The sequence below is a fragment of the Sapajus apella genome, unplaced genomic scaffold (genome assembly GCF_009761245.1).
Source record: "Sapajus apella isolate SASKATOON/1434 unplaced genomic scaffold, GSC_monkey_1.0 scaffold154, whole genome shotgun sequence".
Classification (NCBI taxonomy): domain Eukaryota; kingdom Metazoa; phylum Chordata; class Mammalia; order Primates; family Cebidae; genus Sapajus; species Sapajus apella.
The window spans coordinates 166,739-238,827 of NW_022437094.1; the positions used below are offsets into that span (position 1 = coordinate 166,739).

General features: G+C 39.5%; 1 protein-coding gene across 5 annotated transcripts; it reads left to right on the forward strand.

Moving 5' to 3' along the window:
• Window positions 1-7,853: 7,853 nt before the first annotated feature.
• RRAGB (Ras related GTP binding B) lies at window positions 7,854-57,357 on the forward strand. 5 transcript variants are annotated; one of them, XM_032266104.1, is made up of 11 exons: window positions 7,854-7,904; window positions 9,537-9,570; window positions 12,391-12,490; window positions 17,566-17,649; window positions 19,549-19,615; window positions 21,630-21,852; window positions 49,197-49,292; window positions 51,484-51,606; window positions 53,633-53,724; window positions 54,992-55,107; window positions 56,019-57,357. In XM_032266104.1, exons 2-11 carry the CDS (start codon window positions 9,559-9,561, stop codon window positions 56,114-56,116), a joined length of 1,011 nt encoding a protein of 336 aa, XP_032121995.1. In that variant the 5' UTR covers window positions 7,854-7,904; window positions 9,537-9,558; the 3' UTR covers window positions 56,117-57,357. The 5 variants fall into 5 exon arrangements, with proteins under 5 accessions (XP_032121995.1, XP_032121992.1, XP_032121993.1 ...); XM_032266101.1 differs by lacking the exon at window positions 7,854-7,904 and adding an exon at window positions 7,947-8,638; XM_032266103.1 differs by lacking the exon at window positions 7,854-7,904 and adding an exon at window positions 7,970-8,010.
• Window positions 57,358-72,089: the final 14,732 nt, after the last annotated feature.

Below are 72,089 nucleotides of genomic sequence, written 5' to 3' on the forward strand. Positions count from 1 at the left end.
TCTCAGCAAACTGACACAGGAACAGAAAACCAAACACCACATGTTCTCACTCATAAGTGGCTGTTGAACAATGAGAACACATGGACACAGGGAGGGGAACATCACACACCGGGGCCTGTTGGGATGTGGGAGGGCTAGGGGAGGGATAGCAGCGGGTAGGGGGATTGGGGTGGAATAACATGAGGAGAAATACCTAAGGTAGATGTAGGGGGATGGATGCAGCAAACCGCCATGGCATGTGTATACCTATGTAAAAAACCTGCACGATCTGCACATGTAGCCCATAACTTAAAGTATAAATTTTTAAAAATCTAACCTAATTTAGACCAAATGCTTACATTTTGAAGATATTTTTATTTTACTGATAATCTTTAAAACTGTTTATTTCCCAAAGATTACTTAAGTCACATGAACTAAATAAAAGGCATTATACTTTTTACTTTTCTGACAAAATATTTAAGCTCTCATTATTAAACCAATTAATTAAAGCTCTTTTATATTACACACATATAACACATATAACTACACAGACAGAAGATAAAGGACTCATTCCGCAAGCTGGGAATTAAGTGCTGAACCTAGGATACATTGTAAAAGGAGAAAGCATGGCCACATCGTTACAATGTCAAGCTTCCAAGAACATACAAGGCAGGAGGGAAACCTCATCCAGTTTTTTTCAGGGAACTTCAGTAAAGTTTGTAACTGATCAGTTTTCTGGGCTATCTTGAACAGTTGGTTCTGGGGTCCTAGGCCCATGTTCTATCCTGAGGTAGCATTATTTTATTACAGAACAATATAGAAAGACACACGAAGCACACCAGATTTGCTGCAGCTTAAGACTAGCCTCACAAATCCTCATAAATTAGTTTTATCCATTAATTAAACATTACAAAGGAGATAAACAGTGATTTTTACCATTCATTCAACTGGTTTGCAGAGAGGGGGTGGGGGGGAGAGAGAGAGACAGAGAGAGAGAGAGAGACCCCAGAAGTCTAGCTCATAAGAAATTCTTGCCCTATTGCCAGCATGCCAGGCTTCTGGGTTTCCTTTCCCTGAGTCAACCTAGTGACCCAGGTCGCTGCACCATAGCCCTGGGGCCCAAGCCACAACACAAAGGAAAATTATCTTTTTCTGTTCTGGCTGAGCAAAATACATATGACAAAATATAGACATTAGCCACTCTGCTTAGCACTCAATATCAAACTGGCAAGGCCCAAGCTTGCCCCCAGTTGGGCCCCATCATCATTAATCCAACCTCCTCTCAGGAGTAAAAAGCTCAGGAAGGTAAAAAGAAAGACCCACCTATTGCAGCTACACTGAATCAAATGTTCAGATGACTGCTTTTTGGTCATGAAGGGATATTTTCCAGCAGTCCCATCAGCTCTCAACTTTCCCCTTTTTGGGGAGAAAAAAAAGCTTCCCATATCCCACTGTCCTGTACATACCTAATCCTGTCACCCACAGCAAAGAGTGCAAGGCAGATTATTACAAAGAGAATAGCAGTTAACATCCTGTAGTGCCAAACCCGTTCTTAGCGAAAAGCAACTTTACTGAGCGGAGCCTATAATCCACTAAATCTTAGAAGGGACTCTACCCCTCCTAAATTGGGCCTCTAATCCAAGGTCAATCAAGCCTCCTTGCCTTTTATTAAGCAGGGCCTCTAACCCACTCTGTCTTAGGAGAGACTCTAACTCCCCTAAGTTGGGCCTCTAACCCAATCTCATTCTTTACCTGGGTACCCTACCACTTACCCAAAGTCGTCCAATCAGTGCTGCAGTTTATTTCCTTTGGAACAGAGTGTTTCTTCAGTATTGTCTCTTCGAGGTTTACCAAAATGATGTTACTGGAGCACACCACTTACCCAAAGTTAGCCCTTAGATTACCCTATAGTCCCTTTGGTGGTTGCCAGAAAGATGTTACCAGAAAGGGGTCCCAATCCAGATGCCAAGAGAGGGTTCTTGGATCTCCCACAAGAAAGAATTCAGGGTGAGTCCTTAAAGTGAAAACAAAAATTAGGGAAGTAAAGTAATAAAAGAATGGTTACTCCATAGACAGAGCAGCCCCGAGGAACACTGGTTGCCCATTATATGGTTATATCTTGATGATATGCTAAAAATGTGTGAATTATTCATGTATCCCCTGTTTAGACCAAATAGGGTAGCTTCCTGATGTTGCCAGGTCATTCGTAAACTGTCATGGTGCTGGTGGGAGTGTAGCAGAGGTCACTCTTAGTCATCTTGGTTTTCGGGAGTTTCAGCCAGGCTCTTGACTGCAACCTGTTTTATCAGCAAGGTCTTTATGACCTGTATCTTGTGCCAACCTCCTATCTCATCCTGTGACTTAGAATGCTTTAATTGTCTGGGAATGCAGACCAGTAGGTGTCAACCTTACTTTACCTAGCCTCTACTAAAGATGGAATTGCTCTGGTTCAAACACCTCTGACAGTTCAGGTTTTACTACCTAGATCATGGTTCCCAGGGAGGCTTCTGCTCATGGAATTTTGCTACAGAAACTTGCCATTTTCTGTATTTGATGGTCTCCCCAATTCTGGCAGCTGTTTGACCATGGGCTGTTTGTCCTATGGCCTCACTTCTCTGAAGGATTTAAGAATAATTGTTGATGTTTCAGTTTGTTCAGTTTTTTACTTATTGTTAAAATGGAGTGGTGACTTCTAAGCTCTTTATATGCAGGACTGGAAACTGAAAGTCCCCACATTAAGTTTTCGTCAATCAAAACCTTAAATCTTTTTAAATAGAACACTTTGTGATATTTGAAGCCATGATGTGGGAACGGGGAGAAAAGAGCTGCTAGCAGTATGTGGGAATAAACTCAAGGGGATCTGGGAAGTAGCAGTGAGCTATAGAAAAAGAGGAAGAGGGGAAGGGTGGAATAGGAGAAGGGCAGGCAACTTATGAGTGACAGTTTGAGTATTGGAGACCCAGGAGTATGTTTGCAGATATAGGTTAACTAGATTTAGTTTAGGGCATAAAAGGAAACTTATTAAAGAATTTGTTGGAGGCCTGTATTACTTTTTCTTGCTGAGATGGATGGTTAAAAAAATATATGTATTGGGATCTAGACAAAGGGAATGATGACGTTTGTGTGCATACAGTGGAGCTGAAGTCTTAAGACAAAAGCATCTGATGGGCAGTGGAACCTGAAATAGAGTGATGTTTGTATCCCTGTTGTCCAATACAGTTCCTGGTACTGAACGGCTGCTCAATAAACATTTGTTGAATGAATGTGTGAGTAGTAGAGCTTGGTTAACACTTTCTGAAAGGAACCTAATTTTGTCAAATTAAAGTTTAAAAATTAAAATGACAAAAATAAAAAGTGACTTCCATTTCCTATGTAGTTAAGGTTTTCAAAAAGATAAAAATTTGAAAAATAAGCAGCAAAAGGTACCTGGGTAGAATCTTTACTGCTAGACTATATAGTGTCAACAAAAAGAGTCAAACTCTGTAAAATATTTGACAAGATTTATTCTGAGCCAAACAGGAGTGACCATGGCCTGTGACACAGCCCTCAGGAGATCCTGAGAACAAGTGCCCAATGTGGTTGGGGGTGCAGATTGGTTTTCTACATTTTAGGGGGACAGGAGACTTTGGTCAAATACCTTTAAGAAATACATGGGTTTGGCCTAGAAAGGTAGGACAACTGGAAGCAGGGGGGTGTGGGTGGGGAAGCTTCCATCTTATAGGTAGATTAAAAAAAATTTCTGGTTGACAATTGTTTGAGTTTATCTAAAGACCTGGAATCAATAGAAAGGAACGTCTGGCCTAAGACAAGAGGTTGTGGAGACCAAATTTTAATCATGCAGATGAAGCCTCCAGGTTCAGAGAGAATAGATTATAAATGCTTCTCATCAGATTTAAAGGTTTTTGTTGATGTTCAAGCTGGAGAGGTATGTTGAGGCACGTTCAACCCCTACTTCCTGTCATGGCCAGAAACAGTCTCTCAGGATAAATTTTTAAAAAGCGCTCTAGCAGAGGAGAAAGTACATTCAAATGGTTCAGGAACCTTGGTATTTTATTTTTGATTTAAAATAGGAATACATTGCACATTGGCCCTCTTCATCATTCTTTGGAGTCAATACTTCATTTGATTTAGTTCCTCAATCCTTTTCCACTACCCTTCTTCCATTCCCCTCCTCTTACCCTATTCTTCCTTTTTCCTCTTCTCCTTACCCCTCTCTTCCTTCCCTCTTCCCATATCCCTACTTCTCCCCATTTCCTCTTCATCCCTCCCTTCCCCTTTTTATCTGTTCCTTCCTCTTCTTACTTCTTGCCTCTTAGTACTTTGAGGTGACTACCAGCAGTTCCTTATGAAGTTTGTGATGTAGTGAGTGTGGGTAGAGAAATATAGCTTGTGAGTTGCTATAGGCCAGATCTTGAAGGTCCTTGTGTTGACACACTTTTTCCTTAAGTTACGGGAAGATTTTAAAGTAGAGAAGTAGTCTCGTCTGATTTGTGCTTTAAAAGATCACTTCAGTTGAGGCTGTAGTGAGCCGTGATTGTGCCACTGTACTCCTGCTTGGATCATAGAGCAAGACCCTGTCTAAAACAAACAAACAAAAACACGACAAAAAGAAATTTGATCGCACCTGTAATCCCAGCACCTTGGGAGGTGAAGACAGGTGAATCATTTGATGCCAGGAGTTTGAACCTGGCAACAAAGCAAGACCACAGTCTCTACAAGAACTAATTAATTAATTAAAATAAAGGATCACTGGAGAAACTTTTTTTTTTGAACTTATAAACTTTTTATTCGCCAGCTTTCTGATTTTTTTTAACCATTTATTTATTTTATTGCATTTTAGGTTTTGGGGTACACATGAAGAACATGCAAGACTGTTGCATAGGTACACACGTGGCAGTGTGATTTGCTGCCTTCCTCCCCATCACCTACATCTGGCATCTCTCCCCTTGCTATCTCGCCCCAACTCCCCACCCCCCACCGTCCCTCCCCTATTTCCCCCCAACTGACCTCAGTGTGTAGTGCTTCACTGGAGCAACTTTTAGGGAGGATGGATGGTTTGAAGGATACCAGCAGCAACAGGGAGACAGTAATATATATATATATTTGACTCACTCTGTCGCCCAGGTTGGAGTGCAATGGTGTGATCTTGTCTTACTGCAACCTCTGCCTCCTGAGTTCAAGTGATTCTCCTGCCTCAGCCTCCCGAGTAGCTGGGGTTACAGGCACGTGCCACCACACCTGGCTAATTTTTGTATTTTTAGTTCAGACGGGGTTTTACTATGTTGGCCAGGCTGATTGAACTCCTGACCTCAGGTGATCCACTCACCTTGGCTTCCCAAAGTGCTGGGATTACAGTCGTGAGCCACTGTGTCCTGCTTAGACAGTAAATTTTTATGAAAGAGTGGTTTAGGGGGCCAATTTGGCTGGTGCATTTGAAAGCTGCCTTTAGAAAGCAAGCACATATTAATGACATCAAATGTTTTAGGGGATTAAATGCCTGATGAACATCAACTCACTCACTCCCCTCCCAACCCCTTTTGAACTGCCACTGTGGGAAAATCACTTAAGAGGCTATTGTGGATATCCAGGCCAGAGATTATGATAGCAGGAACAAAAAGAGCAGCAGTAAGAATAAGAACAGGAAGATAGTAGAAAATAGACTAATCATAACCCTGTCTCATTGACACATACGGAGGGCAGTGAATCTAAAGTGGATTCCTGGTTTGGGACTCAGGAAGTTTTCATCAGACAAGGAAAGCCAGAATGGAGGAGGTTGTTTGGGGTAGTTGGTTGGAAGGAGACAAAAGATTAGCTAGTGATAGGGCAAAGGATCACTAATCAGAGTAGAATAATATTTTCTTGAGGCAAGGCAGTTGTGGAGAGAAGGAATCATACAGGACGTCAAGTGGGATGTGTGGGAGCAGGCAGTGTAACTACCCAATGGGTTCACCTTGCCTGCTGCCTAGACAGAGCTGATTTATCAAGACAAGGAAATTGCAATGGAGAAAGAGTAATTCACGCAGAGCCAGCTGTGCTTGAGACTGGAGTTTTATTACTCATATCAGTCTCCCTGAGCACTGGATGACTGAAATTTCTAGGAATAATTTGGTGGGTAGGGGCTCAGGAAGTGGGGAGTGTTGATTGGTTGAGTTGGATAAGGAATCATAGGGGGTTCTAAGTGAGTTTTTCTTGCTATCTTCTGTTCCTGGGTGGGATCGCAGAACTGGTTGGGGAAGATTACTGGTCTGAGTGGTGTAAGTGAAACTGAGAAAGTTCCCCTATCCCCCTCGCAGGGCATACCACAGGGGGAATGGTTCCTTTCTTCAGTGCCCCATGCTTAAACCTCTAGGGGGAGCATGCATACGGGCAGGCTGTGGGGCTGCGACCCCTTGGCAACGTCTAGAAGTAACTGTAACATTTGGCAGGAGTGCCTCCCCTCACCTAGGTCCCTGAGCACAGACCCAAAAGGTAGAGCCCTAGCCAGAGACCTGCCTTTCTCTACCCAGCACTTCGCTGCCCACCCCCTCCTATATCATAAGCTGGTGCATCTGAATGCAGGGTCTGCAAAATACATGAAGCACTGATCTTAGGTTTTACAACCATGATGTTATTCCTGGGAGCAATTTGGAGAGGTTCAGACTCTTGCAGCTGGAGGCTGCATGGCCCCTAAGCTGTAATTTCTAATCTTGTAGCTAATTTGTTAGTCCTGCAAAGGCCGACTGGTTCCCAGGTAAAACGGTTTTTTTTGGGGGTGGGGGAGGTGGAGGGAAAGGGCTATTATCAATTTTGTATCAGAGTTAAACTATAAACTAAATTCCTTCCCAAGGTTAGTTCGGCCTACACCCAGGAATGAACAAGGACAGCTTAAAGGTAAGAAGAAAGATGGAGTCAGTTAAGTCTGATCTCTTTCACTGTCATAATTTCCTCACTTACAATTTTTGCAAAGGCAGTTTCCATAGTACCCTGTTTCCTGCAGTCTGCCTTCCTTCCTTCCCTTTTTTTCTTATCTAAGTTATGTATGTACACAGTTATGTATAAATAAGACATGTAGTATATCATATATAATGTATTACTTATAAATAATATATTTAACAATTACACACGCATTAAAAATAACATAACTAATATACCATTTATATTAACATATTACTTGATTATATTAAATATAACTAAATGTTATATTAATAGCTTGTTATTATATATCATTTATACATTATAGAAATATATATAGCACAGAAGGGCTTAAGATAAATAATAGTCCCCTGATGTATCATGTCCTACCCCTACCCCCGTCTCTAGAAGCAACATCTTTGAACCCTATGGGGAATTTTTCTGGTGTGCATATCCCTACCAGTAGACTTTATTTATTTATTTATTTACAGATGGGGCCTTGCTATGTTGTCTAGGTTGGTCTTGAACTCCTGGCCATCCTCCTTCCTCGGCCTCCCAAAGTGCTGTGGTTATAGGCATGACCCACCACTTCCAGCCCTAGACATCCTGTTTTAAACAAGTGGGAAGATGAATGTGTGTGTTAAAATTCTCGATGAATCCCTGGTTTCAGCAGTAAATAATTTCTAGAGCATTTGCTATGTGGAAGACACAGTTCTAAGCGTTTTGGATGTATTAGATATTTAATTACAAACTGGATTGCAAGGATTAACAATAAAAAGCAGGAAGGCAAAGACAATGCTCGACCTTCCCGGTCAAAAACCATTACTGGTAACCAGCAGTAAAAACGGGGAGCTCAGAGGCACTGAAATTGCCACCGGCTCCTTTAATTCTCCATAGCGGATGGGTGGGGCCAGGTCCACCCACATTAAAGAGGCTGAGTGCTCCCATCGCCCCGCCCGCGGCGCGGAGCCAGAGCCGAGGTCATGTGACGATGAAACAGACGGCACTCTGGCTTTCCCGGAGCAGTCTCTATGGTATTCTTCCCAGCCCGCCCGTCCCTTTGGTAGCGACAGTCACGTGACAGACTCCGGGTTTACGGCAGGTGCCCACGTGATCCTGGCCTGCAGTCGGGTGGCTGCGGTGAGGTACCTGGGTTCCTGAAGGGCGGGCGGTTAGGTTTTAACCACCGTCGCCGCCGGCGGACTCTCCTGAGTTGCCGGGCAAGGAAACAACGGCTCAGCTGAGGCGTTCACCGCTTAGTGCCTACGTCAAGGGTCAGCTCTTTCTGCTGCCTCCGCCTTCGCGGTCCCCAATTCTTTGCGGGTGAAGTTACCTTTGGGTTTCGAGACCTTGGGGCCTGAGGCCCAAACTTGGGACGAACCCTTAGCTCACCTCTCTTTTCCTGTCATTCTCTAACTCTTACTTTGTACCACCGAATTACTTGGCCTTTGAGCTAGCCAGCGCGGCCGTGCCTTGAGGCCAGGTTCGGGGCGATAAAGGTAACCGTGGGGAAGGCGGCCCCCCAGTGGACAAAGGCGGAGGCAAGAATAGAGCAGTCCTGAGGGCCGTAGGCGATGAGAATAGGCGGTTGAGGGGTGAACAAGAAAACAACAACCCCCCCCTCCCCCCAAAGAGTACTGAAGATTTAGAAGGGACTGGAAAAGACTTGTTGCGCAATGGAGGACTCTGACTCCGAGAAAAAGATGGAGAAAGAAAATCTGGGGCCGAGAATGGATCCTCCTCTAGGGGAACCGGAAGGATCGCTTGGGTGGGTGAAGGGTATTATGTCAAACCTGGAAGTGGGGGTGTTCCAATTGAGGAGAGTATTGTGAATTAGAAAACTTCTCCCCACCCCACAATGATAAATTACTTCGATATACCAGTAGTGTTGATCGGTGGTATGCTTTTGACAACAGGATAAACTGGAAAGCAAATTGGTGCTAACTGGGCAGAAACAACCCTTGGGAAGGGGCTGATATTCCTGGTGGTGGTGCTGGGGGAGTGGTCTGATTAAAGCAGTCGAGTTGCTTTGAATTATCAGTAAAGGAGATTTCCTGTCACCAGTTTGGGGATAGACTAGGAAGAAGATTTGCATTTCCAGGTCAGAGAGCAGTGGTTTTGAGGGTGCTTTCTGTGCCAGTTTGTACCTGAATTTGAGACTTGTGTTATATGTACCTGTGCCTGTGATGAGTAAAATAGGGGTTGGAAGGACAGCTGAAGGACTAAAAAGATGCTTCTAGATTTTAACAATAGGAGGCTGAATGTTTTTTAGAAATAGAGGATATTCGATATTCAATCCTCAAATAGAGGATATTCAATATACTCTTACTTTTTAGAAATAGAGGATATTGTTTGATTCATTAAAGCAGCTGCGTTGCTTTAAGATGATGAAAAATTGAATCTTGAATTTTAATGTCTCATTTGTATTCCTAAATAAATCTTCCTAGGCCCTATCTCTTGAGCTTCTATTTAGGAGATAGGAAGCATAAACACAGTTTTATAATTTAAGAAAATGGGGCCTCTATTCATCTGAGGTCCTCCACACAACTGTACTCAGCTGTTGTACTGAACATGCTTTTTGTACCTCCACGTTTATTTATATTTCATTAATTTCAATTTCTAAGGGAATTGGATCATGGAAACTGTCTTTTGGTTTATATCTGCAGGTGGGTGCTACCAAATACAGCCATGAAGAAAAAGGTAAGACTGTTAGATACATCAAAACTATGCAGGTAAAGGTAAGAAGTTGATATTCAGGAACTTTGTGATACATAATTATATATATATATATATATATATATATATACACACCTATATATACACACACACCATCTTTTCTGGACTGTTGCAGGAGCCTTCTATGTGATCTCTGTGACTCTCTTCCCCTTTTATGCTATGAAATTTAATTTTTCTAATATGGAAATCTGATTGAGTCATCCACATACTTAAGAACCTTTAGTAACTTCTCTAAGCCAAATGACTTCATGGCCCTTTAAAAATCTATTACTGACCAAACCCTCTGCCACACGTATGCACCCTATCACAGCCATACAGAATTTACTTTTCTCCAGATTTACAAATCAATTTGTACTTTGTGTAAGCCATATACCACACACTGTCCAGGCCTCTGTCTGCACGTTTATTTTTAACCTAACTCAAATGTTACCACTAAAAGGTCTTATGTGAAGTCTTTAGATGGAATTGGACACACCTTCCTTTGTGCTCTCATAGTGTTGTGCCCCACATTGGGGTTTAGGCAGAATTGCTAAGAGTGTAGCTCAAGCTAATTTCTTAACCTTTTGGGGCTTCAGTTTCTTCATTTGTAAAATGGTAGTAATAATATTAACTGTATCATAGGATTGTTGTGACGTTTAAATGAGTAAATGCCTATAGAACACTTTGATCATTATCTAACATGATTAGCCTTGGTAAATCTTTCATAGGGTATTGAAAGAGGTACATTTTATAAATTAAAAACCAAAGGAAATATATTTAGCCTTAGCTTCATCTAATAATTCAGTTCTGTAACTACAGCTTGCTAAGGGAATGTTCTTGGTGAGCCTGTCCGAAGTTGCTTTCATCGAAAATGCCTTAATATACCAGAAATTTCTACATGAATAAGAACAAAAATTAGCTTGATTTAATCATTCTGCATGGTATACATACATCAGAACTCTCATAGTACCCCCCAAATATATACAATTATTGTTTTTCCGTTAAAATTTTAAAGAACACAAGCAAACTTTTTGTGGCAACTTTAGACTGGCTCAGCAGTAACATTTCGTTAGTAAGATAAAGTTACATAAATTGTTAGATTAAATCAAGCTTGAGTATAGTATATTTTCATCAATACTCCTTATATTTGTAATTAGAAATTTTTATGAAATATCTTGGGATTGAAGGTAGAACATAAATTCCCTTCATTTGAAAAGCAAGGTAAGGCTGCGCACTGTGGGTCATGCCTGTAATCCCAGCACTGTGGAAGGCTGAGACTGACAGATTACTTGAGGCCAGGAGTCCAAGATGAGTCTGACCAACATGGCAAAACCCTGTCTTTACTAAATATACAAAAAAAAAATTAGCTAGGCATGGTGGTGCAAGCCTGTAATCCCAGCTACTCAGGTGGGGTGGCTGAGGCATGAGAATCACTTGAACCGGGGAGGCAGAGGTTGCAGTGAGCCAAGATCATGTCTTTGCACTTCAACCTGGATGATAGAGAAAGACTTGGTCTCAAAAAGAAAAAAAAAAAAAAAAGATAACAAAAGCAAGGTAATTAGAACTATATTTCATAAATTCTAGATGAGAAAGGACTCTCCAAAGTCACTTTACTAAATTCCCTTTTAGTATGAAAGTAGAGAGCATCTTTGACAAGGTCTCTCTGTGTGAGATGCCGACATTCATAGGAAGGCTGCTTACCTTCGTGAGGCTACCCTTTCCCTTGGACAATTCTCACTGTCAGTTACTCTTTTGCTTTATATATTTGTTTTGATATCTTGCTTGTTCTTTTGATGTACATGCTTTGAGCATCTGTTATGTTAGGCATTGGAGGTACCAGGGGACTCTGCCCTTCAGGAGCTTACAGTCTTCTGAGAGAGAGACAGACCCCCACAAAATAAGTGATTGCAATGCATCATAGTCTTTGCAAGGAAGTAACAGTGCCATGGCAGGACAGAAGACACTTGAATCAGTCTAAAGCATTAGACTCAGAAAAGCTTCTTGAGAAAATGATTACTGAACCAAGTCTTGAAGGATAACTACAATTTAGCTGAAAGAAGAAAGGAGAATAGACAGCTAACTGTCAGAGAGTACTGCATGAAACAACGGCACAGATGCAGGACCTCCCAGAGGACTGGGAACAGTCAGAGGGACTACCAGCAGTTCAGTTAAGTGTGACTGTAAGCTATAAGTTCCAGGCCAAGAGCGACAGGAGATGAGGGATGAGAAGTAAATAGACTAGATCAAGGAGGGTCTTATATGTAGTCTCCGGACTTCATCCTGCAGGCCATGGGAAGGTTTTGAGAAGAAAAAGGAGGGACAGAGTAATACATGGAACAAGGGCATAGAGGTAAATGGAAGGGATGAAATCAAGGGCAGAGGTGGAAAAGTTGACCTTGAGCAAAAGGAGGAAGAACTTTCAGTTATATTGCAATCCTTTGCTAGGTAATTCCGTTAATAAAACATTGAATTATGAGAGAACAGTGTTTAGTTTCTTCTAATGTGGTATTTCTCTACTCTGTTTCTGAACATATTAACAGCGCGTGTTGGTAGCATAAATTCACTGTAATTCTCTCACCTAAAGGATGTTTGTCCTGTGATAGGTAAGTGCCTGGCTCCTGGAATTCTAAGTATCTCTGCATTCACCATTGGTTGAGAAGAGTTTAGTTCTAAATATCCACACCAGGTTGTTGATACTGTCATTTCAGGAAAATATAAAATCCAGGAGACAAATAAATCCCTTTAGACTTGATTTGCTCTAGATTGTTAACTTGTTTCCTTTCTTTTTCCCTACTTTGTCCTTAGGTGCTGTTGATGGGTAAAAGTGGGTCTGGTAAGACCAGCATGAGGTCTATTATCTTTGCAAATTATATTGCCAGAGACACACGTCGCCTTGGCGCAACAAGTAAGATGTTTTATCTTATTGTAAAGTCAGGTGATCTTAACTATTAATAATCTGCATAACACACTTGGTTGCAGTAGCTTGGGGATGCAGAGGTTGAGGGATTTGTTATGGAGCATATTTACGCTTTTTGCATTCGTTCTCAGAGAGGTGTGGCCTAATTCCAGTTAACTACTGCTTTCTCTCTTGGGGGAGGTTCTTTTCTTTCTAGGTTGTTTATGAAGTAGATTGCCCTTGTCCAACTTTTTGTTTATCCTGCTATTTCTTAAACAAGCATTGTTTGTTCGTCTTGGAGGGGAGAGTATTTTTAACTGTTGTACAAAGGGAAATCCATAGGTATTAACAAGCATAACAGTAAAATATTCTAAGATTTTTTTTAAGCAGTAGTTAACGCCTTGTCGTCGTTAAAAGGTAAATTACAGTGGTGGGAAGGAAAGAGGTTAACCTGGTTGGTACTCTGCTATTTCTTTTCCTGGATACACATAGATGATCTGATTAGAGTTTTGGCTCTGACTTGGGGAATATGTTATTGCCTTTTATAGTTTGAGTGTTAGAATAGACTAATTAGGCTGCCATGGACAGTGAATGTAGGATCCTGGGAGAGCCCTTCTGTCTCTGGGTTGTACTGCCATTTCATTCTGCAGCATCCAAGCATTTCTGGATTCTGCATTAGTCCTTGATTTTTAGGAGCAGGCCACCCATTACTCTATACAGTTTCTGAAGTTTCAAGAACAACAACATTTTAAAAACACATTATGTTTCAGACCCTAGGAAATAAAGGAGAGGAAACCTCATTTCTGTTCTTACGGTGCTTGGAGTGTAAGTGTAGACTTTCATAATTGGGGCAGCTTTGATGACTAGAAAACTGTTTCTTGAATGTATATATATATATATTTTTTTTTACATGGAGTCTTGTGCCCTTTTGTCTGGGCTGGAGTGCAGTGGTGCAGTGCTACCTCCTGGGTTCAGGCGATTCTTATGCCTCAGCCTCACGAGTACCTGGGATCACAGGCACCCACAACCACACCTGGCTAATTTTTGTATTTTACCAGAGACAGGCTTCACCACGTTGGCCAGGCTGGTCTCTAACTCCGGACGTCAAGTGGTCTGCCCACCTTGGCCTCCCAAAGTGCTGGCATTATAGATGTGAGCCATCGTGACTGGCCTATTTCCCGTTTTTTTCTGTTAGCTTATTCTCTTTCTGTTCTCTTAAGCCGCTAAAAATATTTGAGGTTAGTCAGTGTCTCAGTTTGTCCTAGCTATCTCTTGCCTCACAAATCTTTTTTTTTTTTTGAGACTGAGTCTTGCTCTGTCATCCAAGCTGGAGTGCAGTGGTATGATCTCGGCTCACTGCAACCTCCACCTCCCGGTTCAAGGGATTCTCCTGCCTTAGCCTCCCAAGTAGCTGGGACTACAGGTGTGTACCACCACATCCAGCTAATTTTTTTTATTTTTAGTACAGACGGGGTTTCACCATATTGGCCAGGCTTGGTCTCGAAATCCTGACCTGAGATGATCTACCTGCCTCGCCTCGGCCTCCCAAAGTGTTTAGACTATAGGTGTGAGCCAACATCCTTGGCCATCTTGCCTCACAAATCATGTCTTCCTTAAGTCAAGCATGTCCAGCTCTTCCATCTATTTCTCATTTGACATATTTTGAAACATTTTTAAGGATGTGTTCAACTTGTCTACATTTTTCTTAAGATACTGAGACTTGAATGCAGGTGGAGTCTGATCAGGACAGAGTGGGCCTATCACATCTCTTATCCTGGACATTGCATTGCTGTTAGCATGGTCTAACACGTATCTTCCTTTTTTGGAGTAACTTTTATTATGCAGAGTCTTACCAAAAAACCCAATTCCCTTTCATGTATGTTGTTATTAAAACACATACTCTTCTGACTCTTGTGCATTTACTATTTTGAATCAAAGAATACATGCTTATTTCTATTAAATCATTTAGTTTTGTTTGTTTTAGCCCATCATACGTTCCTGTACCCTTTGTTTGTTAACTGTGAAATCCAGAACAAGTCCAATCTCTTTTTTTCCTTTATCCATTAAAAAAGGGATTGGATCTTATTTTCATTTTAGCTACTGATTCTCTTATCTGATATATTAGCTATCTTTCCTAACTCTAATATCTGACATATTAGCTATCTTTACTAACTCCATGCAGTTTGTACCTTTGATGAATATCTCATCTAGTTTTCATCTAAGTTATAGGTCAAAAGTTTTGGTCAGGATAGTGTCCTATGGCCTGTCATGCCTCTACAATTGACATCTGTGACTCTGGCCTCTGGAAAGTCTACCTGTCCAAACTTCTCTCTGTCTTGATTTAATAGATTAAAACTCTGTTTCTTTCAAGTTAAATATCTGGGCCTAATTACCCTGGTGGTTTCAGTAGATTAGAGAAAGCTAACAGTTATGGAACAACTGCTATTTGTCAGACTTTTGTGTACTCTTTTATTTACATTAGTTCTGATGTTAACTTCATTTTATTAGAGAATAAAAAAGGAAGTACAACTTAGAAGTTAATATCACTGCCCTAGGAAGTGTTAGAGCTGGAATGTCAATCTATGCTCTTCCTTTATTCCTTATGCTACATTCTGTCTAGCTTACCTTCTGCTAACAATTCCTGGTAGACTTACTTTTCTTTCTGTTTTAAATCCTGCACACTTTGTTGAAGCACCTTTTTTCTGGTCCAGTTGCTGTTGATGTTCTTATATAGCTGATCGGCAGAGTTGACTAACCCTGAGTCCAGAGAATAGTCTTGCAACCAACATTTCAGAGCTATTCAAACTGCTTAAAATAGTTTTGACATAACCTAGCAGTCTTATTGTGAACAGAACTTTGCAAATTATGTGAACCCTATACATTAAGGCAAACCATTTATTCAGCAAGTATTTTTTGGAACTTTTTGTGTAGCAGGCATAAAGAACATGACAGAGCTCTTGCCCTTAAGAATATCTCAATCAAATGGGACCTTTATTACTAATACTTTGTTGGTAATTATTGTATCTCCCTTACAGGTAGTGAAAGTATACTTTAAAATGTTATGTTGGTCTTAAGGCTTTAGGATATCATCATTAGCTTCTCATTGCTAAAGAAATACCTGTGTTCTATTGCTAAACTTGTCATTTAGTTTGTCATTGCTAAAGAAATACCTGGGTTCTATTACTAAACTTATGGACACGTTCAATATAGTGCATTGCTTTTTACTTGATAGTCCTCTTTATGTAGTTGCTGATTTTCTTTAAAAGTAGTAAGAGTACTTCTAAAATATTACCTTGACTTTAATGTTTTAGTGTTTTTCTAGTTTCTCATTGCTGAAAATAGTCCAGTTTTATTTTGTTAAACTTAGAGCCTACTGTGTTTTGAAATTTGAAGTAAGAATACATGATGGTGATATTATTAATTTATTAGGGGGCTGCTAAATGTATTTGTTGGAATAGTAAACTTGTCAATAAAAATTTTTATGAAGTATTTTAGTCTCAAACACTGTTGACGGCTCCAAGATTTCCTACCTTCTCAAAATTCTCTGTTCCCTTGGCTTTTATTTAATGCTCTATTACCCTGGTTTTCTTCCTTTATCTTTAATCATCCCATCCCTCTTTAAAAAAAATCTTTATCATAGTATTTTCTTCTTTCTGCCCCGTAAGTGTGTGTCATTCCCCAAAGCTCTGTTCTTGGTTCTTTTTGGTTGTTCTTGTGACAGTAGGGTAGGAAGACTAGGAGAACTAGAAGGCCATATGTGAAAGACATGAGACTAAAGAGGGAAGCAGGAAGTGGGAAGTTAGATCATAAAATGTATTGAAAGCCAAGTTAGGTAGTAGGAACTGAGGGTAGAGAGAGTTTTAAACAGAAGATCAATATTTTACAGGTCCCAGGGATTAGGGAAATGTTTGTTTTTTTTGTTTTTTTTTTTTAAAGCAACATGAACAGATTTATATTTTATTATTTTTAATTTTCAGTTTTAATTACAAAAGTAGTACTTGTGAAAAATTCAAACGTTACAGACGCATAAAAAGCTTCTTTTCTCCCTCACTCTCAGGCCCACTTCCTAGGGACAACCACAAATAATAGTTTTGAGGTTATCCTTCCGTCCCTTTCTTTTCTGGATGTATACATTCATGCATATGCAGAGAGACATGGTTTTTTACTGTTTAAAGAAGAATAAAAATCTGCATTTTGGAGAGATCACTCTATCTGTAATATGGAGGATAGATAGGCTGGAGGGAGGCAAAGCTAGAAACAGGTTGATCAGTTTGGAAACTGTTTTAGTAGACCAGATAAGAGATGATGGGGGCTTGATTTGGGCTAGGATGATGATAGTGGATGTGGTGAGAAGCAAATGGATTTGAGATCTTTTAAGAGGCAGAGTCAATGGGACTTTCTGGTAGATTTAGGGAGAATGAGGAGGAAAAAAGTGGACTGAAGGATGAAACTGAGCTTTTGGCTTAGGCAACTGGTTGAATTCACTGAGATAGAGAAGACTGAAAGAGGAATAGATTTTGTAGGAAGAAAGGGGAGTTGATGAGTTATATATACTTGGATACATTGAGTTTGGGATACTTGTGGTTTATTCAAATGGAGATTTGTAATATATGTTAGCAAGGTAGGAGAGAAATCTGTCCTAGAGATACCTATTTCTGAGTCATCAGTGTCCAAATGGTAAATAAAATAATACGAATAGGCTAGCTTGCCTTGGGGAAGGTGGCCAAGGATGGAGTCCTGAAGAATTCCAACATTTAAGGGACAGAAAGAAGAATAGGAGTTGTAAGGGAGGATCTGCCAGAGAAGTTGTAGGTATGATATCAGAGACCAAGAGAAGAGAATTTTTTGAGAAGAAGAGAGTAGTCAACAGTGTCATGCTGCAGAAAGTAAGACAAGGACTAAAAAGTCCACTGGATTTGGTTATGGGGCCATTGGTCACTTGATGAGAATAATTTCTATGATATGGGAGTAGAAACCTGATTTCTATCCCATGTGCCCCATGTCTAAACAATCACTGAATCCTGTCACTTCTTTTGTTATTGTCTTTCCCTTTCTCAGTAGCACTTCTTTCCATTTTTTTTTAGTACTAGACCGTATACATAGTCTTCAAATTAATAGCAGTTTGAGCACCTACTCTCTCGTAGACTCTGTTGGAAATACAAAGACATGTAAGATATGATTCCTTTTCCAAGGAGGGGGAAGTAAAGGGGAGAAGGGAAGTAGTTTGAGCACCTACTACGTGCCAGGCACTTTATGATAACTCATTGAATCCTCATAGTAATCCTGTGAGGTCAATGCTATGCCTTGCCCCCCCTTCTTTTTTAATTGAAGAGGAAACTAATACTCAGAGCTTAAGTGATTTGCCCAAGGTCACACACATAGAGGTAGAGCTGATATTTGAATGAAGATTTGTTTGACTACAAAGCCGACGCTTTTTAAAATAATGCCCTGCTGCTTATGATGTAGTTTATAAGAAGATAAAATTGCACAAAAGTTAGATAGCAGTTAATTTAAGCAACAGCTTTGAGATAGTCATAGGCAAAATATCATTGGTTGATTGATTATCACAAATTGTATAGATGATAATTCCTAGACTTTGATAAATTTTCAGGATAAAATCTTTCATTATTACTCCTTGGGATTTTTAGTGCCTGGCAGAGAGTAGATGCTTAATAAATGTTTGAATGAATTCAGAGGGAGAGATGACGGTAAGTGGGGGTAGCCAGGCAGGGCTTTTAAAGGAGGTGGGATTTAGGCTGGGTCTTAAAAGATGAATATATTTTGAAAGAAAGATGGGGAGGGCTTTCCAGGTAGATGAACAGAGTAGGTGAAGAATACAGGGGAGGGAAGTATAACTCAGAGGTCGCAAACAGGCAGCCTGTATCCTGGATAAGGCCTGTAGATGTGTTTTGTTTGGCCCATGTGATGGTTTCTAAAAATGGGACTTAGTTATCAACATGTAAAAGTTTTCATAAAAATCTGGATTTCCCACTACTGCTGAAAAACCTAAAGATCTGGTAACCCCTCCATTCCTGTATGGCAAATGAACAAGACCTTAGTAATTGCTGCTCACTCTGCTATTGCATTGGGTAGATGTTTACCCTCCATATGCAGACAACTTTGCTCATATACGTTTACTGGCCTGGCCCCTGTTAGCAAGTTTGCGACCCCTGGTGTAAAGTATTTTGGGGGTTGGGGAGGTAGTGGGGTTTGGGAGTACTGTGAATAAACCAAATTGGGCTGGAGTGAAAGGCTTTATTAACATGGATCATTGGGGAATGTATAGGTAGATTGAAAGCCAAATTGTGAAGGACCTTGAATGCCTCCCCATAGGCATGGAGGAGCCATTGAAAGTGTTTTGAATGGGGAGTGACATGTTCAAAGTGGTGTTAAGAAGATGAGCCTGGTAGTAGTAGCCTGTAGGATGAAGTAAAAGTAAGTAAGGCTTTTTGGTGGGGAGGTCAGTTTTGGAGGTATTGTAGTAGTGTAGACATGAGGTGATAAGGGGGCTTCCCTAATGTTTGTGGTGGGTTATAAAATAAGGAATGGAATTGAGAGAAATTACAAAGGACTAGCAATGTATTGAATGTCGATAGAGGAGTCAAAAGTGGGAAAAAAAATTAGGGTCATTAACTGGAAAGGAAATCAATAGCTGGAGTTCGTTTGGTTATGTTTTATGTTTGGTTTTTCTTACTGTTTTTTAAATGTGTGTGTGGCGGGGGAAGTTGGTGGGGGCAGCTGGAACAGGGAAGATCGATTAAATGGTATACATCTATTACATGTTGAAATATTAACATTAGTATTATAATTAGAGATTGTTTCTGCTCTAAGTACTAAACTACTAAAAAATAAAATGACTTACATGAGAGCCAGTTCTGTAGCTCAGGGTAGTTTAGGTGCCCACCTTGCCACTAAACCACGCTACTAAGCTGAAAATCACCTTCTTCTTGTGGCTTTGAGCATTTCACTCCACTTTGGTCCTTCTAAATTTTATGGGTTAGTGCTTTGCTTATTTTGAATTTTACGACACCCGCTATAATTACTAGTTTGTCATATTTGTCTTCCAGTTGATGTAGAACATTCTCATGTTCGATTTCTGGGAAACCTGGTATTGAACCTGTGGGATTGTGGTGGGTAAGTACCATCTGCTTACTTGTTTGTTAAGCCAATGTCAGTAATCATGGCATCTAGTATATCAGCATGGCGAATATACCTAGTAGAGTAACTATCATTTATAATAGATTGGTTAGCAATTACTTCAAAATTGATACTTGAGTCAATAAAGATCTCTGACTTTTATGGAATTGTGAAAATGCCCTCTGTATGTGACATATTTAAATAGCACTAATCCAAGCTTCATCTAGGTATCCATAGTTTGGGATCGATTATCCCCTTTTTTTGTGGAGGAATAAATTAGGTTTCTGTCTCAGGCAGCCCACTGCTGAGTTCTTAGCTGTCACACCATACTTCTTTGTTCTTAGTTACAATACTTCAATAATTTTCTCCAGTCAGTCTCAATACTGTGGATCAGATGCTGAGCACATATTCTGTAGCTAAGTTACCTACTTTTTGGAAGAGTAGGAGTTCTTCCTTTTGTAAGAGAAGTATTCACCACATATTCCATGACAAATGTACACACACTGTGGATGTATGCTCATGGTGCTCCCTACTCTATGGCCATTGCCATTGCATCTTTGTGCTGAAGGAGCCGTGTGCACTGCACAGTGGATAGGAGCATAGGTTTTGGAGTTAGATTGAGGTTTGCACCTAAACTCTGTTAGCTGTGTTATCTTGGGTAGATCATTTAAACTCTCTGAGTCACAGTTTCTTCATCTGTACAGTAGTGAAGGCAATGGTACCAGCTCATAGGGTTGTTTTGATGATTAAGTTAGATGACTTATACAAAATTGCATAGCAGAGTGTCTCACAAAATAAATAGATATTGTTAGCTCAGTGTTTCCCACCTCTTCGCATAGAGCCAGCCATACAGTAGGTACTCAATGAATATTTGTTGAAAGAATAATGCAGTAGCTAAATACCCTATAAGAAAATGACTCCATTCCTGCTAGCAGACAGATCACTTAATACCCTAGCACCTATCTCCATACAAATCCTTCCTCATTATCGTTGGTTCTAATTTTCTAATCCGTGTCAAGAGATTAGTCCCTAGTCCCTTGCTTTTAGGCACTAAGATGTGATGATCTTCATTTTTACAGATAAGGCAGCTGAGGTCCAGGGAGATTATGATTCTACCAAGTTCACACAGCTAATTAATAGCAAGGTGCAAGACTAGAACCTAGGTTCCTGATTTTTTTCTCCTACTACAGGATGCTACTGTTTTCTGCTGGCCAAGTGGTAATTGAGAACTTCCTGGAAAGCAGCACTTCGCCTAAGGAGCAAATAGCAACATTCTGTTAAAAAATTACCATTAGAGTTGTTTTAATGTAGTTTAGAATATTTGACTATTGAGTTATTCATTCAGCAAATTTTCATTGAGTACTTAACAGTTTGTTAGAAGCCGGGAAACTACAAAGAATAGTAACAGACATGGAACTTGCTGTCTAGGGAAATGAATGGTATTAATGAAAAACTCACACAAACAAGTGTAATAACTTGTGGTAAGTGTTAGAAATAAGGGAAATGTATTGGTATAAGAGCCTATGCTGAGAGGATTGACCTATCAGGAGGCCATGGGCAGTTTCTGTGACGAAATATAGATTGAACTGAAATCTAAAGATACAAGCAGGAGTTAGCTAGATGAAGAGGTAGGGGGTAGCATCTGAGACAGTGTGAACAGCATGTGTAAAGGCCACATAGTGGATAAACCATGTGCCACTTGAGGAATTGAGAAAAAGTCAGTGTTAGAACATAAGGAGAGGGGCAGAGAAATGGATCTGGTACAGGAGGATCAAAGGGATCTGGTAAGAAACAGAAAAGGGGCTGCACCAAATGGTTGACGTGTTTTGCAAACTTACTTTGTTGGCTCAAGTTGTGGCTCAGGAGGTTTTAAGGCCAGACTTATTTGTTATGATTTGCCCTTTAAAGCCTTAAGATTATCTTTCACATGGAGCAAGCTAACAAAAATAGGTCATAAGGAGGAGTAATTGAACTTAGGATTTGCTTACTATAGATTTCTTTTTTCTGCCAGGCAAGACACCTTCATGGAAAATTATTTCACTAGCCAACGGGACAACATATTCCGAAATGTGGAGGTTCTGATTTATGTCTTCGATGTGGAAAGCCGCGAACTGGAAAAGGACATGCACTATTACCAGTCATGCCTGGAGGCCATTCTACAGAACTCTCCAGATGCCAAAATATTTTGCTTGGTACACAAAATGGATCTGGTACAGGAGGATCAACGCGACCTGGTAAGAAACAGAAAAAGTGTTGCACCGAATGCTTGACATGCTTTGCAGACTTATTTTGTAGAGATGTAGGTAAATTTGTATCATTTTTTGAGCAATAAAAGGTCAGCAGAAGTTTTCAAAATAAAGTTTTCTTATTTGCGTTAACAAAACACTCTTTTAAACACATTTTCAATGATAAGGGAAATATATTATTTATTAGTATATAGTTTTCAGAATTAAGTAAAGAGTCTGTCCAAGTGATCTCACTAAGCAGCATTTATTTATTTTAAAAATATATTTGCTGCCCCAGTTTTATTGTGCTTCAAAGCAGGGAGCTATTGTCAAGGTTAAGACCCACTAGGAGTGAGATGAAGAGAGGTTGCTGCTTTCATTAGGTTGACTTAGGAAACTGGTATGTACCAGTTCAAGTGCCAACCACAGTGTGTTAGGCACTATGCCAGGTCCCTCATAATTGCACTAATATAGTAGATTTCTCTTTTCTGACATAGGAGTTAGTATACACAAATTTAAACCAGACAAGACACAGTAGGGGGTAATGTCACCAAAATAGTGAAGTAGGAGATACCAGTCTTCATCGCTCTACAAAAAAACAAATATAGATAGCTATCCACATACCAAAAGAGCCCCAAGAAGGCTCAAAGGCCCATTATAGGAAGGCATAGTAGAATGAGTAAACTTTTGCTTAGCTGTGAGACTCCAGGACTGACAAATCATGTAGTCTATCTTCAGTTTGCTCAATATAAAATAAGAGGATTGGATTTTAAGGTCTAAGCTGAAAGAGAAGATCCTCCTCTATTTCTAAGGGTATAACACTAAGGAAAGCAGTTTTAGGACATGCTGGTCATACAGAAGAATACAGTTTCTCTTTGAGTTGCAGTATAAGAATCTAAGGAAATCCTTTAATGAAAGGATTTTTTGGTCATAGCTGCAATAAGGAATACTTTTTTATATGACTGGTTACAGGATTGTCTCCACTGGCTATTCCAGTGTTTTGGTATTCATAGGTTAGCTTATAGGCTTTCAAAAACCATTTGAAGGGTTCCATATTTGACTCAGAAAACTGTTTTTGATTATTTAGTGTCTTTTTAGCTCTTTTTACCTCACCTTCTGTCATTAAGTATTAATTACTATTTAATACCTAATAACTAATACAGTTTTAATTCAGCAGAAAATCATGTATGTAGCTTGGGTCTTGAGTTTGTGAGGGCCTTGTTACTGCCTTTGTTGCTCTTGCTGTTTTACTCTCCTTTTTTTAAAAAAATCACTTTATTTCCTAGCCAAAATTATAGTAGAAAAACTTACGGCATTTCAATAAATGAGCTCCTTTAAATATTTACAAGTATTTTATTCACTTTTAATTTTGTGGTTTTTTTAGTATTTTTATTTTATTATTTCAATAGCTTTATGTGTGGTTTTTGCTTACATGGATGAATTGTGCTGTGGTCAAGTCTGGGCTTTTAGTGTATTCATCACTTGAATAGTGTACGTTATACCCAATAGGTAATTTTTCTTTCCTCATCTCCCTCTCCATTCCTTCCCATTTCTGTGTCTCCAGTGTCCAGTATACCACTCTGTATGCCTTTGTGTACCCATAGCTTAGCTCCCACTTATAAGCAAGAACATGCACTATTTGATTTTCCATTCCTGAGTTATAAACAGAGATAGTTTGATTTCCTTTTTTCAATTTGGATCCCATTTATTTCTTTCTCTTGCCTGATTGCTCTGGCTAGGACTTGTAGGACTATGTTGAATAGAAGTGGTAAAAGTGTGGCTGGGTGCGGTGGCCCACTCCTTTAATCCTAGCACTTTGGGAGGCCCAGGCAGGTGGATCACCTGAGGTCGGGTGCTTGAGACAAGCCTGACCAACGTGGAGAAACCCCGTCTCTACTAATAATACAAAAATTAGCTACTCGAGAGGCTGAGGCATGAGAATTGCTTGAACCTGGGAGGTGGAGGTTGCAGTGAGCTGAGATCACGCCATTGGACTCCAGCCTGGGTGACAGAGCGAAACTCCACCTCAAAAAAGAAAAAAAAAAGTGGTAAAAGTGGGTATAATTGTCTTTTTCCAGTTCTTAGGGGAAATGCTTTAATCTTTTCCCCATTCATTATGATGTTGGCTGTGGATTTCTCAGAAAGGGCTCTTATTATTATTTTTTATTATACTTTAAGTTCTGGGGTACACATGTAGAACGTGCAGGTTTGGTACATAGGTATACACATGCCATGATGATTGGCTGCATCCATCACACCATCATCTACATTAGGTGTTTCTCCTAGTGCTATCCCTCCCCTACTCCCCCATCCCCCAACAGGCCCGGGGGTGTGATGTTCCCCTGCCTGTGTCCATGTGTTCTCATTGTTCAACACCCACTTAATGAGTTAGAACATGCGGTGTTTGCTTTTCTGTTCTTGTGTCAGTTTGCTGAGAATGATGGTTTCCAGCTTTATCCATGTCCCTGGAAAGGACATGAACTCATCCTTTTTTATGGCTGCATAGTATTCCATGATGCATATATGCCACATTTTAATTATCCATCTATCATTGATGGGCATTTGAGTTGGTTCCAAGTCTTTGCTATTGTGAACAGTGCTGCAATAAAATACATGTCCATGTGTCTTTATAATAGGATGATTTATAATTCTTTGGGTATATACTCAGTAATGGGATTGCTGAGTCAAATGCTATTTTTAGTTCTAGATCCTTGAGGAATCACCACACTGTCTTCCACAATGGTTGAACTAATTGACACTCCCACCAACTATATAACGTGTTCCTATTTCTCCACATCCTCTCCAGCATCTGTTTTTTCCTGACTTATTAATGATCACCATTCTAACTGGCATGAGATGGTATCTCATTGTGGTTTTGATTTGCATTTCTCTAATGACCAGTGATGATGAGCTTTCTTTCATATGTTTGTTGGCTGCATAAATGTCTTGTTTTGAGAAGTGTCTGTTCATATCCTTTGTCTACTTTTTGATGGGGTTGTTTTTTTCTTGTAAATTTGTTTAAGTCTTTGTAGATTCTGGTTACTAGTCCTATGTCAGATGGGTAGATTGCAACAATTTTCTCCCATTTTGTAGGTTGTCTGTTTACTCTGATGATAGTTTCTTTTGCTGTGCAGAAGCTCTTTAGTTTAATTAGGTCCCATTTTTCTATTTTGGCTTTTGTTGCCATTGCTTTTGGTGTTTTATTCATGAAGTCTTTGCCCATACCTATGTCCTGAATGGTATTACCTAGGTTTTCTTCTATGGTTTTTATGGTTTTAGGTCTTATGTCTAAATCTTTAATCTGTCTTGAGTTAATTTTTGTATAAGGTATGAGGAAGAGGTCCCGTTTCAACTTTTTCCATATGGCTAGCCAGTTTTCCCAACACCATTTATTAAAGAAAGAATCCTTTCCCCGTTGCTTGTTTTTGTCAGGTTTGTCAAAGATCAGATGGTTGTAGATGTGTGGCATTCTTCTGAGGCCTCTGTTCTGTTCCATTGGTCTATATATCTGTTTTGGTACCAGTACCATGCTGTTTTGATTACTGTAGCCTTATAGTATACTTTGAAGTCAAGTAGTGTCATGCCTCTAGCTTTGTTCTTTTTGCTTAAGATTGTCTTGGCTATGTGGGCTGTTCTTTGGTTCCACATGAAATTTAAGGTGTTTTTTTCCAATTCTGTGAAGAAAGTCAATGGTAGCTTGATGGGGATAGGGTTGAATCTACAGATTACTTTGGGTAGTATGGCCATTTTCATGATATTGATTCTTCCTGTTCATGAGCATGGAATGTTTTTCCATTTGCTTGTGTCCTCTCTTATTTCCTTAAGCAGTGGTTTGTAGTTCTCCTTGAAGAGGTCCTTCATATCCCTTGTAAGTTTTATTCCTAAGTATTTTAATTCTCTTTGTAGCCATTGTGAATGGGAGTTCACTTATGATTTACCTCTCTATTATTGGTGTATAGGAATGCTTGTGATTTCTACACATTGATTTTGTATCCTGAGGCTTCACTGAAGTTGCTTATCAGGTTAAGGGGATTTTGGGCTCAGAAAAATGGGGTCTTCTAAATATATGGTCATGTTATCTGCAAGTAGAGACAATTTGACTTCCTCTTTTCCTATTTCAATACCCTTTATTTCTTTCTCTTACCTGACTGCTCTGGCCAGAACTTCCAATACTGTGTTGAATTGGAGTGGTGAGAGAGGGCATCTTTGTCTTTTGCCAGGTTTCAAAGGGAATGCTTCCAGTTTTTGCCCATTCAGTATAATATTGGCTGTGGGCTTGTCATAAATAGCTTTTATTATTTCAAGGTACGTTCCATTGATACTTAGTTTATTGAGAGTTTTTAGCATGAAGGACTGTTGAATGTTGTCAAACGCCTTCTCTGTATCTATGGAGATAATCGTGGTTTTTGTCTTTGGTTCTGATTATGTAATGGATTACGTTTATTGATTTGCATATGTTGAACCAGCCTTGCATCCCAGGGATGATGCCAACTTGATCATGATGGATACGCTTTTTGATGTGCTGCTAGATTCCGTTTGGCAGTATTTTTTTTTTTTTTTTTTTTGAGGATTTTCACGTCAATGTTCATCAGGGATATTGGCTTGAAATTTTCTTATTTAGTTGTGTGTCTGCCAGGTTTTGGTATCAGGATGATGTTGGCCTCACAAAATGAGTTAGGGAGGATTCCTTCTTTTAGAGTTCGGAATAGTTTCAGAAAGAATGGTACCAGTTCCTCTTTGTACTGCTCGTAGAATTCAGCTATGAAACCTTCTGGTCCTGGACTTTTTTTGGTTTGTAGGCTTTTAATTGCTGCCTCAATTTCAGAACTTGTTAAGTCTGTTCAGGGATTCAACTTCTTCCTGGTTTAGTCTTGGGAGGGTGTAAGTGTCTAAGAATTTATCCAATTCTTCTGGATTTTCTGGTTTATTTGTGTAGAGGAGTTTATAGTATTCTCTGATGGTAGTTTGTATTTCTGTGGCATTGGTGGTGATAACGTCTTTATCATTTTTTATTGCATCTATTTGATTCTTTTCTTATTAGTCTGGCTAGCGGTCTATTTTGTTGATTTTTAAATTATTTTTTATTGTATTTTTTGTTGCATTTTAGGTTTTGGGGTACATGTAAAGAACATGCAATATTGTTCCATAGGTACACACTTGGCAGTGTGATTTGCTGCCTTTCTCCCCATCACCTATATCTGGCATTTCTCCCCATGCTATCTCTCCCTAACTGCCCACCCCCCACTGCCCCTCCCCTGTTTCCCCCCAACAGACCCCAGTGTGTGATGCTCCCCTCCCTGTGTCCATGTGTTCTCATTGTTCAACACCCGCCTATGAGTGTTGATCTTTTTAAAAAAACAGCTCTTGGATTCATTGATTTTTTGAAGGGTTTTTCATGTCTCTGTCTCCTTCAGTTCTGATCTTATTTACTTATTGTCTTCTGCTGGCTTTTGAATTTGTTTGCTGTTTCCTTCCTTAGGGTATCAATTTTAGATCATTCCTGCTTTCTCTTGTGGGCATTTAAGTGCTATGAATTTCCCTCTATACACTGCTTTAAATGTGTCCCAGAGATTCTGGTACATTGTGTCTTCATTCTCATTAGTTTCAAAGAATATATTTATTTCTGCCTTCATTTTGTTATTCATCCAGTAGTCATTCAGGAGCAGGTTGTTCAGTTTTCATATAGTTGTGTGGTTTTGAGTGAGTTTCTTAATCCTGAATTCTAAGTTGATTGCACTGTTGTCTGAGAGACTCTTTGTTATGATTTCCATTCTTTTGCATTTGCTGAGGAGTGTTTTACTTCATATCATGTGGTCAGTTTTACCCACAAAGGGAAGCCCATCAGACTCACAGTAGATCTCTCAGCAGAAACCCTACAAGCCAGAAGAGAATGGGGGCCAATATTCAACATTCTTAAAAGAATTTTCATCCCAGAATTTCACATCCAGCCAAACTAAGCTTCATAAGCCAAGGGGAAATAAAATCCTTTACGGACAAGCAAATGTTGTCATCACCAGGCCTGCCTTACAAGAGCTCCTGAAGGAAGTACTAAACATGGAGAGGAACAACCAGTACCAGCCACTGCAAAAACGTACCAAATTGTAAAGACCATCGACACTATGAGAAAACTACATCAACTAACAGGCAAAATAACTAGCTAGCATCGTAATGGCAGGATCACACATAAAAAATATTAACTTTAAATGTAAATTAGCTAAATGCCCCAATTGAAAGACACAGACTGGCAAATTGGATAGAGTCAAGACCCATCAGTGTGCTGTATTCAAGAGACCCATCTCACTTGTAAAGACACACATTGGCTCAAAATAAAGGAATGGAGGAAGATATACCAAGCAAATGGAAGGCAAAAAAAAAAAAAAAAAAAGTTAGGGGGGTTACAATCCTAGTCTCTGATAAAACAGACTTTAACAAAGATCAAAAGAGACAAAGAAGGGCATTACATAATGGTAAAGGGATCAATGCAACAAGAAGAGCTAACTATCTTAAATTTATATGCACCCAATACAGGAGCACTCAGATTCATAAAGCAAGTTCTTAGAGACCTAGAAAGAGATTTAGACTCCCATACAATAATAGTGGGAGATTTTAACACCCCACTGTCAATATTAGACAGATCAATGAGAGAGAAAATTAGTAAGGATGTCCAGGACTTGAACTCAACTCTGATCCAAGCAGACCAAATAGACATCTACAGAACTCTCCATCCCAAATCAACAGAATGTACATTCTTCTCAGCACCACATCTCACTTTTTCTAAAAACAGGCTCTTATTATTTTGAGGTATGTTTCTTCTGTGCCTAGTTTGTTGAAGGTTTTTTATCATAAAGTGATGCTGGGTTTTATCGAATGCTTTTTCTGCATCTATTGAGATGATCGTATGGTTTTGTTTCTAATTCTAATTCTGTTTATATGGCGAATCCCATTTATTTACTTGTATATATTGAACCATGCTTGCATCCCTGGGATGAAACCCACTTGATCTTAGTGAATGGTCTCTTTGATGTGCTAGTAGATTAGGTTTGCTAATATTTAGTTGAAGATTTTTGCATTTATGTTCATCGAGTATATTGAATTATAGCTTTCTCTTTTTTGTTATGTCCTTTCATGGCTTTGGCATCAGGATGATACTGGCTTTGTAGAATGAGTAGAGGAGGATTCTCTTATTCCCAATCATTTGGAATAGTTTCATTTGGACTGGCATCAGTTCTTTGAATGTTTCATAGAATTTCGCTGTGAATCCATCTGGTCCTGGGTTTTGTTTTTTGGTCGGGAGATTTTTTTATTACTGATTCCATCTCACTAATTGTTAGTGGTCTGTTCAGATTTCAATTTTTTTTCCAGATTCAAGTTTGTAGGGTTGTGTGTTTCCAATAATTTATCCATTTCCTCTAGATTTTGTACTTTGAGTGTATAGGAGTCTTCATAGTATTCTCAGTCACCCTTGGTATTTCTGTGTTATCAGTATGATGTTTCCATTTTCATTTCTGATTGAGCTTATTTGAATTTTTCTTGCTTTATCTAGCTAGTGGTTTATTAATTTAGTTTATCTTTTAACTTTTTGTTTCATTGGCCATTGCATATTTTTTCTTTTCAATTTTCTTGAATTCTACTCTAACATTTGTTATTTCTTATTTCTTTTCTTCAGCTAGCTTTGGGTTTGACTTGTTCTTGTTTCTCCAGTTCCTTGAGGTGTGATGTTAGTTTGTAAGTTTGTAATTTTCTTGTCCTTTTGATGTAGGCGTTTAGTGCAATAAACTTTTATCCTAGCACTGCTTTTGCTGTATCCCAGAGATTTTGATAACTTGTGTCAATGTTTTTATTCACTTCAAAAAATTTTTAATTTCTGTCTTGATTTTATTTTTGTCCCAAAGATCATTCAAGAGTAGACTTTTTAATTTTCATATACTTTTATGGTTTTGAGAGTTCCTCTTGTAAGTGATTTCTGGTTTTATTCTGCTTTGGGTTGATTCGATACTTGATATGATTTTGATTTTTAAAAATTTATTAAGACTTGTTTTGTGGCCTGTTATATGGTCTATCTTGAAGAAGTTCCATGTGCTGACAATAAGAATGTATATTTTACAGTTTTGGGGTAGAATGTTCTGTAAATGTCTGTTAAATCCACTTGTCTAGAGTCCAGTTTACATCCAGTGTTTGTTGACTTTCTGCTGCAATGATCTATCTAGTGCTGTCCATGGGGTGTTTTAGTCCTCCACTATAATTGTGTTGCTTTCTATCTCTGTTTCGTAGGTCTAGTAGTTTCTGTTTTGTAAATCCAGGAGCTCTGGAGTTAGGTGTGTATATATTTAGGGTTGTTATGTGTTCTTGTTGAATTGATTTCTTTATCATTATATAATGACTTTTTTTTCTTTTTTACTGTGTTTATATAAAGTCTGTTTTATTTGATATAAGAATAGTTATTCCTACTCACTCTTGTTTTCTACTAACATGGAATATTTTCCCTACTCATTTACCTTAAGTCTATAAGAATCTTTACAAGTTAACTGGGTCTCTTGAAAACAGCAGCTATTTGGTTTGTGTTTTTTTCCATTCTGCCTTCTGTATCTCTTAAGTGGCACATTTAGATCATTTACATTCAGTGTTAATATTGACATGTGATGTTTTATTGCAGTCATCATGCTGATTGTTACCCAGTTGCTTGGTTTTCTTCAATGTGTTACAGTTTTATAAGTCATGTGAATTTTTTGCTTTCAAGTATTTTTATATTGGTGCATAACCTTTCATTTTGATATTTAGAACTCCTTTTGCATTTCTTATAGGTCTGGTCTAGTGGAGACAAAATCCATCAGCATTTGCTTGTCTGGGAAAGACTTCATTTCTCTTTCATTTATGAAACTTAGCTTTGATAGATACAGAATTCTTGGCTGACAGTTATTCTGTTTGAGGAGACTAAAGATAGGACCTCAGTCCCTTCTGGCTTGTAAAATTTCTACTGAGAAGCCTGCTGTTAGTCTGATAGGTTTTCCTTTATAAGTTATCCAATGCTTTTGTCTCACTTTTCTTAGAATTTTTTCCTTCATGTTGACTTTAGATAGCCTGATGACTATATGCCTTGGTGATGTGTTGTTTATAATGAATTTCCTAGGAGTTCTTTGAGCTTCTTGTATTTGGATGTCTAAATTTCTGGCAAAACCAGGGAAGGAAGATTTCGTCAAATGGGTTTTCCAAACATTTACTTTTTCTTCTCCCTCAGGAATACCTGTGATTCTTAGATTTGCATGTTTTATACCTAAATCCGTATTTACTGGAGACTTTGTTCATTTCTTTTAATTCCTTTTTAAAAATTTTTATCTGATTGGGTTAATTTGAAAGCCTTGTCTTCAAGCTCTGAAATTCTTCCCTGTACTTGGTCCAGTGAGTTATTTCTATTGGTTTCTAACTTTCTCTTGAATATCATTTAGCAAGCTAATAATTAACATTTTGAATTCTTTATCTGGCATTTCAAAGATTTCATTTTGGTTTGGATCTATCACTGGAGAGTTAATGTGATCTTTTGGGGCTGTTGTAGAACTCTCTTTCTGCGTGTTGCCAAAATCATTTTTCTGGTTCCTCCTCATTTGAGTAGACCATTTCCTCTTATTATTTTCAAATTTATTTCTTGTTTTACTGGGTTTTTAATTTTTTTTCTCCCCTTGAGGATGTGACTTTAATGTATATAGTGTATGGTCACCTAGCTTTGGCTTTGGGTGCTTTCAGTGGCAAAGACTGTGCTTGAGCTCTTTGATTGTAGAGAATCTTTGTCGTGCCATGGCTTTCTTAGCTACTGGTTGTAGTAGCAGTGTGCTGGGTGTGTGAGAAGGCTCGCTGTCTCCTGTTGGCCAGAATGGCAGAGATCTCATGAAGCTTATCTCATTCCCCAGTGGTGTGCATTTTGTTAGTTTTGTGAAAAATATACTGGGGAAAAAAATAAAATGCACCCCACTGGGGAATTAGGTAAGTTTCATGAGATCTCTGCCATTGAATAGTTCAGCCTTCATGCTAGTACAGGCGCCTACAGGTAAAAACCAGCTGCAGCTGAAGCAGGTTGGTATATGCAGTACCCCATTTGTGGGCAAAAGGCCCAGCCTTGACTGAACTGGCTGGGGGAGCTGTCAGTGAAATGTACTGAGGTCTTTGCAGGGGCACAGAAGGGAGCTACCTCAGCTCCTCTCCCAGGCCAACAGGAAAGCCATCTGCCTCCCCATCATGCCCTTGTTTTGGTGTTCTGGATATTCAGATCAGACAAGCATCTCTATCTGTAGGAATGCTGACATTTTGTGTAAGATGGATTGTGACTTCTTGTGCAAGCCTGAACCCAGAGGGCACTGCTCTTGTGGAGATATAATCATCCTGAAGTGCTCCAGAAAGACTGTCTACAGGCACACCCATACTAAGTTCCTGGAAGAGAAGCCCCAGCTCTATCTGTAGTGGTGGGCAAGGGAGAGAAGTTTCCTTCTCTAGGTCCCTTTATGAGCACTGGAGCTGCCTGACTGCTGGGGTAGAACTGCAGTCTTTTCCCACTGAGGATGGCCTTGCACCTGCGACTCTGCCAAAGGAAATTTCCCACAAGTGGAAAGTTCTGGGACTCAAGGCCTGCAGTCTGGTTTCTTTTGTCCCACAGGGTGCTCTCTTGATGTGGTACACTCCCCTTTCCCTTAGGTGTGGCAGTCCCTGAGGGCCAGACTACTGTGAATCCTGGTGCTCATCTGGTCTAGTCACCCTGTAGGGTTTCAGCACTCTAGGCTGTTGCTGGGGGAATATCTGCAAGGCATCCAGTGATGTGAAGACACAAGGATTAAAGGTCCCTGACCAAAACAAAGTCTCACAATGGGTGCACATCCAGCATAGCACCCACTGCTATAGCTCAGGTCCATGGGGAAAGGGAAGGGACCTTGTGTGAGCAAGATAGTGCCCTTGAGGAGTTCCTAAATCACAGCCCATTCTGGTACTTGTGTTCGTGAGTGCAAAGAAGCCCTTTTTGAGCTTGGATACCAGCAGTCTGCTGCAAAGGCAAGAGAGGCCGAGAGCACTTCCACCTACCCTTTCCACAGATTACTGTCTCTCAGGGTTTGATCTCGGCCTGCTTCTTGTTACTTTCTTTTTCCTTTTTTGGTGTGTCACAGATTCTTTGACCGAACTCGCTGATAGGCTCCAGCACTCTCCGCTTAAGATTCCATTTGTGTTATGATTACTTACTGTAAATTTGGTTCTTCCTTCTGAGAATTGGTCACTGATACTTCTTATCAGCCAACTGAAGAAGCTCTCTGATGCCTCAGGCTATAGACAGGTCTGCTGGATGTGTAGTGGCTTAGGCTCTGCTTTTGAGCTTCAGAGGGGGACAATGTTGGGTGAACAGGGACCAAGCTGCCCTGCCCTCTCGTCTCTCAGCAGTAGGTGTAAGCACAATCTAGAATAAGGGTAGCAGGGGAATGACATAGATTCTGAAAGATTTCCCTGGTTAAAAATGGCCTTAATGTGATGGCTTTCTCAAATCCCAGCTATAGTAGTAATGTACTCAGCATGTGGATAGGCTCAAGGTCTCCTGATTAGCTGGGATGGTGTGGGTAAATGATGTTAGCTGAGGTTATGCAGAACGTTTCTCTTTCTTGAGTGGTGTGTTATTGTGTTAATAGATGTCATAATGGGCTGTACCAGTTGGCCTCTAGCCAGGAGGTGGCGTTTGCAAGAGAGCCAATTGCGATGGTGGCCGTGGGATTTGTGTGTGGCTTATGATACCCAGGGGTAGTACTTATGTCTCAGGAAATGCGCAGGGCCAAAAGTCCCTGTCTGTTGTGTTATGCTACCAAGGCAGGTGGAGGGGCAAAACCAGGTTGGGGCTGGGTCAAACAGATTTACACTCTGGCTCCCCATGTGTAGGCACAAGCAGTGGTCCCAATGGGGCTTGGAGGGCAGTTCCCTGGCCACTAGGGTAATGTTCCAGGGAGAAGCACAACTGACTCTGCTGCACAAAAGAATCCACACTGGGAGAAGGAGTAGTAGGTGTCAGTGAGACCCACCCAACTCCCACACTCTTGACAAGGTGGGTCTCACACCCACTGTCTTCTGTGGGCAACAGCTAGCTGGGTCCCATGCAGTCTGTTCAGAATGCAAAACTGCCCCAGGCCACAAGTCTTCCTGCTGCCTGAGACAGAAACCATGCCTTTCAGGCCTCACTTCTGTGTATTCATGAAGCTGAGGCACTTGGCTCCTGCGCCTGTGGCAAGAGCATACTTCCCACTCACCCCTCAGTTCTGGCCAAGGGAATTTATCCCCACTCGAGAGATTAGAGTGCAAATCTCAGTTGGGAGCTTCTCCCGACCTATGACCACTGCCTGAGTTAGCTATGAGGTTCCTCTATCAGGAATGGTTTCCTTCTGTCCCAAGTGGGGTTTCAGGGTACATGCAAAGTACTTCTCAATACTGCTCTTTTTCATATATTCCCCACTGTCACCAAATGAACTCCAGTGCTGGGTAGGGTTAAGGCATTCTCCTGTGGCCTGGCTTGCACAGCTTCTTGGTGGGAATGTGTATCAAGCAGACATTCTCTCCTGCTTTCATGCTCTGGAGACTCACAGTGGTCTGCCTGGCTCATGGTGTACGTTGCTGCCCACCACTTTTTTCAAAGTGTCCAAAGTTTCTTTCAGTTTTTCTTTTTTTTTTCTTTTTTTTTTTTCCCATTTATTTATTTTATTGCATTTTAGGTTTTGGGGTACATGTGAAGAACATGCAAAATTGTTGCATAGGAACACACGTGGCAGTGTGATTTGCTGCCTTCCTCCCCATCACCTACATCTGGCATTTCTCCCCTTGCTATCTCTCCCCAGCTTCCCACCCCCCACCCTCCCTCCCCTATTTCCCCCCAACTGACCCCAGTGTGTAGTGCTCCCCTCCCTGTATCCATGTGTTCTCATTGTTTAACACCCGCCTATGAGTGAGAACATGCGATGTTTGATCTTCTGCTCTTCTGTCAGTTTGCTGAGAATGATGGTTTTCAGGTTCATCCATGTCCCTACAAAGGACCCAAACTCATCGTTTTTGATGGCTGCATAATATTCCATGGTGTATATGTGCCACATTTTCCCTATCCAGTCTATCATCGATGGGCATTTGGGTTGGTTCCAGGTCTTTGCTATTGTAAACAGTGCTGCAATGAACATTCGTGTACACGTGTCCTTATAGTAGAACGATTTGTAATCCTTTGGATATATACCCAGTAATGGGATTGCTGGGTCAAATGGAATTTGTATTTCTAGGTCCTTGAGGAATCGCCACACTGTCTTCCACAGTGGTTGAACTAATTTACACTCCCACCAACAGTGCAAAAGTGTTCCTATTTCTCCACATCCTCTCTAGCATCTGTTGTCTCCAGATTTTTTTATGATCGCCATTCTAACCGGCGTGAGATGGTATCTCAGTGTAGTTTTGATTTGCATTTCTCTGACGACCAGTGATGATGAGCATTTTTTCATATGTTTGTTGGCCTCACGTATGTCTTCTTTTGAAAAGTGTCTGTTCATATCCTTTGCCCACTTTTGAATGGGCTTGTTAGTTTTTTTCTTGTAAATCTGCTTTAGTTCTTTGTAAATTTTGGATATCAGCCCTTTGTCAGATGGGTAAACTGCGAAAATTTTTTCCCAATCTGTTGGTTGCCAATTCACTCTAATGATTGTTTCTTTTGCTGTGCAGAAGCTGTGGAGTTTGGTTAGGTCCCATTTGTCTATTTTGGCTTTTGTTGTCAATGCTTTTGGCGTTTTGGTCATGAAGTCCTTGCCTACACCTACGTCCTGAATGGTTTTGCCTAGATTTTCTTCTAGGGTTTTTATGGTGTTAGGTCTTATGTTTAAGTCTTTAATCCATCTGGAGTTAATTTTAGTGTAAGGTGTCAGGATGGGGTCCAGTTTCTGCTTTCTGCACATGGCTAGCCAGCTTTCCCAACACCATTTATTGAACAGGGAATCCTTTCCCCATTGCTTGTTTTTGTCTGGTTTATCAAAGATCAGATGGTTGTAGAAAGGTTGTGTTGCCTTCGAGACCTCTGTTCTGTTCCATTGGTCTATATCTCTGTTTTGGTACCAGTACCATGCTGTTTTGATTACTGTAGCCTTGTAGTATAGTTTGAAGTCTGGTAGTGTGATGCCCCCCGCTTTGTTCTTTTTGCTTAGAATTGACTTGGCTTTGTGGGCTCTCTTTTGGTTCCATATGAAGTTTAAGGTGGTTTTTTCCAGTTCTGCGAAGAAGGTCATTGGTAGCTTGATGGGGATAGCATTGAATCTGTAAATTACTTTGGGCAGTATGGCCATTTTCACGATATTGATTCTTCCTAACCATGAACATGGGATGTTTCTCCATCTGTTTGTGTCCTCTCTTATTTCGTTGAGCAGTGGCTTGTAGTTCTCCTTGAAGAGGTCCTTTACATTCCTTGTTAGTTGTATTCCTAGGTATTTTATTCTCTTTGTGGCAATTGTGAATGGAAGTTTGTTCTTGATTTGGCTCTCTTTAAGTCTGTTACTGGTGTATAGGAATGCATGTGATTTTTGCACATTGATTTTGTATCCTGAGACTTTGCTGAACTTGCTTATCAGTTTCAGGAGGTTTGGGGCTGAGACGATGGGGTGTTCTAGATATATAATCATGTCGTCTGCAAATAGAGACAATTTGACTTCCTCCTTTCCTATTTGAATGCCCTTTATTTCTTTTTCTTGCCTGATTGCTCTGGCTAGAACTTCTAATACTATATTGAATAGCAGTGGTGAGAGCGGGCATCCTTGTCTGGTGCCACATTTCAAGGGGAATGCTTCCAGTTTTTGCCCATTCAGTATGATATTGGCTGTTGATTTGTCATAAATAGCTTTTATTAGTTTGAGATACGTTCCATTGATACCTAGCTTATTGAGTGTTTTTAGCATAAAGGACTGTTGAATTTTGTCAAAGGCCTTCTCTGCATCAATTGAGATAATCATGTGGTTTTTGTCTTTGGTTCTGTTTATGTGGTGAATTACGTTTATGGACTTGCGTATGTTGAACCAGCCTTGCATCCCCGGGATGAAGCCTACTTGATCATGGTGGATAAGCTTTTCGATGTGCTGTTGCAATCGGCTTGTCAGTATTTTATTGAAGATTTTTGCATCTATGTTCATCATGGATATTGGCCTGAAGTTTTCTTTTCTTGTTGAGTCTCTGCCGGGTTTTGGAATCAGGATGATGTTGGTGTCATAAAATGATTTGGGAAGAATTCCCTCTTTTTGTATTGTTTGGAATAGTTTCAGAAGAAATGGTACCAGCTCCTCTTTGTTTGTCTGGTAGAATTCAGCTGTGAACCCATCTGGACCTGGGCTTTTTTTGGGTGGTAAGCTCTTAATTGCTGCCTCAACTTCAGACCTTGTTATGGGTCTGTTCAGGGTTTCGGCTTCTTTCTGGTTTAGGCTTGGCAGGAGGCAAGTGTCCAGGAATTTATCCATTTCTTCCAGGTTTATTAGTTTGTGTGCATAGAGTTGTTTGTAATAATCTCTGATGATGGTTTGAATTTCTGTGGAATCTGTGGTGATATCCCCTTGATTGTTTTTTATTGCATCAATTTGGTTATTCTCTCTTTTCTTTTTTATTAATCTGGCTAGTGGTCTGTCTATTTTGTTGATCTTTTCAAAAAACCAGCTCCTGGATTTATTGATTTTTTGAAGGGTTTTTTGTGTCTCTATCTCCATCAGTACTGCTCTGATCTTAGCTATTTCTTGTCTTCTGCTAGACTTTGAGTTTTTTTGATCTTGCTCCTCTAGCTCTTTCAGTTTTGACGATAGGGTGTCAATTTTTGATCTCTCCTTGCTTCTCATTTGGGCACTTATTGCTATATATTTTCCTCTAGAGACTGCTTTAAATGTGTCCCAGAGATTCTGGTATGTTGTGTCTTCATTCTCGTTGGTTTCGAAGAACATCTTTATTTCTGCCTTCATTTCATTGTTTATCCAGTCAACATTCAAGAGCAAGTTGTTCAGTTTCCATGAAGCTGTGCGGTTCTGAGTTAGTTTTTGAATTCTGAGTTCTAACTTGATTGCACTGTGGTCTGAGAGACTGTTTGTTAGGATTTCCGTTCTTTTGCATTTGCTGAGGAGTGATTTACTCCCAATTATGTGGTCAATTTTAGAGTAGGTGTGATGTGGTGCTGAGAAGAATGTATATTCTGTGGATTTGTGGTGGAGAGTTCTGTAAATGTCTATTAGGTTTGCTTGGTCCAGGTCTGAGTTCAAGTCCTGGACATCCTTGTTAATTTTCTGTCTGGTTGATCTGTCTAATGTTGACAATGGGGTGTTAAAGTCTCCCACTATTATTGTGTGGGAGTCTAAGTCTCTTTGTAAGTCATTAAGAACTTGCCTTATGTATCTGGGTGCTCCTGTATTGGGTGCATATATATTTAGGATCGTTAGCTCTTCTTGTTGCATTGATCCTTTTACCATTATGTAATGTCCCTCTTTGTCTCTTATGATCTTTGTTGCTTTAAAGTCTAATTTATCAGAGATGAGAATTGCAACTCCTGCTTTTTTTTGCTCTCCATTTGCTTGGTAAATCTTCCTCCATCCCTTTATTTTGAGCCTTTGTGTATCCTTGCATGTGAGATGGGTTTCCTGGATACAGCACACCGATGGGTTTTGGCTTTTTATCCAATTTGCCAGTCTGTGTCTTTTGATTGGGGCATTTAGTCCATTTACATTTCGGGTTAATATTGTTATGTGTGAATTTGATACTGCCATTTTGGTGCTAGCTGGCTGTTTTGCCGTTTAGTTGAGCTGGTACTTGTTGTTCCTTTATATGTGTAGAGCCTCTTTCAGGAGCTCTTGTAGAGCTGGCCTGGTGGTGACGAAATCTCTGAGTACTTGCATGTTCCCAAAGGATTTTATTTTTCCTTCACTTATGAAGCTTAGTTTGGCTGGATAGGAGATTCTGGGTTGAAAGTTCTTTTCTTTAAGGATGTTGAATATTGGCCCCCATTCTCTTCTGGCTTGTAGGGTTTCTGCTGAGAGATCTGCTGTGAGTCTGATGGGCTTCCCTTTATGGGTAACCCGACCTTTCTCTCTGGCTGCCCTTAGTATTTTCTCCTTCATTTCGACCCTGGTGAATCTGACGATTATGTGCCTTGGGGTTGCTCTTCTTGACGAATATCTTTGTGGTGTTCTCTGTATTTCCTGGACTTGAATGTTTGCCTGCCTTGCTAGGTTGGGGAAGTTTTCCTGGATAATATCCTGAAGAGTATTTTCCAGCTTGGATTCATTCTCTTCGTCGCATTCAGGTACGCCTATCAAACGTAGATTAGGTCTTTTCACATAGTCCCACATTTCTTGGAGACTTTGTTCATTCCTTTTTACCCTTTTTTCTCCAGTCTTGCCTTCCCGTTTTATTTCATTGAGTTGATCTTCGACCTCTGATATCCTTTCTTCTGCTTGGTCCATTCGGCTGTTGATACTTGTGCATGCTTCACGAAGTTCTCGTGTTGCAGTTTTCAGCTCCATCAATTCACTTATATTCCTTTCTATTTTGTCCATTCTTGTTAGCATTTCGTCAAATCTTTTTTCAAGGTTCTTAGTTTCTTTGCATTTGGTTAGAACATGTTCTTTAAGTTCACAGAAGTTTCTTACTACCCACCTTCTGAATTCTGATTCTGTCATTTCATCGCACTCGTTCTCCATCCAACCTTGTTCCCTTGCTGGTGAGGAGTTGTGATCCCTTTTAGGAGGAGAGGTGTTCTGGTTTCGGGTGTTTTCATCCTTTTTGCACCGGTTTCTTCCCATCCTTAAGGATTTATCCACCTGTCAACTTTGTAGTTGCTGGCTTTCAGATTGGGTCTCAAATCTTTCAGATTGACGTTCTGTTTGTTGATGATGAGGTTATTTCTGTTTCTTGGTTTTCCTTCTGACAGTCTGGCCCCTCTGCTGTAGGTCTGCTGAGGTTCACTCCAGGCTCTGCTTGCCTGGGGTTCACCTGCAGCAGCTGTTGAACAGCAAGGGTTGTTACCAGTTTTCTTCTTCTGCTATCTTTGTCCCAGATGGATACCCGCCTAGTGTCAATCTGATCTCTCTTTTATGAGGTGTCTTTTTGGATATATAGGGGTCAGGGAGCTGCTTGAGGAGACGGTCTTTTCTTTATAGGAGCTCAAATGGTGAGTTGCGAGCCCTGTTGTTGTTCATTCAGATCTGCTGGGCAGGTACTTTTAGGTCTGCTGCAGCTGAACTCATAAACTGCTTTTTGTTCCCAGGTGCTCTGTCCCAGGGATTTAGGGCTTTATTTATGAGTTTCCGTTATGCTGCTGCCTTCTTTTTTTTTTTTTTTTTTTTTTTCCCTTCAGACCTGCGCAGCCCAGCAAGGAGGCCGCCTAGTCACTGTCGGCCTATAGCAGCTTTGCTGAGCTGCTGTGGGCTGCGCCCCGCTGCCGAGTGAACTTCTCTGTAGTCCTGTTTATATGGGTGTAGTTAGAACTGCTTTGGCGATGGTGGCCCGCCTCTGTTGGGGCGGAGTCTCTGCTGTGGCGGGTTGCCTTGGCAACGGCGGGCTGCCTCAGCAATGGCGGGTTGCCTTGGGAACTGCGGGCTCCCTGGTAATGGCGGACGTCCCTCCCCCACAGAGCTGGACCGTCCCGGGTTCAGCTGCGCTTGCTGTGAAACTCTCAATCCAGAGTTTCTGGTTGCTGTTCTTTTGTGGGGGTGAGGCCAGCCGAGCCTGATCTCCTGGCCCCCTGCCTCAGAGCCTTTTTTAAGTTGGTGTTCCAGTCGCCTGTTGAAGAGGCGCCGGGGTCTGTTTGTTTTCCCCTGCGGCCACTCACTGCGCTGGCTTAAACAGCGGCACTGAGGTTATTTTTGTTTTTTTTTTTTTTTGCCCTGGAATCTACTGTCCTGGTTCTCTGCTCAGTCCCCTTTTTGAACCAGCATATGGGCGACTTCCCGTGGCTCCAATCACCAGCCAAAAGGGCCCCCAGACCGGTGTATTTTGTACGGAGAACCGCGGCTCCGGGGCGCTGACAAAGCAGCCGCACGGGGCAAAGCAGCGGCGCTGGCCGGCACAGCTGCGCTGGCCGAAACAGCCGCGCTGGCGACCGTGGAGCACCTCTGCCCGGGAATTTCCTAGTCTGTGGGCAATAAAAACGCGGCGTCCACTCACCCTCTGCGCTTTCACTGGGAGCTGCAATCCTGAGCTGTTCCTAAACGGCCATCTTGGATCTCCCCCCCCCCCAGTTTTTCTTTTGAGTTCCTGTGTTCCTTCTTGGATAAAAATTTACACTGTGGATCTCTACACACTGCTGTTTCCAAGCAGCTGAGGCCCACTAACAATGCCTCCAGTCTACCATCTTGGAAAAAATAAATTGCTTGTAATGTTGATTAATCATCTTACTATTTGCTAAATGCGTATATAAAGATTCCCAAAGATAGATTAATGTTCTTCAAGATACTTTAAGCTTAATTAAGAAAAGTGTATTCTTAATTTTATTAAAAATGTAGACTTAGACATTTTAAGGTAAAAATGGTTAGGGTTCTTCTTTAAATATCCATTTCAGCTAAGGTTGATGCAAAAATAATTGCAATTTTGGACCATGAATTTTAAATCATTATAACTAGACTCAAACACATCTTTATTAATCAAAATAGGAACCTTTACAGTCAACATATTTTTGCCAACAAGAAACAAGTTTATTTATTCCTGTAGCACAAAAAGCCATGCTTTGGGATTTGCAGACTCTTGGAAAGCATTTTCTGCATCCTGCTGGCTGTGGAAGTGTTTTCCCTGCAAAAAGTTGTCAAGACACTTGAAGAAGTGGTAGTCAGTTGGCAACAGGTAAGGTGAATATGGTGGATGAGGCAAAACTTCATAGCCCAATTCATTCTACTTTTGAAGTGTTAATTGTGCAATGTGCAGTCAGGTGTTGTCATGGAGAATTGAGCCCTTTCTGTAACCATTGTGGGCTGCAGGCATTGCAGTTTTTGGTGCATCTCATTGATTTGCTGAGCATATTTATCATACGTAATGATTCCACCAGGATTTGGAAAGCTGTAGTGGATTTGGAAAGCTGTAGTGGACTGGCAGCAGACCACCAAACAGTGACCATGACTTTTTTTTGGTGCAAGTTTGGCTTTGGGAAGTGCTTTGGAACTTCTTCTCAGTCTAACCACTGAGCTGACTGTCACCAGTTGTCGTATAAAATCCGCTATTCCACGCACATCCCAATCCGATTGAGAAATCATTTGTTGTTGCGTAGAATAAGAGAAGGCAACACTTCAAAACGGTTTTTTTTTTTTTTTTTTTTTTTTTCTTCGCCTCATGAGAAAACCTTTTGAGCTTTTTCACCTTTTAATTTTGCTTCAAATGCTGAACAACCATAGAACAGTTGACGTTGATTTCTTTGGCAACTACTTCTCGTGTAGTTGTAAGAGGATCAGCTTTGATGATTGTTCTCAGTTTATCGTTGTCAGCTTCTGATGGCCAGCCACTATGCTCCTCATCTTCAAGGCTCTTGTCTCCTTTGCAAAACATCTTGAACCACCACTGCACCATTCGTTCATTGGCAGTTTCTGAGCCAAATTCATTGTTGATGTTCTGAGTTGTCTCTGCTGCTTTACGACCCATTTTGAACTCAAATAAGAAAATTGCTTGAATTTGCTTTTTGTCTAACATTATTTCCATAGTCTAAAATAAGTATAAAATAAACAGCAAGTAATAAATCATTAGCAAAAGAAAGCATAAAGTGAGAAATGGAGATTAAAATGATGTATAACATAACCACATTTACTTAATAATGTATTCCAACATCAAGTGGCAAATTTCAACAGTACAAAAACCACAATTACTTTTGCATCAACCTAGTTATTTTCTTCTATATGTGTAACTTAGGGTTCCCCAGGGACACAGAAGTAATCATGTATGTGTGCATGCGTGTGTGCCCATGCATAGGAAGACAGGAAAGACAGGAAGAGACACATACAGAGAGAGAAAGACGTGTTTATTTTAAGGTCTTCAACTGATTAAATAAGGCCCACTTACATTATGGAGAGTAATCCTCTTTACTCAAAGTCTTTTGATTTGAGTGTTAATCTCAACTGAAAAATACCTTCACAGTGATAATCTAGACTGCTGTTTGACCAAATGTCTGGATACTATGGTTTAGCTAAGTTAACACATAGAACTAAACATTATAGTCCACCCCTTGTCAACTTGGCACTCATACACATCTACTGAAACCATACTTAATCTCCAAATAAAAACAATAACAAAGTCATACTTCCACTTAACATGATACAGTAATCCTGTATACAACCAAAAATCCACTAATCGTTTTCCCAGAAGATGATGTAAAGTTATTGGTTAATGTTTACTCTTCTCTTTTACATTACATGTAAAGTTAATACTTAAATATTATGATATATCATATGTTCATGATAAGGGATTAGGAGGGAAAAAATAGACATTTACATATATATATATATACACACACACACACACATATTCATAACAAAATCAAGATGAAATACTCATGGCAATTGCAATTCTCATTTGCACAACTGGTCACGTGATTTTTAGCTGGCATTTATAACTGCCTTATTCAGTTCCAGATTACCTTTGCCCACAGCAAGTACCTCAGTTTGTTGTATCCTCTGGTGGGGTGACCCAAAACGATTAGTAGACTTTCCTGAACTGGGCATTGTCATTTGCCGTTGAGTTTAATCACAGAGCATGGTATTACTAAGAAACATCCTGGGAGCTCTCCTATATTCCAAAAATACTCTTCTTCCTTATCTCCATTGTGGAGGAGCAATCCAGTTTCCCCATGGTAGTCAGGATCAGTCACTCCAGTCAGCATGTTAACTTCCTTCTTTGCCTGTTGATTCAGAGGCTTGAGGGACCCAAAGTGGCGGATGGCAGTCATAACTTCCAATTCAGTGGAATCACTTCCAGGTCAGTGGAATCACTGTGTCTCCTGGTAGACAGATTTGTGCCTTTGGAACTGAAACCTCTAGGCCAGCAGAGCATAAGGTCACAGTGGCAAGAAACAAAAACTTTGCTAGTGCATCACTGGAGTGAGTGGTAGCACTTCATTTTCCACCCCATGAATCCTCACTATGAAAGAAACAGCACCATTTACTGAACGCTGATTCAGAGTACATACAGCCTCCTAGAGAACCTTGCCCTAGCTCTGCCAAGTATTGCAGCATAGTTGGCACTGTAACTGAGTCTTCAAAAGGCCATTCTGACCAGGTATGATGGCTCATGCTTGTAGTTCTATCTACTTGGGAGAGTGAGGTGAGAGGACTGCCTAGCCTCGCTAGAATCCAGCCTAGGCAACATAGTGAGATGCATTTCTAATTAAAACAAAACAAAAGGCCATTCTGTCAAGCCAGCTGCTTTAGGGTGGTGGGGAACATGGTAAGACCAGTGAATTTCATGAGGATGAGCCCATTGCCTCACTATTTGCTGTGAAGTGAGTTCCTTGATCAGAAGCAATGATATATATAATACTATGATGGTAGATGAGACATTCTGTAAATCCATGTATGGTAGTTTAGGCAGGAGAAATGCATGCAGGGAAGGCAAATCCATATCCAGAATGTGTAATTCAGTAATTATGTCTCTTCCATGATGGAAGTAGACCAGTGTAATCAACCTGCCACCAGGTACTTAGCTGATCACCTTGGGGGATAGTGCCATATTAGGGACTCAGTGTTGGTCTCTATTGCTAACAGATTGAACACTCAGTAGTAGCTGCAGTCAGGTCAGCCTTGGTGCGTGGAAGTCCATGGTGCTGAGTCCATACATAACAACCCTGCCACCATGGCCACTTTATTCATGAGCTCATTGGGCAGTTCCCTGCATGGCTGGAGAAAAAGGCTGACCAGGTCATCCTGTCTACTTGGTTATTAAAATCCCCTTCTGCTGAAGTCATTCTTTAATGCCATTCATATGAGACACAAATATTTTTCACCAATTTAGAGAGATCTGTTTATGTACCTCTTCCACAGACCTTTTTGTCACCAATTTTCCAATCATCTTCCCTCCAAGTTCCTAACAATCCAGCAAACCAGTAGCCATAGCTTGTGCATTAGTACCTAATTGTACGTCTAGCCATTTCTTCTTTGTAGCAAAGTGAACAACCAGATGGTCAAAGTTTTGCCCATTGGGAGGATTTCCCTTTACTAGTTTGTTTCAGGACTATCTCATACAGTTGCCCACTTCCAGATGGTGCCTGTGTGTCATGCAGAACTATCTGTAAACCAGTCCTGAGTTCCCTTCTTTCTCTGTCAGCTGATTGTGGGGAACTCCCCATAAGACCATAGTTGCAGGCTGGAAAAGAGAGGGTAGTATAGGCCAGGCATGGTGGCTCATGCCTATAATCCCAGCCCTTTGGGAGGCTGAGGTGGGCGGATCACTTGAGGTCAGAAATTCAAGACCAGGCTGGCCAACATGGCAAAACCCCACCTCTACTAAAAATACAAAAATTAGCTGGGTGTAGTGGCGTGCGCCATGTGCCTATAGTCCCAGCAACTCAGGAGGCTGAGGCACAAGAATCGCTTGAACCTTGGAGGCAGAGGTTGCAGTGAGCAGAGACTATGCCACTGTACTCCAGCTTGAGCAACAGAGTGAGAAAAAAAAAAAAAACAACAGAGAGAGGGTAATATAGCAGGAATGGGGACTGTGGCAATGTTCCTTAAGTATTCATCCAAGTCCTACTTTAGCCTGATCTCATATATACCACTTTAATTTGGTGATGGAGTCCTACTGTGTATGCACAATTTTATGGCTTGGTAGGTCAAATAACACCCAGTTCATGATGAGTAGTAGCTCAGGTCTCATGGTAACTTAGTGGCCCCTGATTAAGTATTCAGTCTATACTAAGACATAATAACAAACCAAGAACTATTTCCCAAAAGGAGTATAGTTATCTGTGAACAACAGCTGGGCTTTGATTCAATGTCGTGAAGGGATGTGCTCCAATTCACCTGTGGGTGCTTGCCAGTGACTCCAAATGGCATTGCTATCTGCCATTGACACTTCAAGCACCATTGGATGTGCTGGATCATATGACCCAAGTGGTAAAGCAGCTTGAATAGCAGCCTGAATCTGTTGTGTAGAGCCACTTTCTGTTCTGGGACCCACTCAAAACTGTCAGGTTTTTGGGTCACTTGGTAAATGGGCCAGAGTAACACAGCCAAATGAAGACTGTGTTGCCTCCAAAATCCAAACAGGCTTACTACATGTTGTGCCTCTTTCTGGGTTGTAGGATGCAACAAGTTATCCTTCACCTTACAAGGGATATGTCTCCATATCACTGCACTCCTAGAAATTCCACTGAGGTAGAAGGCCCCTGAATTTCTGTCAGATTTCCCATCCTCTGACATGCAGCTATGTTACCAGTAAGTCAAATGTAGTTGCTGCTTCTCACTCATTAGGTCCAATCAGCATAATGTCATCAGTGTAATGGACTAGCCTAATATCTTGTAAAAGAGAAAGATGGTCAAGGTTCTTGTGAAACAAATTATGACATAGGACTAGAGAGCTGATATACCTCTGCAGCAGGACAGTGGTATTGCTGGATTTGCCCCCTGAAAGCAAACAACTTAGAGTGTACTTATGGTGGGCCTTAATAAAGACAGGTGTGGAGAAAAGAGCATTTGTTAGAAAACTAGCTGCATACGGGTACCAGGGGATGTGTTAATTTGTCCAAGCAATGAAACCACATTTAGCACAGCAGCTATAATGGCAGTCATCATTAGTTAAGTTTGTGATAATCCACTGTCCAGGAGTCATCTGTCTTCTACACAGGCTGAATAGGAGAGTTGAAGGAGGATATGGTGGGAATCACCAACTCTGCATCTTTCAAGTCTTTGATGGTGGCCCTAACCTCTGCAATCCCTCCAGGAATATGCAGTATTGCTTTTGATTACCATTTTCCCAGGTAGAAGTCATTCTAATGGGTTCTGCCTGGCTCTTCCACCACAATAACCTTCACTTCGCAGGTCAAGGAACCAATGAGGGATTCTGACAGTTGTTGAGTATGTCTCTTTCAATTATGTACTATGGAACAGGGAAAATAACCCACAAGAAGGTTGCAAGGACGCACTGGACCTACATGAGACAGATCTGAGCTAGGGCTGCCCTCACAAAGTTATTTTTCACAGTCATGATGAGAGAAAGGTGTGTCTTCTAGAACCTCCCAGGTTTGGTGAGTAGGCCTTAAATAAACCTTTTAATACTTGAACATTCCAGTGTCCCTAAAGCCTCTTCTCCTATGGACCTCTTCTTCTAGAGTATACCAAGGCAGTTCTGGCATTTCAACTTCATGTCGTTTAGGCCACCTTTTAGTCCATGTTTCATCCAGCTGTTCAAACAAACTGTTAAAGCTCGTTCTTACCCTATGGGCTGCAACATTAAGTGTGGAAGTGTGGAACTGCTGCTTAATGAGCTCGTATCAGTAAATTCAGCCTAATCCAACTTTATATTTTTTCACCATTATCCCATACATTTAATATCTATTCCTATACATATTTCCTTGGCTTTTGTCTGTGTAAATTGGAGAAATTATGTAGTACTATGGAGTAGAGCATAATTCCTTATGGGTCACACTTCACACCTCACCTTTAGGAGTCTGCTGAGACTTGAATTAATTATAGGTCTAGAAGCAAAGAGGAGTCGTGGGGGTGAATCAGGAGTGCCTTGCATGGCAGATACCTCAGGGGTGTCTCAGGCCAAATAAAGTTAATCTCAGATACGGATGGAGTGGCTTCTTCTACTGGCAAAGAAGACTCAGAATTTAAGAGTTCAATTTTGCCAGCTTCATCAGGATCTTCCCAAATAACCTCCATTCCAAATTTTAGAATCCTATTTCTTCCTGGTCAGTGCCCTCACTTTATTAGCAAGCAACCTGTGAGGTTGTGAATTTAGTTTACATTGTAATTCATCCACTTAAAGAATGAGATTCTGAATTTGGTTTTCATCAGTCTCAGCTCTGCAACTATATGGGTAAGAGTTTTTTTTCAGGGCAGTCATAGAAACTTTATGGTCATTCATAAAGTACTTATACTAATAATTCAAATCTCTTAGCTCATCCTTTCTCTACTTTGTTCAGCACAATTAGCATCAGCCAGCCAATCTCATTCAAAATTATATATGTGGTCACCTGAAACCTTGCCTCTCAAAAGTATTTTATTAGGAATATCCAGTGGTGGTATTTTGTGCTCTGCTGCCACGTCACATTATGGATTATCAGTACTCTTTTTTTTCTACTGGAAAGAGTCATTAGGGCCTTTAAATCTAATCAGATTAGAGAACTAACCACAGAACCAATTTAGAAACCATCCTTAAGATTCTTCTCTAGAATCACTGTCATTACTAAGGTCTGTGTTAGGATTCTCCAGAATAACAGAATTAATAGAATATGTGAATACGCATGTACATACATATGTGTGTGGCAGGGGTGGTGGGGGGAGAGAGAGATTGAGAAAGATTGAGACTGATTTTAAGGAATTTTCTCAACTAATTGTAAAGACTAGCAAGTCCAAAATTTGCAGGGCAGGCCGACAGACTGGAGACCCATGGAAGAGTTAATGCAGTTAATTTTGTGGTTCAAGTGAGAAAGCATTGAGGCAGAATTCTTTTTTCTTGGGGAAATGTCAGGCTTTTTCTCTTAAGGCCTTCAACTGATTGGATGAGGCCCACCCACATTATAGAGAATAAACTACTTTACTCAGAGTCTACAGAGTCTACTGATTTAAATGTTAATCTTAACTGAAAAATGCCTTTGCAACAACATATGGATTGGTGTTTAACCAAATGTCTGGGTACCATGGCCTTGCTAACTTGACACGTAAAATTAATAATCACAGTGTATATGTACATATTTAACACTAACCCACTGACTCCTGGCAAAATATCTGTGTATATGTTTATATAGATATTTTTCCATATGTATATATGTGTCAGAGAGAAATATATATACAAAGGTTAAAATATTTTCATTTATAAATTCTTGATATGGGTATAACTATCTTAAAATGACCCAGATTTGGTGACTTGGAATGTTTGATATATTTTAATAAGACTCTTCTGTATGATAAGCTTTATTTATAAACATAGTGCTCATAGTGAGTATTCAGCATAAGCAGGATAGGACTGAAGAATTCTAGCTATTGCACTTCAGATCTGACCTGAAACAATTTCTGCCATCTTAGTTTGTGAAATAGACATACTTGAAATTCCTCTTAGAAAGGAATAAAAACTCTGGTTAAAATAGGATAAAATAACTTCATCTTAGACTGAAAGATGAGCACTATTACATGTTGATCAGTATGTTGGGCTTTTTAATTTAGATTTTTAAAGAGCGAGAAGAAGATTTGAGGCGTTTGTCTCGCCCATTGGAATGTTCTTGTTTCCGAACATCTATCTGGGATGAAACTCTCTATAAGGTGTGTATGTCTCCCTGAGTTCCCTCATTTTAAGAGCATGAAAAAAAAACTAGAAGAATATTAACAAAACTAAAAGATTTTAAACTATTTCATAGCCACCTAGATTTGTTGTACTAAAAAGAGAAATAATCTGCAACAAATTGTTTGAAGAATATCAAACTTTAAGAGACTTGGGTTTTGATACCAGATTGGGTCGACATAGTTACCAAATCACACTGAATTAGCTGGTTTGGTCATGATTAATTTGATACTGGTCTTTGTGATATGCAGAGGTTTCACTTACTGGCCATCATCCATTTTGACCTGTTGTGGTCTCAATGCTGATTGGAGTTGTATCTAGTATTCAGGTACACTACACGATATAAACTAGTTTGCCTAAGTTTGGATGGCAATAAAATGAAAATATTTAGGGAAGAGACTGGAGAAGGAGTCTTAGAATCAGACATGTTATGCCTAGCATATGATATGATAGCTTCAACATTCATGCCAAATTGGAGACGAGCATTCTTTCAACCAGAAGTACTGTTCCCATTGCTGGAATGGATACCACACTGCTTACACTAATTATACAGGTTACAACAATAGTTTTGTTATGGATGATGCTGAAATTACCTTACTGGGCACATATGCTCCTTAGCCTGATTCCTCCCTTTCTCCTACGGATGTAGTTATTTGAAGGACTAGCTCCTTTTGGATCCTCCTATAGTTAACCCTTTTCTTCAGACTGTTTCTGGTATCCATTGACAAGTCTGACTCTGGGTAGGAAAGCACCCTTCTCTGTCACTGGTAGCTAAAGACTCAGTGTCAACGGCATCTGACAAGTATCTACAACCAAAAGCACAGAAACCTGACATGCCAAGGAGAAAAACCATTGGACTTTTAAATAGCATTGCTTTTTTTTTTTTTTTTAACTAATTCATTTTCCCCAATATTATGTTGACCCAGCTTCACTCTAATAACAGATCATTTTGAGATACCTGTCTAGGAAATACTGTTCTAGATTAATATGGGCCGAATTTCTCTCAAAGCCTTATTCCCATAGAACAGGTAACCGTGAATAAGGATGGACATGACGCACTGATAAGAACCAACTGCGGTGTGAAGGATGGCAATACATAACACGACCAAAGACAATTGGCTAATCACAACACTGCTGTGAGTGACAATGTCTCTGCTGTGGTTAGCTTTGGTGCCTTCTCCAAGGTAAATTCAGCAGTGACATTAACACCGACCTGGGAACTTGGAACCTGAACCCTCATGCCTAAGTAATAAAATTAATTGGAACAGAGACATGGCACTTCTATCTCTTACATCCATGTTGCATAGAGCTGACTTAAATTTTTATATTAAGTTTTATTCAACAAGCACTCATTACATACCTGCTTGATGCTGTTGGATACACAAATGACTAAGACCAGGTTCCTGCCCTCTCGTAGGGGAGAGAAGAACAAAGTACACCTTACCAGACAAATTGGAGTGAGAGTGAAGGAAGTATTATGAAAATACAAATCAAAGAGCCTACAAGAATAGAGGGAGAGTGTAGTTAATTTCAACTGCTTACATTAGTCATACTCCTGGATGAAGTCAGTTTTAGGCAAACACACAAACCATTTTGAATTCAATTGATCAATAATTTATGCAGATAACAACAGACCTTTGGGAATGATAATGCCACTAGTTTCTCTTGTAATGGTATATTATTCCATTGAGGGGAGGGCCCATTTGTCTATGTGGCTCTGCTATTTTCATAAAATTGATTTTTGGGTGTATGTTAAATATAGCATCATTAGGTTCTGATCTTTAGAGAAATCTACACTGTTGGACTTAAATCTTTGTTTAATGATTAGATTAGAAGTTTCTAAGCACAGTAGATCATATTTTTCAACTTTGTTCCTAAGGCAACATGATAGCATTAAATATTTGTTTGCTTCCAATTATCAGTGGAAAGAAGTTTCTCCAGCATTTTTCAAAAGTGTCTGAACTTTAAAAAATTTCAACTCAAGAGTAAAAATCAGATGCTAGCTTCATTTTCTCATTTCATTTGTGTTATATCATATTTAATGTCAGTCTTTGTTTGGGACTGGATTATCATCATATTTTGCTGTCCACATGTTATAGTGTACTTACTCATTTCAAAGGTCTGGGACTGGCTAGCTGTTAATAATAGTACACTGTGTTTCTGTTCTGTTAGGCTTGGTCCAGCATAGTTTATCAGCTGATTCCCAATGTTCAGCAGCTAGAAATGAACCTAAGGAATTTTGCTGAAATTATCGAAGCAGATGAAGTACTTCTGTTTGAGAGAGCCACTTTTCTGGTAAGAACTTTCTCTGTTGCAGATGAACTTCACACTGTACCTTCTTTGTTTTCAGCAACAGAGAATAGCATGTCACTGCTTTCAGGAAGAATCTTTTTTCCTCTTGTCAACTTCAGCATGTACAGCCTTATTTGTAAAATAGTATTGTCAGCAAGTGACCTGAAGGAAGCTCTTTGGTGTGTAGTTCTTTAGAAGTTAGTGAACCTTAGATTTTTGCAGGTATGTCTTACTAGAGAGCTCAGATTATTTGTGCTAATAACTGTTCATTTGTGTTAATGGATTCCTATTTCCTGTGGACTTTTATTATGAAATGTGGGATATTTTCCTTTTGAGAAAACTCACATCCTATCCTTTTCTCTAAAAGACTGACTGAAAACTTTTAACATAGAAGAGATGTTATGGTCATCTCAGTGACATAGGAGTTCACATGAAGAATTAGAGAGGGAAAGAGGCATGTTGGTATTTTAATTTTTCTTGTAAATTGAACTTAGCAACTATATTGGAGCTTACTGTGTATATAGCCCTGAAAGGGGGATGCAAAAACTGGTAATGTATTTGTAAATACATTTTAAAAACAGCAATAATAGAAACTAATTTAAGATTTCACAACACACTGCATAAGTAATTGCTAATTAGCCTTGGTAAATATAACTCTAAGAGCAGTTCCCAGTGAATAATTTTTTTCTGAGCCTTGCCAATGCTTGGTGATTTTAGAAACAATTCTTCATCTCTAGGGGCTTGTTTTCCTTCTACAAATATCTGTATCATAGGTTTATTGTGCAGATTAAAATGGGCCACAGGAACATTGAGCACCTAGCAAGCCTTGGCATTTAGTTGATAAACTATTAAATATTGATTCCTTTTGCTACTATAACAACAGGGCAGAGAATCCAAAGTACAATTTTCCCCTCTCCATTTGTGGAAATATTATTTGTAACCCTAGAAGTATTTGGGAGCCATCCTTCTTGCTAGCTGGTACAGATGGGCAAGGAGTCCTAATTAGAGTATCTTTTTGTCTCAGCCCACTGGCAGAGGTCACTTGCTTGGAACTGTGCTACCCTGAGCCTGTTTTTCCTTCTAGTGTAAGTAGCAGTGAGCAAGAAAGCTATTCCATCTTGACATACGTGGCAGGACCAAAACCTTCTTCCGCAGTATTCTCCTAGCATGTTCTGCCACACATGGTTGTAGAGGTTAACCTAATATAATCTCCCTGTTCCTCACTAAAAGTAACACGTAGTTTTTGTTTCTCTTGAGACCAAGTTTAAAGGTGACTGAACATTTTCACTGAGGTGGGGTGAAGTCAAGCAAGGGGAATTTGTTCTTCCATTGGTTTAGAAATTATGTTTTGAAATGTTCACATTGTGTCATGGAATTTGCCTGTGAGTTTTCTTCTGGTGAGTGACTCAGTTTTGCTTCCTACTCTGCACTGGTATATTCAGCCTTTAGGTAATACTTGTGTGGTTTTATTAAAATCTGAAAATGTTAGAAAAAGTATTTTCAGCTGGTGTGGGTGTCCATCCTGAATAAGCTCATTTGTAAATAGTCCTCAGGGATTAGAATCAACCAGTTAAGCTTTTAAGATATAGTTCCAAAAGCTATTTGGTTAGCTTGGTCCTTATTAAAATTAAACACATGATATACTCTTCGAGAACAGCTAGTAATTTTTATTTGTTTTTCTTTTTGATTTATACTTTTTAAAAATCAAAGACTATTGTGAAATATTGAAATAAAATGAATATTTAGTGATTAAAGTTAGAAAAAATAGCAGTGAACCAAAATAGGCAATACTTAAATGATTTAATAAAATTAAAACCAAACGGTACTAGATGGGCCATCCAAATGGATGTTGAAATCACACAGAATGTTGGTAAGATATAGGACAGAGGAAAAGAAAAAACAAGCCAGGTAGCTCCCAAGTCTACCTTGAAAACTAGAGTGACCAAGGGACTGACAAATGTCTGCTTTGAGGAGTAGCAGAGGATGACTGTTTTGCATGGATTCAAAGGACAATATTTTTTTTTTATAGGTAATTTCTCACTATCAGTGTAAAGAACAGCGTGATGCCCATAGATTTGAGAAAATAAGCAACATTATTAAGCAGTTCAAGCTGAGCTGCAGGTAAGAGATCTTGTAGGTATGATCTCCTTATCTCTTGAAAAAATTGTTGTCATTTTATAGAAGTTCAAATAACTATAGTTTACTTCTATATTCAGAATAGTTCCTTCAATCAAAGAGAAAGCTAAATTCTAAGGGGCCTCCAGTTGACCGAAGTGCAGGTCCTTGTCCTTTAATGCAAACTCAGCTGGTACAGAAGAAGCATATGAAAAATATCCAAACAGAATATCCTTTTGAGATGATTGATACTATCTGGGAAGAAATAAACAGAATATCGAAGAGAGTTTTGAAAAAGAAGAAGGAATGAAGGAAAATTTGCCATACTGAATACCAAAATTTATCTAAAATTACTACTTTAAGTATTTACTATTTTAAGTAATTAAAATAGTGAGGTACTGATTCAGAAATGGTACAGAATAGAGAATCTAGAAGTGTTTAATCATATTGTATTAGCTTTCATTAAATAAAATTTGAATCATAGCATTGTGAATATAGGAAAAGAATGGCTGAACATCGTAATTTAGCAAAGATTTAATAATCAAAATCCTTACCCTGATAAAAGTTTGATGCCAGAACAACAGTATAAGCTTACTGTCTTTATGCCTTAGTACACTTTGAGACTTTCTGGAATGTTGTAACGCTAACATTTTTAAGAAGAAATAGCCAATGATAAGCAAATATAGTTGCCTTGTTTGTTTTCAAAGAAATAGGATCATTTCTTGAATTTAAATGTAACTCTGAAAAGATACATGTATTAATTTCAATGATAAGGAAATTTCAACTTAAGATGCTTATTAAATACTGGAGACGTCTTTTGAAACATGATTTTAAACATGGATCTAGGTCTAAGCCAATTTTCATTTCACAGTCAGTTTCAAGTGCTTTAGCCAGATGTGGTGGCATGCACCTCTGTAGTCCCAGCTACGTGGGAGACTTAGGCAGAAGGATCACTTGAACCAGGATTTCGATGCTGCAGTGAGCCAGACTGCACTCCAGTCTGGGTGACAGAGTGAGACTCTGACTCGTAAAAAAATAAATTAAAATTTAAAAAAAAATCAAATCCTAGCCCACTTTTGTCCCAGTTACTTTTCAAAATATGATAAATTCAGCATAAAAGTTTCCTTGGAAAAAGTGGAGTTAGTGAGTAACCATCTTAATGAAGTGGTGAATTGAGGTATAATGCTATAAAAAATGTTTAACATAAATGATAAAGAGGTTGTTACGGTGTTATTATTTTGTTCTTTACTCACTTTTCTTCTTTTTCCTATAGCAAGCTGGCTGCCTCTTTCCAGAGTATGGAAGTCAGGAATTCTAACTTCGCTGCTTTCATTGACATCTTTACATCCAACACTTATGTGATGGTTGTGATGTCTGATCCGTCCATTCGTAAGTTTAAACTTAGCTGACCTAGGTTCAAAGCCACATATTCTTTAAACAGTTGTCCCAGAGGTAGTACTTTATTAGATACTTAAAAGCTGTTTTATAGTGGGGATGCTTACACAACAGTGTGAAGGCACTTAATCCCAATGAACTGTATGCTTAAAAATAATTAAAATAATAAACTTTGTGTTATGTATATTTTACCAAAATTAAAAAAAGACTATTTTAGTACTAGTGGTAGTTTTTATTTAATAGACTTATATTTTAAAGCTTAAAAATAATTTAACCTCCAGGGTACTACGTTTTTCTTCATGGGTACTTGAAAAAGCGAGTCACTAAATCCAAGAATTTTAAAGAAAAGAGAACCCAAATCCATGATTTATGCTCCATATGGTATAGATTTTTAAAAGACTAGTCAATCTAAACTCTAAACTATTAAATGACAAACCATTTTATATATCATTGCATATTCCTATGTACTATATTCTCATATTTTTGCTATGAGCATGAAGGGGTGTTTGATGCTTCCATACCATAATGGCCATGACTGTCACAACCATTGAAATAAAGGTTCTTGCAGTATTTTCAGGATGGTCCTAGAAGTTTAATCTCACATCCGTTGGCTTTTCCTACAGTTAATATTAAAATATAACAAATTTACAGGTTTTATGCTTTTAGCTCCAAACCAAAAGATTTTGGAAATTTATTTTGGAAAATTTTGTGTTTAGAATATGAATAAATCTTCTGCTTATTTGGAAAAATTAAACCTTGATAACTTGGGACCTCCTATTTCTGTGTGTTCTCTGACATACATTGAGGGATTTGGCTCTCTTTTGTTTATTTGCTTTTACTAGTCAGACATTCCTTTGGCTGCCCATACTTAATTCTGTTGGATGTCTCCCCGCCCCTACCCTCAGCTTCTGCAGCTACTCTGATCAACATCCGCAATGCCAGGAAACACTTTGAAAAGCTGGAAAGAGTGGATGGACCAAAGCAGTGTCTTCTCATGCGCTAAACATTGATGAATATTGTTTCACACAAAAATTTAAAGTTTCATAATTAATCTTAATGTTGTATTCATATATGTAGGCTCCGAAATGTTGTGATGCTTATTGCTTCTGTATTTCTTCTCTACTCCCTAGTCTTAATGTTTAACCTTGAATGCTATTTACTTAAATAGCCATTGAGGAGTTAGAAGATGAATTGTTCATGAAGTCAGTGTAACATAAAAGTAGGTGATATGTAAGTTTTCCGATAACAAGGTTCTAATAGTGTTTAAATGTACTGGCAACCTGGTTCTAATCGTTGTATTTGCCAAAGCCTTTCTCAGCATCATCTTGTATTCCTTATCAGATAGTAAGTAACCTGTAAGTTTGGAGTATTACTGTTTTCTCAGCATGCATTAAAAATATTCCTTAACTTCAATTGTAAATAAACTTTTGCTGTTAGGGATTTCAGTGTCTATTTTTCTTTTCCTTGTTTTTTCAACTTTGTCCTAAGAAAGTAAAGGAATTTCACAGTTATTCTAGGTGAAGTGGACCTTTTGGTTGGAAAGGCACAGAATAAAGTTGGATGGGAAAGATGTAGCCAGATTATGGCCTTAAAGCAAGGCAGAAGAATTCAGATATATGACATCTAAATGTGATAGGATACAGGAAAGCATTGTAGGCCTTTGAGCAAGGAAATTATATGCAAACAATTTTGAAAGAAAGTTAACCTAGACCATATGAACTGACTGATGGCAGGTGGGGAAGCTCTGGTAGTAATCCATGCTTGAAGTGTATTGAAAGTATGCAACTGGAGAAGGAATGCGTAAAAGGGGGAGGGAAAGTAGAATTTATGAGGTCCAGGAGTGGTTAATTGTATATATTCCATATCACCCAATGAAATGTACCTACATTATTCTATTAAGCAGTATTAAAACCTTTTTCAAGCTGGCAATTGTCTTTAACTTTACCTACCAAGGAAAAAATGAAGCACTGTGAACTGTGAGAAATGGAATTTAATAACACTAACTAGAATTACTCAAAGCCCTAACCTTTTCAATGTCCATTTGAAAATTGAAAACAGAAGACAGAACCATTTATGGAATCTATAGCACAGTAGACAGTAGACTCATCTCATTTCTCCTTCTCTGTGTCATAAAGGAACTTCTAGACCACTGGTCTCTCACCTCTTCTCATCTTAGTTTATTATTCCCAGTTGAGGAATAAGTGGAGTTTTCGCTGAGAAGCAAAAAAAAAAAAAAAAAAAAAAGCTGTTGTTTTGAGTGGTCTACGTTATGTAGACTAAATCTCTCAACTTGTAAAAGAATTTTATGGGACTAATTCTGTCAATAGCTGTGTGAATCTTCTGCAGAAGGAGAGATCTAAGTGTTCTAGAGTCTCTATCCTGTTAGCATCTAGGAAAATGAAAAGAGTTCAGGAAAATGAAAAGATATTGAACAGGGGTGTATTCTGTGACTAGTAATGAGTCACGATTTGGCATGTTACCATTATTTTCAGTATCTGGGGTGGGATTTAGAAGTGGGATTCACTTCTAAATTAGACATTCATACTACTGGAATGTGTTCTTAAGATAGATATTGATACATATAGAGGCATTAAATTAGATGAACCCAGAAAAATCTTAATTATATCTTTATCCTATTTGCCCTTAGTGCATTCAGTCCCTGCTCAGATTCTAGTTATAACTTGGTCATGGATGTTTTGAAAAGGTTAGAAAAATGAGGTCCTTCTTATGGTGATGGCCAAATAGCTGTTTTTGTCACTGAAGACAACAGAGTTTTGAGATATATATTTATCCAAAGATGCAGTCATTTAGAAACAAGTAGAATCAGGTAGATGGTGAAGGCATTCACATAGAAACAGATGGAGAGAAGAAATCAAAATTAGAGATAAAATGAAATGACACAGTGAAATAATGCTTTTTATAGGCCATGTTAACTATGTCAATAGGATAGCGCAGTGAGTCTCAAACTTAAGTATGCATCAGAATCACTTGGAGAGAGGCTTATTAAAACAGATTGCTGCCCCACCCCAAAAGTGTCAGGTTCAGCAGGTCTAGGGTGAGGCTCATGTATCTACACTTCTAACACATTCCCAGATGATGCTGATCCTGCTGGTCCAGGGACTACACTTTGGAAACCACTACTTTAGGGAAGAGAAGAGGAAATGTAGACATGGAAACAAGTATGGGAAAAACGTGGGTTCACCACTTTGGCAATAATAAAATGAAGGCATTATACCATGTATGATATGTACATTTTAAACCACTGATTCTTAAAGTGATCTGTAAATTTGAGAAGCACAGTTGTAGACAAAAGCAATCCCTGGGAAGTTTGTGTTCCATAGGTAATATGTTGTAACTGGAAACCCTTGCTAGTATAAAGAGAGTATGGGTACTGATTTGTATTGGGACGATCTAACTTGTTCCAGTTTCATCCAGCTTTATTTGCTAACTCAATAGGACATAAAGAAAATTTAGGTGGATTGCCAAATGAAAATGGTGCTGTACTTTAGTTGAGTACTTACTAAGTGTCAGGCTGTAAGTGCTTTATAAGGATTATCTCAGTTAATCTTTACAAGAACCCCATGGCCTAAGTACTATCACTGTCTCCATTTTGAAGATGGGGAAACTGGACTCAGAGAGGATAAGAAACTTGCTAATAGTTATTGTAGTAATGACAAAGCTGGGATTTGAATTCGGTCTAACTCCGGGGCTCATGCACTTAAAATCTTAACCTAAGTTATATGGCCTTCCTGAATGTAAGGGCCTATTCGGGGTGGAGAGTATGACGTACACCCAGGTGTGGTACTTCACTGTGAAACTACCACTATTTGGCTACTATGAAATAGTAAAGCAAACACTTGTGAACCTATCTTACTCCTGGTTTTACTGAAGCATAGAAAGCCTTACCACAGTAGGCAGTACAAAGCAGTCACCAGGAAAACAAAGCAAAAACCCCTCCAGCTTGAAGGATTTATGTCAAACCTAAACAGTTTTTTGATATTTAGAAGTTTTGTCCCTGAATTGGGACAGTTATAGTCTCTACTTCTCGGGGGCCATTTATTAATAAAAATAGGAGGGAGAAAGTGTGTAACTTTGTAACTTTTTTTTAGGTCTTTCAACAGTGCTTTGTGTAGGCCAGTTTATTATTTCCCACTCAAATTCCTGACTCTTCATTATAAAGCAAGAAGTGGTTAGAGCCCTCCTGTAGTCCTCACTAACAAAATTTCTCACCTCGTTAATTAGTCAAAAGATGTTTTTTTAAACAAACAGTGCCTTACTATGTTTCAGGCACTGTTTTTGGAGCCCAGGATACAAGAGTGAACAAAATAAAGCCCTGTACTCATGGAGTTTATATTCTAGGAAGAGGAGACAGACAACCAATTAAGTAAACATAATATATTAAGAGAGACAGTTATATGAAGAAAATTTAAGCAGTAATGTGGGAAGGGGCTGGGACAGGCAGAATAATGGCCCCATAGAGGATTACATCCTAATCCCTGGACCTATGAATATGTTATATTGCATGGCAATGAGGAATTAAGCTTGCAGACAGAATATAGGCTACTAATCAGCTGCCCCCAAGATAAGGAAGTCATCCAGGTTTATCCAAATACCCTAATGTAATCATAAGAGCCTTTTAAATGTGAAAGAGGGAGGTAAGAGAGTTAACATCAGAATGACTTGCTGTGAGAAAGACTCAGTTTGCTGTTCTTTGCTTTGAAGATGGAGACCGGGCCTTGAGCCAACAAATGTGAGCAGCCACTAGAAGCTGGAAAAGGCAAGGAAACTGATTCTTTCCTAGAGTCTCAAGAAAGAAACAGAGCCCTGCTGACAACTGGATTTTAGCCCAGTGAAACCCATGTCGGACTTCTAACATCCGGAAATGTAATAAATTTGTATTGTTTTAAGCCACTAAGTTTGGCAATTTGTTACAGCAGCAATAGTAAACTGTATTAATTGGGGTTCTGCAGAGAAACAGAACCAATAGTATGTGTGTGTGTATATACAAATTTAGTATCAGGAATTGGCTGACATAATTCTGGAGGCTGAGAAGTTCTAAGATCTACAATCAGCAAGTCGAAGACCCAAGAGAGCATATGATGCAGTTACAATCTGAGTCCAACAACCAGAGAACCAGGAGAACTGATATGTAAGCTCCAGTTTAAAAGCTGGCAGGCTTGAGACTAAAAAAGAACCAGTGTTTCAGTTCAAGTCTGAATGCAGGTAAGACTAATGTCCTGGCTAAAGGCATTCAGGCAGGAGAAGTTCCCCCTTATTAATGGGAGAGTCAGCCTTTTTTTTTTAACTCTGGTTTAGATTCTGGGGTACATGTGCAGATCAGGCAAGAATGTTGCATAGGTACATTCATTGTAAGTGGTTTGCTGCCTCCATCCCCCCCATCACCTATACCTGACATTTCTCCCCACGTTATCCCTCCCTACTCTCCCTCTTCCTCCCCTAGCACCCTGCAATGGACCCCAGTGTGCAATGCTCCCCTCTCTGTGTCCACATGTTCCCATTGTTCAACACCCGCCTATGAGTGAGAACACGCGGTGTTTGATTTTCTGTTCTTGTGTCAGTTTTGCTGAGAATGATGGTTTCCAGGTTCATCCATGTCCCTACAAAGTACATGAACTTATCTTTTTTATAGCTGCATAGTATTCCATGGTGCATATGTGCCACATTTTCTTTGTCTAGTCTATCGTCGATGGGCATTTGGGTTGGTTCCAGGTCTTTGCTATTGTAAACTGTGCTGCAATGAACATTCGTGTGCATGTGTCTTTATAATAAAATGATTTATAATCCTTTGGGCATATACCCAGTAATGGGATTGTGGGGTCAAATGGAATTTCTATTTCCAGATCCTTGAGGAATCACCACACTGTCTTCCACAATGGTTGAACAAATTTACACTCCCACCAACCGTGTAAAAGTGTTCCTATTTCTCCACATCCCCTCCAGCATCTGTTGTCTCCAGATTTTTTTTTTTTTTTTTTTTTTTTTTTTTTGGAGATGGAGTTTCGCTCTTGTTACCCAGGCTGGAGTGCAATGGCGCGATCTCGGCTCACCGCAACCTCCGCCTCCTGGGTTCAGGCAATTCTCCTGCCTCAGCCTCCTGAGTAGCTGGGATTACAGGCACACACCACCATGCCCAGCTAATGTTTTGTAGTTTTAGTAGAGACGGGGTTTCACCATGTTGACCAGGATGGTCTCGATCTCTTGACCTCGTGATCCACCCGCCTCGGCCTCCCAAAGTGCAGGGATTACAGGCTTGAGCCACCGCGCTCGGCCCAGATTTTTTTAATGATCACAATTCTGACTGGTGTGAGATGGTATCTCAATGTGGTTTTAATTTGCATTTCTCTAATGACAAGTAATGATGAGCATTGTTTCATATGTTTGTTGGCTTCATATATGTCTTCTTTTGAAAAGTGTCTGTCCATATCCTTTGCCCACTTTTGAATGGGCTTGTTTGTTTTTTTCTTGTAAATCTGTTTTAGTTCTTTGCAGATTCTAGATATTAGCCTTTTATCTGACGGGTAGATTGCAAAAATTTTTGCCCATTCTGTTAGTTGCCGGTTCACTCTAATGATTGTTTCTTTTTTCTTTTTCTTTTTTTTTTTTTTTACATTTGTACTATTTCTTATATTTGCCATGTACGACAATTAGTATTGTTCTTTATTTTTTTCATGTGGATTTGAGTTACTGTCTAATGCCTTTCACTTCAGCCTGAAGAATTACCTTTAGTATTTCTGGTAGGGCAGGCCTGCTAATGAACAATTCTCTCAGGTTTTATCTATCTAGGAGTATCTTAATTTCTCCCTCAATTTTTTTTTGTTTTTGTTTAAAATTCTCTTGTTGAAAAATTCTTTTTTTTTTTCTTTTTCTTTCTTTTTTTTAAATTGCATTTTAGGTTTTGGGGTACATGTGAAGAACATGAAAGATTGTTGCATAGGTACACACATGGCAGTGTGATTTGCTGCCTTCCTCTCCATCACCTATATCTGGCATTTCTCCCCGTGCTATCTCTCCCCAACTCCCCACCCTTCACTGTCCCTCCTCTGTTTCCCCCAACAGACCCCAGTGTGTGATGCTCCCCTCCCTGTGTCCATGTGTTCTCATTGTTCAATACCCGCCGATGAGTGAGAACATGCGGTGTTTGATTTTCTGTTCTTGTGTCAGTTTGCTGAGAATGATGGTTTCCAGGTTCATCCATGTCCCTGCAAAGACACGAACTCATCGTTTTTGATGGCTACATAATATTCCATGGTGTATATGTGCCACATTTTCCCTATCCAGTCTATCATCGATGGGCATTTGGGTTGGTTCCAGGTCTTTGCTATTGTAAACAGTACTGCAATAAACATTCGTGTGCATGTGTCCTTATAGTAGAACGATTTATAATCCTTTGGGCATATACCCAGTAATGGGATTGCTGGGTCAAATGGAATTTCTATTTCTAGGTCCTTGAGGAAGTGCCACACTGTCTTCCACAATGGTTGAACTAATTTACACTCCCACCAACAGTATAAAAGTGTTCCTATTTCTCTACATCCTCTCCAGCATCTGTTGTCTCCAGATTTTTTAATGATTGCCATTCTAACCGGCGTGAGATGGTATCTCAGTGTCGTTTTGATTTGCATTTCTCTAATCACCAGTGATGATGAGCATTTTCTCATATGTTTGTTGTCCTCATGTATGTCTTCTTTTGTAAAGTGTCTGTTCATATCCTTTGCCCACTTTTGAATGGGCTTGTTTTTTTCTTGTAAATCTGTTTTAGTTCTTTGTAGATTCTGGATATCAGCCCTTTGTCAGATGGGTAGACTGCAAAAATTTTCTCCCATTCTGTTGGCTGCCGATTCACTCTAATGATTGTTTCTTTTGCTGTACAGAAGCCCTGAAGTTTAATTAGATCTCATTTATCTATTTCGGCTTTTGTTGCCAATGCTTTTGGTGTTTTAGTCATGACACCCTTGCCTATGCCTATGTCCTGAATGGTTTTGCCTAGATTTTCTTCTAGGGTTTTTATGGTGTTAGGTCCTATGTTTAAGTCCTTAATCCATCTGGAGTTAATTTTAGTGTAAGGTGTCAGGAAGGGTCCAGTTTCTGCTTTCTGCACATTGCTAGCCAATTTTCCCAACACCATTTATTAAACAGGGGATCCTTTCCTCATTGCTTGTTTTTGTCAGGTTTGTCAAAGATCAGATGGTTGTAGCTGTGTGATTTTGCTGTGGAGGCCTCTGTTCTGTTCCATTGGTCTATGTCTCTGTTTTGGTACCAGTACTATGCTGTTGTGGTTACTGTTGCCTTGTAGTATAACTTGAAGTCCAGCAGCATGATGCTGCCAGCTTTGTTCTTTTTGCTTAGGATTGCCTTGGCTATGCAGACTCTTTTTTGGTTCCATATGAAGTTTAAAGTGGTTTTTTTCAGTTCTGTGAAGAAGGTCATTGGTAGTTTGATGGGGATAGTGTTAAATTAAAAATTACTTTGGGCAGTATGGCCATTTTCATGATATAGATTCTTCCTAACCATGAGCATGGAATGTTTTTCCATCTGCTTGTGTCTTATTTCCTTCAGCAGTGGTTTGTAGTTCTCTTTGAAGAGGTCATTTATCTCTTTTGTTAATTGTATTCCTAGGTGTTTTATTCTCCTTGTAGCAATTGTGAATGGGAGTTTGCTCTTGATTTGGCTCTCTATTTGTCTGTTATTGGTGTATAGGAATGCTTGTGATTTCTGCACATTGATTTTGTATCCTGAGACTTTGCTGAAGTTGCTTATCAACTTAAGGAGATTTTGGGCTAAGATGATGGGGTCTTCTAAATATACAATCATGTCACCCGCAAATAGAGACAATTTGACTTTCTCATTTACTAATTGAATACCCTTTATTTTTTTTTTTCTTGCCTTATTGTTCTGGCTAGACCTTCCAATACTATATTGAATAAGAGTGGTGAGAGAGGGCATCCTTGTCTAGTGCCAGATTTCAAAGGGAATGCTTCAAGTTTTTGCCCATTCAGTATGATATTGGCAGTGGGTTTGTCGTAAATAGCTTTTATTATTTTGTGATAACGTTCCATCGATACCTAATTTATGGAGTTTTTAGCATAAAGGCTGTTGAATTTTGTCAAAGGCCTTCTCTGCATCTATTGAGCTAATCATGTGGTTTTTGTCTTTGGTTCTATTTATGTGGTGAATTACATTTAGCTTTTTTGTTCTATTCAGGCCTTCAGCTGATTGGATGAGGCCCACCCACATTAGAGAGGGCCATTGCTTTACTCAGTCTACCCATTCAAATGTTAGTCTCATCTAAAAACACCCTGACAGACACACCTAAAATTATATTTCACTAAATATCTGGACACCTTGTGGCCTAGTCAAGTCAACATGTAAAATTAACCATCAGAGAAACTAAAATGGGGTTTTAGTTAGGGAGATCAGAGATAGCCTCTAATATGAGGATGACATCTGAACAAAGAACTGAATAAAATATGAGAGAGAGCAATGTGTATAGCAAGTAAAAAAACAAAAAGACGTTCTAGGCAGAGAAAACAGCAAGTACAATGTCCCTGAGGTGGGAGGGTTCTTGGAATATTAGCGAGGCAGCAGCAAGGCTAATGTGGCAGGACTGGAGGTAAGAGTGGTAAGAAGAATAGGAGATTGAGGTGAGGAATGAGATAAAGACAGAGTGGGAGAGAAGACTATAGGGCCCTTTAAGCCATTTTAAGGATGTTTGTGTTTACTACCAGTAAAATGGGAAAGCCACTAGAAAGTTTTGAGCAGAGGGATGTTGTGATCAGACTTACTTTTGAAAAAAAGATCACTGCTAAAGAATAGATGATTTGGAGATAAGAGTAAAAGCAGGGAGAGCAGTGAAGAAGCTATTGTGATATGTAATATTAGATATCACTTTGACTGGATTGAGGGATGCCTAGATATCTGGTAAAGTATTGTTTCTGGGTGTCTGTGAGGGTGTTGCCAGGGGAAATTGACACTTGAGTCAGTGGACTGGGAGAGGAAGATACCTTCAGTGTGGGTGGGCTCCATCCAGTCAGCTACCAGTACCGCTGGAACAAAGCAGGCAGAAGAAGGGGGATGAGCAGCTTGTTTACTGAATCTGCTTGTTCTCTTTCTTCCCATGCTGTGCCTGATGCTTGGCTTCATCTCCTCCTGCCCTAGGACATCAGAGTCCAGGTTCTTTGGCCTTTGGACTCTACAACTGGCACCAACAGCTTCTCAGGGGGCTTTTGGGCCTTTGGCCTCAGGCTGAGGGCTGCACTGTCAGCTTGCCTGGTTTTGAGGCTTTCAGACTTAGACTGAGCCATGCCACTGGCTTCTCTCTTTCCCCACCTTGCAGATGGTCTATTATGGGACTTTACCTTGTAACTGTGTGAGCCAATTCTCCCTAACGTGCTCCCCCATGTGTGTGGAGAGCACACACACACACACACACACACACACACACACACACTCCCCTGTGTGTGTGTATCTCCTGTTGTTTCTGTTCCTCTTGAGAACCTTGACTAATACAACTATTAAAGTAGCAAGTGAGAGATGATGGTGGCTTGTCTTGGACCAGAATGGTACCAGAGGAAGTGATGAGAAGTTGTAGGATTCTTGCTAAGTTTCTAATGTCAGGCCAACAGGGTTTCTTAATGAATTGTGTAAAAGAAAGAGGAATCAGATAACATCAAAGTTTTTGGCTTGAGCAACTGGATTAATGAAGCTGCCTGAGACTAAGAATGTTGAGGGAGAACCTGGCTTGAGGAAGAAAACAAGGGTTGGTAGTTTTGCACATGGTAAGCTTGAGATACCTGTAATACACAAACGGAGCTGCTGAGTATGAGTATGAGTATGATGCATGAGTGTCAAACTCAGAGGAGAGCTTGAGCTACAGATTCAAATTTACTTCTGACATTGGATGAGATCAACTCAACGGTGAGTATAGATAAAGAAAATAATTAAATAGTTATTTAAAATGTATAAAGAAGCGAGGAAATAGCTTGCCACAAGTGTTAGAATAGATGGCTGAAGTTGTAGAACCTCAGACTCTTGTAAGGAACATATACAGTCATGCACCACATGATGACATCTTGGTTAATGACAGACCACATATATGATGGTGGCTTCCTATGATTATAATGGAGCTGAAAAATTCCTATTGCCTAGTGGTATTGTAGCCATCTAACATTGTAACATGACCCATTACCATTTCTATATTTAGATACATGAATACCATTGTGTTATAATTGCCTACATTATTCAGTACAGTCACACGCTGTACAGGTTTGTAGCCTAGAAATTGATAGGTTATATAGCCTAGGTGTGTACTAGGCTATGCTACCTAGGTTTGTGTATGTATACTCTACGATATTTGCACAATGACAGAATTGCCTAAATATCATCATTAAGCAATGCAAAACTATATTCTCATTTTCTGAAAAAGTGAGGAGTTGAAATGGATAACTCCTTAAGCTTACTTTCAGGCCCATATATGTCCTTAATATTGATTGACTGAATGTCTACAACAAGAATAGCAAATAATATTTACTGATCTGTTAAGATGTGCCCGGCATAGGATCTAATTGTTACATGTATTAACTCACTTAACTGTCACAGCAGCTCTATGAAATGGGTATTGTTATTTCTTTATTTTGTATGAAGAGACCAATTTGTACTTTAATCAAAAATCCCTCTAAACTTATAACTCTATCTTGTGAATATATTTTATAGTTCTCACATTAGTTTCTCATATATTGTCTTTGTTGTTCTTCCCAACAATCTTGTGAAATGGATAGGAAAGGTAGTAGCACAGTTTTATAGATAAGACAAGTGAGGATCAACAAGATTGTGATTTATCCAGTGTCACAAATAAGTGAAAAGTGTAGTTGGCCCCTAAACCGAGTTCTGATTCCAAGCCAACCTCACCTATACCTGCCATATAAACTTACTGTAAGACAGCGCTGTCCAGTAGAACTCTCTGTGATGATGGAAATGGAAATTTTCTAATCTGTGCTGTTCAGTATGGTAGCCACTCAGCACATGTGGCTATTGAACACTTGAAATGTGGCTAGTGAAACTAAGCAAATCATTTCTTAGTTAAATTTTAATTAAATTTAAATAAATATAGCCAGATGTGACTAGTGGCTGCCATAATGGACATTGTAGCTGAAGAATATGAATAATTATTAGCAAATGAAGATTATATGAAAATGTTACTAAGGAATTCCACATCTCTTTGTGTCACAAATAGACCCTGATGAATTTTTTCCAACTGTTTCAAGAAGAGTTAATCCTGTATTGCGCTATTTCAAAATACAAAAAAGGATGCTATACTGTCCAGCTTGATAAGACACATAAGATTTTGATCCCCAAACCCCAAAATAACTTTACCACAAATGAAAATTTCAGGCTGATCATAACTCATGAACATCAGTCATTTTAAATAGACTTGGCAAACCACACATTACATAGGAAGTATTCCACATGATCATCAAGTGGAAATTTCAGCTTAAAATTGTTATAACAGAGTGGTTATTTGAATATATAAAATAAATTTAGCTATATAGAAAAATACCCAAAGGGAAAATAATGTATGACACATGTAGAGTAGGTAAATAATCTAAATAGTCACCTCTGTTTAATATCCAAATTTTACTTGACAGTTTACAGATTAAACAAATGCTTACTCCAGTACCCTCAGTAGTTGTGATAGGCAGTCTCCATGCATTTGTGTTATCCCTTCCCCTTAAGTGTAGACTAGATCTAGTGACTCTCTTCTAACAAATAGAAGTTTGCAAAAATGATCAGATGTCACTTCTTAGATTAGGTTACAAAAAGACTCTGGCTTCTGTCTTGCTTGCCTTTTCTTAGATGTTTAGCATTAAGAACTGCGGAACTGAAGGCCTCTGACCAACAACTAGCAAGAAGCTTACAGGGTTGTTTAATTCTTCCAACAACCATGTAAGGGAGCTTGGAAGCACATCCTACCTCAGTATAACCTTCAGATGAGACCAGAGCTGCAGCCAACACCTTGATTGCCAGATTATAAGAGATCTTGAATCTTTGAGGCGGAGATACTCAGCTAAGCCTCACCTAGTTTCTTGACCTGCAGAAACTGTGAAATGATAAACACTTATAGTTTTAAGCCATTCAATTTTAGTGTAACTCATTACACAGCAATATAAACTAATATACTAGGGAAATCAAAGATCCACTCGCTTTGCTTCAGCCTCCTTAGGGAGCTTCCTTTCAAGTGGGGGAGAATGCATGAGATGATACACAAAGTAGATCTGAAGTAGAAAAAAATGCATTGCATATGTAGCCATCAAAAATACATTTTGGCTGGGGAAGGTGGCTCACGCCTCTAATCTCAGCACTTTGGGAGGCCGAGGTGGGCAGATCACAAGGTCAAGAGATCAGGACCATCCTGGCCAACATGGTGAAACCCCATGTCTACTAAAAATACAAAAAATTAGTTGGGTGTGGTGGCACGCACCTATAGTCCCAGCTACTAGGGAGGCTAAGGCAGCAGCATTGCTTGAACCCAGGAGGCGGAGTTTGCAGTGAGCCTAGATCACACCACTGCACTCCAGCCTGGCACCTGGCAACAGAGCAAGACTCTGTCTCAAACAAATATATATATACATTTTTAAGGTACCATTATGAACCATTCAAATGCAAAAAATGACAGGACTATTGTATACTTTCAGCATACTGCTGTGATATACTTTGCATATTGCTGAAAACTCCAAATCGGACCTTTCTGACAAGGTATCTGGCAAAAATAATATGACAAAATTTTTCTTACCCTTTAATGTGGTGATGATTCCTTTTTAGCAAGATATTCTAAGAAAATACCCAAAGTATGTGTGGTTTTAGATAGAAATTTAAAAGATGACTAATACTTCACTCTAAATAATAGCAAGCAATAGGAACATTTCAAATACCTGACAGTGGATTAAAGATGTACATCTGATATAGCAACTTAATGGAATACAGAATATCATACTGTCAAGGATTATGCTTGGCTACAGATAACCAAGAATCCAAAATGGAGTAGCTTAAATAAGATTTTATTTTTTTCTCACATAATAGAAATTTGGAGATAGATCCTCTAAGACTTGGCTGTATGGTAAAATCGGAGACTCAGGCTTCTTCTAGCTTGTTGCTTTGTTATCTTTAAAATGTTACCTCATGGTCCAATATGGCTATTTAAACTACAGCCATCACATCCACATTTCAGCCAGCAGAATATTTTAGGATACTTCCTGAGAACCACATAAAGCACTCATTCATATCTCACTGTCCAGAATCTAGTCACATGATCATATGTAGCTACAAGGGAGATTCAGAAATGTCATCTTTTATTTATTTGTTTATTTATTTTGAGATGGATTTTCACTCTGTCACCCAGGCCAGAGTGCAGTACTGGCACAATCTCGGCTCACCATAACCTTCGCCTTCCTTGTTCAAGCGATTCTCACACCTCAGCCTCCCAAGTAGCTGGGACCACAGGCACACGCCGCCATATCCAGCTAATTTTTGTATTTTAGTAGAGGTGAGGTTTCACCATGTTGGCCAGGCTGGTCTCAAACTTCTGACCTCAAATGATCCACCCACCTCAGCTTCCCAAAGTGTTGGGATTACAAGAGTGAGCCACTGCACCTGGCCACTGTCTTTTAGTTAGGTACATTGCCTCCCCATATGAAATAATGTTTTGTTACTAAGGAGCAAGGGAAGAATGGATGTTGGGGTAAGAAAATAGATTTTGTCACAAGCTGCTACTTATAAGTCTATGGATTGAATTGATAAATGCATATGTATGGCTGACTCTTGGTATTTATGAGGTGTATCATCAGAGATCTTAAAAATTTTAAACCTGTAAAAGTGAAAATGTTGACTTAAGTGCCTGGCTATTTTCTGGAATCATTTCTGTTGAGTTAGTATTTCCTCTGCTTTGTCTCACAACACAAGTTAATCCCTTTTCAATTTCGTCAAGTTTCCTTGATAACCATGTTTCACAAATAATTCTTTTTCTCACTTGATAAGAGTGCTGCCTAAAAGGCTGGGTGTGGTAGCTTATGCCTGTAATCCCAGCACTTTGGGAGGCTGAGGCAAGAGGATCATGAGGTCAGAAGTTCAAGACCAACCTAACCAAGATGGCAAAACCCCATCTCTACTAAAAATATAAAAATTAGCCAGGTGTGGTGGTGCACACCTGTAATCCCAGCTACTCAGGAGGCTGAGACAGGAGAATTGCTTGAATCTGGAAGGTGGAGGTTGCAGTGAGCCAAGATTGTGCCACTGCACTCTAGCCTGGGCAGCAGAGCATGACTCTATCCGGAAAAAAAAAGTGCTGCCTATATAACAACAAATACAGAGAAAAAGAAGAATCAGAGATGCTGGTTATTTTTAAGTGGGGAGGGTGACTTGCTTTTGTATAATTCAAATTTGTACCACAGGAAAATAACGAATTACTAAGTCTTAGATTTTCAGGGAATTGAAAATACTAATTACACCTACATGAATACATTGAAAAAGATCAAAAGATATCTTGAAGAATTATTTTTAGAAGCCATCATTATTAAGTTGCTTATTTCCCATAAAACTATTTATAGTTTTATTAAAAAGCAAAGGTATGTTTTGGTGCATAAAGGACCAGATATTTTAGTAAAAGTTTCTTCATCTGTATTGCAATTGAATAGATTTGGCTTTGAATCAGGGGAGGAGAGTGTGGGACGTACATAACATTACTACTCCTCTCACGTGTCTATATGTAAGGCTGCAATATAGAGAAATAAGGTAGGGCTTGTTAACAGGCATAGTGGCCCTCCCTTCACTATCACATAGCACCATGTGGCTAAACATAAAAGGCCTACTCAAAAGGGCCGCATGTGTCATTCTAAGGTATTTGGATTTGTACATGATCCAGGCTAGGTTAGAATTGGCAGTACTCCAAAATTAGGCAAACCATCTCCAGCAAAGCACTATTTTGTAGGGAATAAGAAAGAGAGGTTATGTGGTTGACTGGCCACACTGGTCTCACATGAAGGGACCTGGACCTCTGTTTCTTGCTTTGGATAATATCCCCTATGCTCCTTCTGCTTGTGGCCATGCTGGTCACAGTGCTTACTGCAGCTGTCTGATCATGACCTAGAGGAGATGGTTGGGGAGATGTAAGAGAAAGAAGCCAGTGATTCTCATTGCTATTGCAGTGATGTACCAGAATTGGGTCAATGCCATATGCCTTACTTTTCAGGAGGTGTTGATGTATCTGCTTGTATGCAGCTTTCTGAAAGTCATCTTCAAAAATTTTGAGCTGCAGAAGGGACAGAGTAGATTTAAAAAAGGAGACATCACAGAAAGGAGACTACCCATAGCCATATCTGCCAAGAGGCCTTTGATAAGGTGTATTTTTAAAACATCAATAGACTGTGATTACAGAAGTTTTAGGTTTACAGAAAAATGAACATAAAGTACAGAGTTCCCATATATTCCTGCACCTCCCCAAGTTTCCTCAATTATTAACATCTTGCATTAGCTGTGGTGCATTTGTTGTAATTGATGAGCCAAAATGATACATTATGATTAACTAAAGTCCATAGTTTACATCAGGGTTCACTCTTTGTGTTATACATTCTATGAGCTTTGACAAATATACAATGACGTGTATCCACATCATGACAGTGTCATATAGAATAGTTTCACTGCTCTAAAAATCTCCCATGTTCTGTCTATTCATCCCTCCTTCCCTCCTTCCAGTCCAGTTCCCTGTTCTGCTTACAGTTCCCTACTGTTCTGTTTACTGTTTCCATAGTTTTGCCTTTTGCAGAATGTCATATAGTTGGAATCATACAGTAGAATAAAGCTTTTACATTGTGGGCCTAGACAGAGAGAGACCTACCTCTGCATAGTCTTCAGTTCAAAACAAGCTTTCAGCCTTTTCCTCCCTCTAGCAATTGTCTAAATCTTTCCCA

What these genes read in the sequence shown, in the direction of transcription:
- RRAGB (XM_032266101.1), top strand. Translation starts at nt 8,547, where the DNA reads ATGGAGGACTCTGACTCCGAGAAAAAGATGGAGAAAGAAAATCTGGGG. An exon ending in ATACAGCCATGAAGAAAAAG is followed by an intron (nt 9,571 to 12,390) that starts GTAAGACTGTTA and finishes CTTTGTCCTTAG; the next exon opens with GTGCTGTTGATGGGTAAAAG. An exon ending in TTGAGAGAGCCACTTTTCTG is followed by an intron (nt 51,607 to 53,632) that starts GTAAGAACTTTC and finishes TTTTTTTTATAG; the next exon opens with GTAATTTCTCACTATCAGTG.